This window comes from Anas platyrhynchos, chromosome 13 (genome assembly GCF_047663525.1).
Source record: "Anas platyrhynchos isolate ZD024472 breed Pekin duck chromosome 13, IASCAAS_PekinDuck_T2T, whole genome shotgun sequence".
Classification (NCBI taxonomy): Eukaryota; Metazoa; Chordata; class Aves; order Anseriformes; family Anatidae; genus Anas; species Anas platyrhynchos.
The window spans coordinates 15,273,787-15,339,130 of record NC_092599.1 but is presented as its reverse complement, the minus strand read 5'-3'; the positions used below and the strand labels follow the sequence as shown (position 1 = coordinate 15,339,130).

The 65,344-nt window shown below is 59.4% G+C and overlaps 7 protein-coding genes and 2 long non-coding RNA genes across 14 annotated transcripts in view; 5 read left to right on the top strand and 4 right to left on the bottom strand.

The window, feature by feature from the left end:
- RHOA (ras homolog family member A) overlaps nt 1-7,946 on the bottom strand; it is a 25,281-nt gene extending 17,335 nt beyond the window's left edge. Inside the window, exons 1-2 of one of the 3 annotated variants that reach the window (XM_072044052.1) lie at nt 7,774-7,946; nt 6,061-6,177 (exon numbers count right to left, since the gene is read on the bottom strand). The gene's annotated coding sequence lies outside the window, so the exon portion shown is untranslated. Of the gene's footprint in view, nt 1-6,060; nt 6,178-7,483; nt 7,528-7,773 lie in introns of those variants that run through there. The other 2 variants (XM_038185673.2, XM_072044053.1) reach the window with 2 other exon arrangements.
- Nucleotides 7,947-13,114: 5,168 nt separating this feature from the next.
- Nucleotides 13,115-16,097, top strand: LOC119718201 (uncharacterized). The gene is made up of 2 exons (XR_005269016.2): nt 13,115-13,266; nt 14,673-16,097. It is a non-coding gene; the product is annotated as an uncharacterized lncRNA (long non-coding RNA).
- Nucleotides 16,098-19,794: 3,697 nt separating this feature from the next.
- On the top strand, nt 19,795-40,143 carry TEX264 (testis expressed 264, ER-phagy receptor). 3 transcript variants are annotated; one of them, XM_027467954.3, is made up of 6 exons: nt 19,795-19,896; nt 20,348-20,401; nt 21,380-21,663; nt 24,565-24,786; nt 35,583-35,754; nt 39,311-40,143. In XM_027467954.3, the coding sequence occupies exons 3-6, from the start codon at nt 21,385-21,387 to the stop codon at nt 39,622-39,624; spliced, it is 987 nt and encodes a 328-aa protein (XP_027323755.2). In that variant the 5' UTR covers nt 19,795-19,896; nt 20,348-20,401; nt 21,380-21,384; the 3' UTR covers nt 39,625-40,143. The 3 variants fall into 3 exon arrangements, with proteins under 3 accessions (XP_027323755.2, XP_012956305.3, XP_012956304.3); XM_013100851.5 differs by lacking the exon at nt 19,795-19,896 and having other exon boundaries at nt 20,357-20,505; XM_013100850.5 differs by lacking the exons at nt 19,795-19,896; nt 20,348-20,401 and adding an exon at nt 20,413-20,553.
- A 4,289-nt stretch (nt 40,144-44,432) lies between these two features.
- GRM2 (glutamate metabotropic receptor 2) lies at nt 44,433-51,477 on the top strand. The gene is made up of 5 exons (XM_027467731.3): nt 44,433-45,146; nt 47,411-48,248; nt 48,865-49,928; nt 50,253-50,427; nt 50,732-51,477. Exons 1-5 carry the CDS (start codon nt 44,649-44,651, stop codon nt 50,803-50,805), a joined length of 2,649 nt encoding a protein of 882 aa, XP_027323532.2. The 5' UTR covers nt 44,433-44,648; the 3' UTR covers nt 50,806-51,477.
- Nucleotides 45,480-46,393, bottom strand: IQCF6 (IQ motif containing F6). Its single transcript, XM_072044314.1, has 2 exons — nt 46,295-46,393; nt 45,480-45,924 (listed from the first exon to the last, which is right to left on the bottom strand). Exons 1-2 carry the CDS (start codon nt 46,304-46,306, stop codon nt 45,553-45,555), a joined length of 384 nt encoding a protein of 127 aa, XP_071900415.1. The 5' UTR covers nt 46,307-46,393; the 3' UTR covers nt 45,480-45,552.
- A 237-nt stretch (nt 51,478-51,714) lies between the features above and the next one.
- On the bottom strand, nt 51,715-55,269 carry RRP9 (ribosomal RNA processing 9, U3 small nucleolar RNA binding protein). The gene is made up of 15 exons (XM_027467732.3): nt 55,054-55,269; nt 54,870-54,952; nt 54,627-54,781; nt 54,467-54,549; nt 54,327-54,368; nt 54,105-54,231; nt 53,740-53,861; nt 53,368-53,460; nt 53,046-53,146; nt 52,805-52,939; nt 52,551-52,613; nt 52,329-52,474; nt 52,147-52,226; nt 51,988-52,061; nt 51,715-51,878 (listed from the first exon to the last, which is right to left on the bottom strand). The coding sequence occupies exons 1-15, from the start codon at nt 55,111-55,113 to the stop codon at nt 51,743-51,745; spliced, it is 1,500 nt and encodes a 499-aa protein (XP_027323533.3). The 5' UTR covers nt 55,114-55,269; the 3' UTR covers nt 51,715-51,742.
- Nucleotides 55,270-55,385: 116 nt separating this feature from the next.
- On the top strand, nt 55,386-57,811 carry LOC140003588 (uncharacterized). The gene is made up of 3 exons (XR_011812488.1): nt 55,386-56,705; nt 56,928-57,188; nt 57,287-57,811. It is a non-coding gene; the product is annotated as an uncharacterized lncRNA (long non-coding RNA).
- Nucleotides 57,812-58,012: 201 nt separating this feature from the next.
- LOC106014761 (palmitoyltransferase ZDHHC20-B-like) lies at nt 58,013-59,402 on the bottom strand. Its single transcript, XM_027467822.3, has one exon. The coding sequence runs from the start codon at nt 59,385-59,387 to the stop codon at nt 58,152-58,154; it is 1,236 nt and encodes a 411-aa protein (XP_027323623.2). The 5' UTR covers nt 59,388-59,402; the 3' UTR covers nt 58,013-58,151.
- A 798-nt stretch (nt 59,403-60,200) lies between these two features.
- Nucleotides 60,201-64,396, top strand: LOC113845018 (maestro heat-like repeat-containing protein family member 6). 2 transcript variants are annotated; one of them, XM_072044313.1, is made up of 13 exons: nt 60,201-60,586; nt 60,699-60,853; nt 60,944-61,091; nt 61,273-61,451; nt 61,534-61,671; nt 61,857-61,971; nt 62,125-62,262; nt 62,447-62,623; nt 62,797-62,949; nt 63,150-63,251; nt 63,324-63,426; nt 63,518-63,577; nt 63,719-64,396. In XM_072044313.1, the coding sequence occupies exons 1-13, from the start codon at nt 60,443-60,445 to the stop codon at nt 63,886-63,888; spliced, it is 1,782 nt and encodes a 593-aa protein (XP_071900414.1). In that variant the 5' UTR covers nt 60,201-60,442; the 3' UTR covers nt 63,889-64,396. The 2 variants fall into 2 exon arrangements, with proteins under 2 accessions (XP_071900414.1, XP_071900413.1); XM_072044312.1 differs by having other exon boundaries at nt 63,150-63,426.
- The last annotated feature ends 948 nt before the right edge of the window (nt 64,397-65,344 follow it).

Genomic DNA, 65,344 nt, shown 5'->3' with positions numbered 1-65,344 from the left:
CACACACACCCTTCATTGAGATGCCCCAGCCACGACCTGTGTGCTCCTCTGTGCTCCAGCACTGCATCCTGCAAGCAGTTCCAGCACCAGCCCACAGCAAAACCCACATTTCCCACACCTGGGGACTCGCGGGCCACCCTTTACTACACGGCTTTGCACACAGAATTGAGCACAATAGCTTGGGCCTCATCTGCCCAGCGAGGACAATAGATTAGCAGTGGATGTCTACAGAAAAGCAGAGGGGGAGAAGGAACAAGAAGCTTCCTCACACAGGCTCCCCAGACTCCAGACGTTTTCAGCTCAGGAGCTTCCTGGGCCAGACGCAGTTCCCGTGGGCTCGGTAACCTCCAACTGATTTCTCTTCCATCAGCTTGTCCAGACTGCCTTTGAACCTGTGTAAACTTTCAGTGCTCACAACATCCTGTCGGAGGGAGTTCCCGCAGCTTAATTACACATTGTGTGTAAAGCCACTTCCTTCCAACTCAAAGCCGTCCCCTATCAATTTCTTTCACTGTCCCCTAGCTCCTAAGCAGGAGGAGAGCCAACAGCTTACCTAACCCACCCCTTCTGCAGCTGATGCAGCAGGCCCTCCAGAACAGAGCCTCACAGCACAGGTAGTTTTAACCCCCCCCCCCATGCCTTGGCCAGCAGCAACCAACCTTGCAAGGAGCACCGGCAAGAAATCCAGCCCACGAGCTCACTAGACACAGCTTCACTTCATTTGAAAGCTGCCCCCCTTCTCCCACATTTCACATGAAGCACATTGATTTTGTAGCAGTTTCGTTTCTTACCGAAAGTGATGCGCAATTACTGTCAAGTGCTAACCAGAAGGCTGAGATGGACACTTAAGAACCAAGCCGAAGCAATTAACACTAATTGTTTCTTTTGCCCCCAGCCTAGGCTGAGTGACATTGCCTTAATTCTTTCCTGAACGCTTTGTTACTTATTCCATCATTGTACCTGGGATTGATGTCTTAGTCTGATGGGATTATAATCATTAAGGCTGTCCTACTTCTCGTTATTATTACATACTAGCATTCTCCCAAGCTCCTTCCACTGCTGCAGCACTTAAAGAGTTTTCTGGAAAAAAACATCTAAGTAAATCACACTGTTCTCAGGCCAAAGAGCTTCAGATTTGAGGTGTATACAAAACAGAGGCAGAGCTCACCAACTCCAGCCAGTTTCAGTGTGCAGTGATGTTCAAACTTTTTTATTTACAGAGATTACAAAGACACCTGGCTACAGGGAATTTCCCTGTGTATTGATCGGTGAAGGCCAGGACAAAGAAAAACACCTCTCGCACCGCTGAACAGCAGCGGCACCCGTACAGCTCAATGTTCCTAAATGACCCGAAAAAGCAGGAAAAAGAGTAAGACAACATTTACTGACAACACCAAGATGCTCAGGTAATAAAGGCAAGGGCTTACAGTGATGAATTGCAGGACCTTAAAAGACTCTGCCTGAGCAATAAAACGCTGGATGGAACTGGAACACTGCAAAACCCGTTCCTACTTCCTATAGGATTTGTGGGACTCTGAGCTGATGACTGTTATTCTGGGTACATAGGTAATTCCTTTAAAATACAAGCCCAACACTCCGAAGAGTTAAAAATTAAAAATAAATAAAAAGCCACTATCCAGAAATAGGAAAGAGTGAACAAAGCAGCAATCACCAAGCCAACATGTGAACCCAGGAGGGCACCTCCTGCCTGTGTGCAAGTCTGATGGGCCCCACACCACGGCTGCCCAGAACTGGGAGCGCTTTGGAGCACGGCAGCACCGGCAGTTACAGCACTGAACAGCTTCCACGTGAACAAAGGAGCCAGAACTGCACAAGGGACAATCTGGAAGAGGCTCGCAATGAGGAAGAGAACGACTCGCAGGTGTTTCTCAGAGATAAGTGAGGGTGAGGACAGCCAGGGCCCAGGTCTTCAGTCTCCAGGAGGTGCAGGAGGGAGCGCCGGGTGAGCCAGCTTCAAAGCGAAGGACAGCAGACACCCAGCAGGATTTTGCTATTTCTAACACACTTTTGAGATCTGTAACTTTTCAGATCCGTAATTTCTTAGTCACAGGTTTCTCCTCGAGCTCCAACTTCCCCCCAGCCAGGCATTTTCCGTGTCTTTGAGCCTGTTTTTTGTTTCTTACTTTCGGTTTCCACACTGTCCCAGCAGTATGGCTGTCCTGCATTGCTTTTTAAATGCAAACAAAACAAGATGCTTTCATTTCCTTTCCAAGCCAGGATATTTATTTCTCTTTCAGCACATGACTGGGGAAAAACATCACAAAAGGAATTTCCCTAAACATATTTTTTAGCCTGCTTAAGGCAAAAATGTTAAAAGCTAGAAGTGCAATACCTGCAAGCAGAGCTCTCCCCTGGCACTGCGCACCCTGTTTTCCAAGCACCAAACTCAGCGAGGTCCTTCTGGACCTGTTTGCTCTGCTCTTGACTGCCTGCAAAGCTCTCCTCTCTTTTTCTATAGGGTTATGGGATTGACACCACTTCAGAACCCAGGGAAGAAAGCTAACTCCATCGTTTTGCCTCTGCCACAACGAGTCGATGACACGACACCCTTCCTCCCACAGCTGAGGCAGGAGATAAAGCAGAGAGCAGCACTTTTCCTTCAGGATCTGTGCCTCCATCGCTGTCCTTCCAACTCTCGTTTAATATTCTTGTTACTTTGCCCCCACTGACTTGTTCTTCGTTATCTGCAGGCACGACGACTTAGGAGAGCACTTCTCTTATGCAATAGCAAGTCCCAAGATTACTTTGCACAAAATGAGATTAAGGCTTAATATTGAGGTAATTATAGCAGGTCTGTGGATTTCCAGTCATGTGTGCGATCTGCAAAACGCTTTGCATCTGTGCCAGCTTTTTTTCTTGGTGTCCCCCCTGCCTGGATACCTCCCTTGTGTCCAGCACGGAGCAGGATGGCCTGAAAGCAGCCCAGCAGGCCCTGCTCGGGTCAGATCGCTGCCTTCAGGCACCTGCCGCTGCCCTGCACCATGGCAGAAGCACAAACATGCAAGGAAACCACCTCTTCGCACTCACAGGTGATGCTCTCACTGTCCTCTTCCTCTGCTCCTACCATGAGATGACTGCTGAGACTGCAGTGGTTCAGGCCAAACGCCCTCCTCCTCCTGCCAGCACCCACCTGCCTCTGAGATGACCAAGGGAGGAGAAGAACAAACAAATGCACTGACACCTCCCTGAGGTTATTTTCCCAGTTTCCAGCTTGGGTATTCTTAGTCAGCTTGTTAATCTTTGTGCTCGGCAGCCCATTTGATAGCGTTTTCTTCTGTGATTTCATCTGTTGGATTTTGAAGTCACATAAATCATCGCCACGCAGAGCTCTTTGTAGTGCTGAGTTCTGTGGTCTCTGTGCAGACTGCAAGAGGCACCGTGGGTTTTGATCTAGACCAGAGCGCACTCAGGCACATCCTTGCCAAGCTGAGGAGTTCAAATCTCCTTAAGCATCCCCTGTATGGAATCCATGCATTATCCCTGATCATCCTTGTCAGCCTCTTCTTTGCTTTTCCTGTTGTACCGAATCCCCAAGTCCATTTTCCTCCGCAGTAATCAGGGTATCTGTGGGCGATGACCCGAGAGCCGTGGTGCTTTCCTGCTTTCTTCTCTACTCCTCTCCCCAGGGCTCCTCACATGCACTCATCTGATCACTGCTGAATATTCAACCTGCAGCATTTCCAAAGAATTATGATAACCTCTTCCTCCTAAATGGGAATAATTAACTCTCCCCCCATGAAATCACGATTTTTTTTCCTGGCTTTGCATCTGTCTGGAATGAATTTCATTTGATGTTTTACTACCTTTACTTCAGCATCAGGACTACACGCAGTTCTTCCGAGTCAGCTTTCGTCCTTCCTCCCCTTACTACCCAACACTCGTCTCACCTTCAGATCTCACCTGGCTGTTTGAGAGCACGCTGACCAAAACAGGCATAACTCCACAGACCCCTGTTCTCCTCTTGCCCCACGCTTCCTTCCCTTCTCTGTGCCTGCCAAGTCATTCCAAAACTTTGGGAAGCTTAAGCAGCACCACTTCCTTTGCAAAGGCAGCACTGATTTTATCCACTTTTAAGTTGTTAGCCCAACTCTTTACTTTTTTTTTTTTTTAATTTTAAAAATAGGCCTTGAACTCTATGATATCCTGCTGAACTATTTTTAAGAACTGATACCATGTAGGCCATCTCCTATTTCTCTGGCTTCAAGGTATGAAGTGAGAAGTCAGACAGCGTAATTACCAACACAGACGTTTCATCCCCAAGTTCCTTTGGAACCCCTTGGGCAAGCACCATCTGCTCTTGGCCTTTTGTAACTACACTTAGCATTTTCCTGAAATACTCTTTGCTGACTATCTTCCAGTGAGTCCTTCTCCCCATAAAGAGAATTTCTGGCAGAGGAACCTCTTTGGACTCCTCCACAGTAAACAGGAATGCGCATAAATCACGTAACTTTCTTCTGATGGCTTCATCGTCAAATACTTCTTTCACTTCATCATCATCTACTGACCCTCCAGACTCCAGCAACCTTATTACGTGCTTGGAAAATAATTTATCATTTAATTTTGGTAGCAGTTTGATGTTACTGAAAGTTTCCTGTATTTCTCATCTGACTTGAATGTGACAGTTCATGTTCTTATTTACCTTCTGGGTCAACTTCAGAACTTGAACTTTCTGAGGGCCATATTCTTTTTTTGAACAGTTTCTTTCTCCCAAACTGCATTCTCATCTGTTGACATTCCACACTATAATTTAAAATCTTCCCAGCAACATTTTCAATTTCAAGTGCAGAAGCCTAGTTCTGCTGTGGTTTACATGGAAGCCAGCCTTTCCAACAGCTTTTGGACTGAAGTTCAAAAAATGAACCGATTCCCTTTGTCAGTACCAAGCTGTTGAGATCCCACCCCACGCCAGCCTTCTCATCGTACACAACTTCAGCAGTGCAGATGGAAGGTGAAGAACAAAGAGCCTTCACGTGTAAAACGTAAGAAATATGAAACGTTAGCAAAGAATGCAAACAGAGATAACTGGTACTTGGGAGAGCTGCTGGTTCTTCCAAACCACTGACACACACAAAGGCAACCTTCCTGAAAAGCTGAGGAGGAGGAATCCCTCTGGCTGTACAGACCCACGCGAGGACCTGCTCCACACCGTGACAGTTCCATCAGCCAGTACACGGTGAGGTAAGAGACTTCTGGCCACAAAGCACTGCTAGTTTACTGAGCAAGGAGGCTGAATTTGCGGTTTCTGATTAAAAACAACAAAAAATAATCAATCAAAAACCAACTGTTGGAGTTTGAGGGAAGACAGGCCTCACATTTGTTGTCGGTGCACAGCCCAATTTTATTAGAGGCATCAGGTACACTGGTGACACCATCCACTCCTTCTTCATGAAGGCTGGTCAGAGGATGAGAGCAAACCCTGCTCCGACTGGTTTAATTAGGAGATCTGCTTAAGAAGGACTGGCTGCTAGTGTGCATGCTTGAGTGGACAGCAAACACCTTAATCAAAAGTTGCTTTATGGATATTTTAGTTATTTCACTCTCTCAAATACCCTTTTCAAGTGAAAACGTGGCTAGGAAAAGGAGAGAAGAGAGGATGGACGGATCAGAGCTCCTCTACCAACTCCACTCACGCTTTTGGCATCTTTCACCCACAGCTCAGAACGAGGTGAGAACAGAGATCAAGGTCAGAAGGCACCTGGACACCTGGCAGCGGTGTACATGGCTCACACAGCAAAGCAACAGTAACTTAAATCAGCGACTGGAAGCAGTTCTGGGATACTCGGGCTTCTTGAGACGATCACAGAGGGAATACACAGCTGACTGTGTTTGGCTACCTGGCGCTCTGCACCGTGCTCAGCGCTGCAGGAGGGCAGCCACGCCACCACCCGAGGATTTCCATTCCGCATTAAGGCGTGTGCATTTGCATAGCCACATCCCTGGAACCTAAGTCAAGCTGTCATTATGTGCGTGTACTTCACACAGCAACGCTCTCTGGTACGAGTTTTTACCAATATTACCTCTGTAGCAGCACAGACTCACCGCACGGAACAACTTAGCATTAGAAGGGCACGCTGACTAGCCTTTCCTGACACGGGAACTTCCTCGAGCTCACCGGTTTAACTTTTCCTCCACATTAGTTAAACTTGAAGGCAAGTCCTGAGAGAACAGAGCGACATACAGCAGTTTAAGTGGACACGTAATAATACACAAACCAGTCCAGCCATTAGCGTACAATGTAAGGGGTTAGGTCTGAGGGGAGACTTGGGAAGACCCTCGACAATATCACAGCGGCAGGGACTGAAATACTGCGGATACTACACAGAGACAAGACCAGGGAGGTACAAGGGCCTGGTGAGTGTGGTGGTCGAGGCAGGAGCTCAGAGAGCTGAGCAGACCACGCAAGTTGTGTAAAGAGCCAATGGTGCTTGCGACAATGTAAATATATTGAAAAGTAAAAAAACATAAGAGGATCAAGGTAAGATGTAAGTAAAAAGCAGTGAAAACAAGAGCTACCGCGAAAAAAGTGAGGGAAGATGCTGCTAATTCCTAACCCCCCCCCCCCCCAAATCAAACTGTTTCTACTCAGAATTTGCTTATCTGAAGAGCCATCTCCAGCCCTACATCCTGGTGGCAATTAAGCGCATTTTAGGATGTTTTTGCTGTCGATTCCTGGCTCGGGGCAGCGCCTGCCTGTGGCGCTCGGGCCCTGTGGCACCCAGCCAGGGCGCGCGCCTGGCGAGCCGCGAGGGCTCCGCGGCCGCCGGTTACGTCTGCGGGACTCGTTCCCTAAGAAAAAATAATAGCAATAATAATAAAAAAACCACCTTTCTAACACCACACGACGCCAGCCACCTGGCCGAACCCGGTCAGGGCTTACAGCGGGCGTGCCTCACAGGCAGCTCGGGGCAGGGCTCCCACTCTTCAAAAACTCCCCCAGCGGAACCACAACAACACAAAAAGGCGAGCGGGGCCCGGCGCGGATGGTTACTGAGCACCCCCCGCCCGTTCCTCGGCCTCCTCCCGTCCCCTCTGGGGGCGGCCGGGGCCCGGCTCCGCGCTGAGGCGAGGCCCCCGCGGCCCGGCCGTTGCCGAGCGGCCGCCGCCCGCGCTCCCCTCCCCCCCCCCTCCCTCCCCTCACCGCCCCCCCCCCCCCGGCTCCTCCCGCGCTCGGTGACGTCACCGCCGGCGGCTGCCGCTCCGCCGCCCCACGCCCCGCTCGCGGCGCGCCCCGGCCCCGCGGCTCCCCCGTTCCCCCCCCTGAACCCCTCCAAAAACCGGCAACGTCCCCGCGGAGGGAGCCCCCCGCTCTCCTCTATAAAGGGCGGCCGAGCCCCGTGGGCTGCCCCCCGGGGGAAGCTGCTCCCGGCGCCGCTCCCTCCCTCCCCCCCCCCCTCCTCCTCCTCCAGCCCTGCCTTCCTCTCCCCTCCCCTCCCCCGCCGCCCGGAACGGCCCCGTTACCGACCCCGGGAACTTGGCGGAGCTCCCCCGGGAAACGCGGGCCGGGACGGGGCGGAGGAGGAGAAAAAGAGGGGAGGAGAAAGAAGGGGGGGGGGTGTGGGCCGGTTCCCCCCCCACCCGCCACCGGCCTCGCGGAGCTCTCGGCCGGGCCCCACCCGGGAGCCGCGGCCTCGCCACCGACTGGAAGAACCAACCGGGAGCGAACCCACCGGGAAAACCAACCGGGAGCGCCCCCCACCCCTCCCTCCGTCCCTCCCCGCCCCCCCCGCGCGGCCCTGAGCCCCGTGCCGGTACCTGCGGCCTTCCCCTGGGTCCGGCTCCCGCCGCTTCCTGCTCCACAGGCCCTGAGCTCAGAGCGGCGGCCGAACGGAAACGGGCGGGGCGGGGGCGTGCGCGCTCCCCGGCCCGGCGCGACGCGGCGCGGCGCTGCGCTCCCTGCTCGGCCCCGCCCGGCCCGGCCCCGGCTGGCGCGCGCCCGTGCGCGCCCCCGCCCGAGCCGCCAGCCAATGGGAGCGGCCGAGCCGCGGGGGCCGCCGGGAAGGGGCGCTATAAAAGCCCGGGTGCTATTTACGCCGCGCTTTAGGGCGGGTGGTGGTGGGTGGTGTGTGAGGAGGGGTCGTGTTGGTGCTCCTCTGAGGGGGTGAGGGGGGTTTGGGCCCGGAGTGGGTTAGGAGTTTAATATCTTTTCTCTGCTGCTGGAGGAGCTCGGTGCTGAGGGTGGCTATGTGTTAGCTGCTGTTGGGCCAGGCAGGGGTGCTGTGGTTTCTGTAGGAGGCTTGGGTGTGAAGCTCCTGCCCCCTTTGTGCTTGGGGGGCTCCATCCTGCTGTGTCCGCCCAGGCTTCTTCAGCCGGCTGAGGGGACCTGTGGGGGCAGCTCATGGCAGCCATCAGCCCCCAACACCTCTGAGCTCCCTGTGGTGGTGGTGGGGCTGCTGCTGGTGTCTGGGGAGAGCTTCCTGCAGCCAGGCTCCCCCAAGGGGACTGGGTGCTGTGAGCCTCAACCTGTGCCTCATTCTCCTTCCTTCTTCCTCTGGCTGAGTTTCCCCCTCAGCTAACTCTGCCTGGCCTTTCTGTGGACTGCCTGGTGTCTGTCGGTGAAGGAACTGCTCGAACCTCCTCCAGTAGGTGAGGCTCTGGGACTAGCACCTTCTGGGAATTGAAAAGCAGGAGTTAACATTTAATACAGTGACAGCTTGTTGCTGGTGTTTGGCTGGCAGTGACTGTGTGGGGCCTGGGGATGGTTTGTTCATTAGGGTGCCCGGTACACGTCTACCTCTGACACCACAGGTACATCGAGACTGAAATCCATTTGTCTTAAGTGTGTAGGGAAATTACATATGTGGTTTGGACACCACCTTAGTGGGGCTCAAACAGCAACCTGTTCCAGAAAGGATCTATCACATTCCTTTCTGCCATTTCTTTTATTCCTACTCTCTGACCGAGGACCTCGTGGTGTGCTGCTTTTTTCCTGCTCCAGCAGGAAGTCTGGTCTTTGTTCTGGGCCTGGTTTACAGAATGCTGCCAGGTGCTCTGACTGCAGTATGTGTGTTCGTAGAGCTGTATCACCTTGCCCAAGGCAGAGCTCTTTGGATTTGGTTGGGTCTGTGGCTCCAGGTCAGGTTTTCACTGTTAAAGTAGGCTTGTGCTAATCAGAGTGCTTCTGGAGCTTGATAAGGGCAGAGCTGCCTCCTCCCTCAGAATGGTGAATAGCTTTTAACAGATTGAGAGCTCTGCTTGGAATGGAGATGATTGCCAACAAGCCCTGCTACTGGCTATGAGGATCCTTAATCTAGCTCCCTCTCTGTAAGTAAAGTTTGTTTCCTTTTCCAACTTTTTTTTTGCCAATATAAGAATTCATACAGGGGCAGAAAAGGTTTCTTAGCTGACATCCAGGAACAGCTGATACATCTCAGAATATCTTTTGCAGAACACTTTTGCAATCAATTCTACTTATTGTAGTCAGGCAATCTCTCAAGTGTGTTTACAGCTACCAGAAGCAACAGAACTTGAGAGGAAGTAACAGAAAGCAGTAGCTGATCGGGGTTTTTCTTTGAGAACATATGGGTTGGAAGGGACCTTAAAGATCTATCAGTTTTGACCCCCCAGCTATAGGCTGGGATGCCACCCACTAGATCAGGGTGCTCAGGGCCCCATCCAGCCTGGCCTCAGACACCTCCAAGGATGGGACATCTGCAGCTTCTCTGGGCAGCCTGTGCTGGTGCCTCATCACCCTATGGGTGAAGAATTTCCTCCTAACCTCTAATCTAAATCTCCCCTCTCTTAGTTTAGAGCCATTCCCCCTCATCCTGTCATCTGAATGCACAAAAAGTCTCCCTCCACCTCTTTTACAAGCCCCCTTCAAGTACCGAAAAGCTGCAATGAGGTCACCACAGAGCCTTCTCTTCAGGCTGAACAGCCCCAGCTCTCTCAGCCTTTCTTCACAGGAGAGCTGATCCAGCCTCTGATCAGCTTTGTGGCCCTTGTCTGGACCCGCTCTAACAGCCCCACATCCTTCTTGTGCTGGGGGCCCCAGATCTGGATGCAGGACTCCAAGTGGGGCCTCACAGGGGTGGAGTAGAGGGGGACAATCACCTCCCTCCACTGCTGGCCTCTCCTTTTGATGCCACCCAGGCTGTAGCTGGCCTTCTGGGCTGTATTTGGACACAGAGCCATTGACCACTGCTCCCTGGGTGCAGCCTTCAAGCCAATTCCTCACCTACTGAATCGTCCATCCATTAAGTCTGTATCTCTCCAGTCTGGAGATCAGTATGCCGTGTGGGAGCACATCAAAAGCCTTTACAGAAGTTCTGAGTAGATATTGTTTAGCAAAAGTCCTTTCATAATGTACCCTGCTCAGATATTTTCTGTTGGCTAATTGTATTGTAGGCTGTTTTTAGATATCCTTCCCAGCTCCCAAACATGCTTACCAATATAACAATGCTGTCATAGCATTTTATTGCTTTAGGACTACTTAAACTTAGAAGTGTGAAGGTTGTGTGTGGTTTTATATATATAAACATATACACGCAACAACTTTTCCATGCTGTTCTGGATGTTCAGCTCATCTGAAAGTCAAAAACTCATCTGAACCCAGGCTGCTCAGATTCATGAAGAATGAAAGTTAGCAGGTCAAGCCACTCCAAACATTTCAAGTGCCCTCCCAGTTTCCTCATACGTGGCCTAGTTAAGCAAATGGGAACTCTCCCAGTGGTGCCAGTATAAAAAAAAAAAAAAAGGAAAAAAGCTGAGTCAAACCACAAACCAAGAGGTGATCTATTTCTTCCATGTAAGACCTTCTTCTTCCTCTCCCCCAATATGTGCAGCATTTAGGCCAAGTTCAGGCTTTAACAAATTTAGGTTGTGTACCTGTCCCGCAGATACAGAAGCCAGAAGGCCAAGTCACTTGTCTGAAGTCCTAAAAGAAGCAGCCACTTCAAAGGCCAGTCCTTTAGCATCCTCCTTCCTGATGACTGCAGCAATTAACCTGCTTGTGCCTCTGTGGGGGTGTGCAGCTTGCAATGGATCTGCAGCACGGTGTGGGGCAGCACTGCTGTCACAGCAGCTCTAGTGATGGGGAGAGCTCCAGTGCAGGGGATTCCCAGAGAACAGGGAACTGCCCTTCCCCAGGGAGAGGAGCATCAAAACCCTCTGGTTTGCAGGGGAGGAGGTGGTAGAAGCTCCAAAAAGTTGCTAGCCCCTGGTCAAACATGGGGCTTTCAGACAGGTGTGGAGAAATGAAACCCGTGAGCTCAGTGCACTTGGTGTGGCACCAATGGGTTTGTGCGGGGTGTTTGTGCCTCGCTATTTCCTGGCCCAGGGAGCAGCCAGCTCCATGGCAGGAGTGCAGGAGGAGGAAACAGCTCTGTATTCCCACGGTGAGAAGCCCTGGTGCAGAAGCCCTCAAGGTGCTGAGGAATGCAGGCTGCCCAGGAACAGCAGAGCCAGCAGGACTCCTGCATACCCAGATGCAGCAAGTCCTCTTGCAAATCCTACAGTGAAGCAACCGGAAAGAAATCATGGTGTTCGGTATTTTCTGTCCAATTTCAGGTGGGATCCTTCTGGCTTCTTCACAGGAAGGTGATTTATTACTTGAACCTGAAGGTTTATCTTGCGTCTGTACCAGGGAATGTCTATGCAGAAGTCCATACCTCCTGGAAACCCCTGGCTGGTGCTTGGGCATGACGGTTTCTAACAGCAGTGAGTTTTACAAGCTTGATCCTTGTTCTTGGCTTGAACCACCTTCCTTTCTCCTGCAGGCAGGGTACAAGCAGCTCCAGATGCAGTGCTGAAGCCCTTTCCTGTATTTCCCTATCATATTCTTTTTGTTGCAAGTCATTTATTTTTCCATACAACCCTTTTAGCTCATGCCTCACTTGAAAGCTGCTTTGAATTTCAATTCACAATTATTCAGCTTTTTCCACACCTACATAGCACCTTTGCTTTAAGCTCGTACATAATGTTCTGCTGTCTTTAAGTGCACAGTAGCTGCTAGGGCAAGAAAATGCAATAAAAGCAAGCAAGTTTACCTTGTGGTATGTGTGAAGAGAGTTAATTGACTTAAAAACTCTATCAGAAAAAATATACAAGTTGACTAGGAGGCAACAAGTGACCAGTCAAATTCAGTTTATGCTCAAAGACCAAATTTATACAGAACTTTGAGTTTTTAAACAGAGTGGGACAGACAAAAAGCAGGTAGAGGTGTTCAGTGGGATCCAGCAATAATGCCACTGGACAGAAATTTATAGTGCTTTGCAAAGCATCAGAATATAGAATATGAAAAGAACAGAAGATTTCAAAGTTACAGAAAGGTATTTAAAATCAACTTTTTGTGCGATTTAGAAAAAGGTTATCTGACTGTTCTCTTTTTTTTTTTTCCCCTCCTTTAGAAACGTTTGGAAGAGCTCTAATGAGTTATACCGTGAGAAAGTGCACCCTGCAAAAGCCACATCCCTGAAGGACCGGAGCAGGGTGTTCAGTATGTGCTGGGACATCAGGAAGGGAAAGAGCACGCTGACCATGCCCTGCTGCTGGCTGCGAGGCTCACACAAATTGAACGGGTGAGAACTGAAGCCTCAGCTGCACTCAGTGCACCAGGCTGGGGGTTCCTGGGTGTCTGTGTACCCCAGGGAAACTGTCCTGGAGACATTCCTGCGTGCAAAAATGAGAGAATGAATAATATTCTCTGCTGCAAGTGATGCTAGGACAGATTCTAGACTGCTTTTGGTGCTGTCTGACAGAGGAGGGAGCTGTTAGCTTACCAGTGACCTGGCTGAGCAAGCAGATGCCCTTCTGGCCACTGGCTTAGCTCCTGGGCAGCCCACAGAGGGAAGATATCAAATCAGACCTGAAGGAGGTGGGCGCTGGCCTGGATGCAGCTAAATGTCTTGCTTCAAGTGCCTGTCCGGTGTGGTTTGTGTGTCTGTACAGGGAAAATCCCCAATAACTGGTCTGCAGGGTCAATGGGAGCAGGGGGCATTTGAAGCTGGTTGGAAGAGGAACGTTTTGGCAGCAGGGTCTTGAACTCTGTTGTGAGAGAAAAGCTGGGCTAGACTGGCCTGAGGTTGACTCAGGCCAACAAGGACGGGTTTGAAGCGGGATCCTGATCTGACTCGATCTGCCTTTTCTCCCAGTACAGCTCATCAGCAACCTTCCCGTGCTAGCCAGCAGCAGTGGTACGAAGCATGGCTTAATTATAACCCTGAAAGAAAAAGGATTTCTTCATGAGATGTTGCTTCACGGCTGCTGGTGGCAGAGCTCCGCACGAGCCGAGTCGTGCTGGTTTGGCAGGTAGGTGTGGTGGTGATGTGCACGCGTGGCTGGGCAGTGGGCTCTGAGTCAGAAGCTCCTGGTGACGTTGCTAAATTCAGCGTACCACAGAGGTCTTTTTCTACTTCACACTGGAGCTGCTTTGATGCAGCCTTTCTACATTCAGAAATATGGCTCAGACCCAGCTCTTGTGAGTCACAGGTATTCATTCTTACTTGCCTTTTGCCAAAGCCTAACGAAAAAGTGCTGTCCATGTTACATGTCTGTGGTCTGGTTTCCACCATGCTCATCTTCTGGCAGCAGTTAGGTGACAACAATTAAATATCAAGGCAGCCTGTCTTCCTAGCCATGATGCAGTGCTTTATTTCTGCCTCTGTGGGGATAGTCTGGATGTCAGATGACTTCCAGCTACGTAACCTGGGCCCCAGAAGGCAAAGGCAGGGGCTGAAAGAATGAAGAACTGCCCACTGTAGGAGAAGATCTGTCGGAGACCATCTAAGGGACCTGAAGTCCATGGGACCTGATGAGATAGACCTGTAAGTCCTGAGGGAACTGGTAGATGTAGCTGCTAAGCCTCTCTCTGTCACATTTAAGAAGCTGTGGCAGTCTGGTGAAGTTCCCGGGGGGACTTGAAGGGACTGGAAGAGGGGAAACACAATCCCCATTTTAAAAAGGGAGAAAAAAGAAGACCCAGGGAACTACAGGCCAGTCTCATCTCTGTGCCCAGCAAGGTCATGGAGCAAATCCTCCTGGAAACTCTACTAAGGTCCATGGAAAATAAGGAGGTGACTGGAGACAGCCAACAGGGCTTCACTAAGGGCAGATTGTGCCTGAAAAATCTGGTGGCCTTCAGCGATGGGGTTAGGGCATTCACGGGTAAGGGAAGAGCAGCTGCTGTGGCCGACCTGGTCTTGTAGGAAGCATTTGACACTGTCCCCCATGATATCCTTGTCTCTGAATGGGAGGGACGTGGATCTGATGGATGGACCAGTCAGTGGGTGATGTGGTCAGCGCACTGGAGGGAAGGGATGTCATCCAGAGGGACCTGGATAGGCTTGGGAGGTGGGCCCAGGTGAAACTCAGAGGTTCTGCAAGGCCAAATGCAAGGTCCTGCACCTGGGCTGGGGCAGTGCCAAGCACAAACACAGGCTGGGTGACGAGACAGAGAGCAGCCTTGGAGAGAAGGATTTATGAAGGCAGGCTGAGAGAGCTGGGGCTGTTCAACCTGGAGAATGGAAAGCCCTGGGGAGACCTGATAGTGGCCTTCCAGTGCCTAAAGGGGGCTGCAGGAAAGCTGGGGAGGCACTTTGTCAGGGAGTGTGGTGATAGGACAAGGGTAATGGCTTCCAACTAAAAGAGGAGAGATTTAGATGAGACAAGCGAGGAAGTAATACCAAATGCCATACGAACCAATCTTTTTTTCTCAGCACAGAATCATCCAGGTTGGAAGAGACCTCCAAGATCACAGAGTCCAGCCTCTGACCTGACACTAACAAATCCTACTCAACTTTCCCCAGGGTACTGGTTCTATCCTCAGTCTTGCCTGCACAAGGTTCTGAGATGGTTTGAGTTGATGATAAATCTTGTATGCCTTGTACAGCAGTGACTGATTCACATCAGCTCACTTGATCACTTATTCCAGGGAAGTACCACGTCAATTTGCCAGCATTCTGTCCCTGACACAATAAAATGCTTGTGAATTCAAAGCTTTTGGAACTCAGAATGGAATTTTCCTCTAAAATTGTGCATGTTGAAATATGGGAATCATACAGAGAATTGCTAGACTATTTGATATGAGAAGAGTTTAAAATTAATCACTCAGTTCAAACAGAAAACTTTATTTTGGGCAACTCAGTTCAGACCAATGTATAGTTGCATAAAAAGTTCCCTGAGAAAAATCGAGGCATAAATTTGGCATTTTATCACTCAATTTCATGCTGAGTTTCCTAGAAGAATATTTCAGTTTCAGTAAGTAAGAAGAGGACTGTATCTATCTGGAAAAAAAAAACTTTTTCAGTTAGACTTAATGCAATCCTTTTGTGTTCTTTTTTTTTTTTTTAAAAAAAAAAAGAAGGACAAGAAGCAGAAGATGCAGGAGCAAATAGTGCAAAAACAAAAGACTTGCCCCCTTGTATAGGGGGAGAAAAGGTCTTGTAGCTAAATGGGAAAAAGCCTTGCTTTCAGCTTTCTGAGTTTTGGAACAAGTCTCTGTGGGATGCGCGTCACTGGGCCTCCCCAGCCTCTGCACAATGTTGCATTTCTTCACAAAAATAGGTCTGGTACTGAAGCAAACGGATAGAAATGGGGGAGAAGAACTTGGGGTGAGGGGATGCAAACTGGATGCCATCCTTCTGGTGAATGGCTCTGGGTTAACTGCTGCCACCAGGCAACTCTACCATGTCAGCGTGGACAAGCCCGTGTTCCAGGGCTGAAGACCCTGTGCAGTGATACTCAGTAGTGTCCTCGAGGCTCACATCGGTCATTTGTAGGTACAGTGTCCCTAGAGTTGTCCCCAGAGGTGGCGAGCCATCCTTCCACAGCCACTGAATAATCTGCCATCTCACTGCGAGCACCTCTCTGTAGCCCCCCTGGGAGCAGCTCTGACCTGAACAAGGCAGAGCCCACCCAAATTGAACTCAGATTTTTCAGGAAAGCTTGAGAGTCCCTGGGGATTTTCAGTTTTCTGTTCTCTGCCACAAATTCAGCTTTAGACTGACCCCTGAGGGACAGCAAGGACCAGTGAAATCTCACAATGGCCTCATAAAACTTCTTGAGAAACTGTTTTACCTGCAAATGCCAAGGCAAAGCACTGTGCAACTTTGAGCCAAAATAAAACTTTATTTGGAAATTCACCTCGCCTCAATTTCTGACTTTGCAGATGAGAGTGGCAGTTTCTGAATGATATCCTGGTCAGAAAATCAGACTGCTGTCAGCATAAAATGTGCATCAGCAGTTTATGTACTTTCTGCCAGATTGGTCCCTTATGACTGGGCTTTTTTGCACTGAAGTGTCACAAAATATTCATGACGTGTTACACGATTGTCCTCCACTGCTTCTCCTGTCTTTTCTCTGGGCTGGATCTCAGTCCTTACCCTTTTCCAGCTTTCTCTATTGAGACTGCAACAAACCCCAGCAATTCTGAGCAATCACTTACACAACAGGTATATTTTTTTCTCTAAGAGTCACCAAAATGGGTGGAATTCTTTCCATTTTCCTTAGATATTTGAGCCTGAGTTAGTTGTCTAGATTCCTAGTGTAGGAAAGGCAGAGACAAAACTGAGGCATGGTTTACCTTAGCCTTAAAAATATTTGTCTGGAGATGCCTCTGACTGAATAGGCATCAATACAGCAACACCGTAACCTACATGGGTGTGAATATAATATTATAATACAAGGGTGTGAATAATCAGGAATTCTTGATGTCCATTTGGAAGAGTTCCCACTCCTCAGGTTCATAGCAGAACCCTGCGGGTGTTCTTTAGCCAGAAGAGGCTCCTGAATTATTTTTTTTCAGGAGAGTTTTTTGCCAGGAGGGAGATGAAAATCTTAAAAATGTCTGTCAACCTTAAGTTTGGAATCGCTATTGTAGTGCAATTCTTCACACAGCTGACAGAGAGCTTTTTAAAAGCACTATTTACATGTGTGTAGTAAAAACAGGACCATAACCTGCTTGTAAGAGCTTCATTTTCAAGTTTTGAAGTTAGCAATTGAGGTTGGGATAGGTGTACCTGTTCGTTGTTCCTTCTTGAATTGCTCTTGTAAAGCTGAACAAGAAAAGCTGACAGACTGGAGCAAGTTCGTGCTTTCCGTCTTCTGTCTAGATGGAAAATGGAGGAATACTCTGGGTAACGTGTCATGTTTTCAGAAAGAAAAAAAAAATCTAAACCTAAATTTCACGTAGAAGAAAGTGGGTTAAAAAAAAAAAAAAGAAGAAGGCAGAAAAGCCTAGTTTGTATACTTGTATTCATTTGTAGCTCAAAGATGATATAAGATTGTACTCAGGGTGAAGAAGGAAGTACACAATTGGTGCTGAGATGTTGAAAGTTGAAGGCATGCCCCGGGAGGAGAAATTTAGAGAATATTTCAATGCAAATGGTCTTACAAAATATATTTCCACCAGGAGAAGGTGCGCATAGACCCATTCTTCATGTGCCTGTGTGATACAGGACACAGCAGGAGGCACAAATGTTGAGAGTGCAGAGTTGAGAATTGTTTTTGAGGGAGTTCGATGCTGGATAATGCATCCCTCCAAACTTGCAAGTGATCTGCATAGAAAATCAAAGCCATGTCCAAATGCGGTTGCTGACCGATTGATTGCTCCCCCAGTAGCCACCAGGGGAGATGTAACATCTAAAAGAAAGAGAAGAAAACTCTGTCATGATTTGTTAAGTAAAACAACGTCTTAGTTTCTCAGTAAGTAGCTGGCAGTCAGAAGTGCGACATCCTGATCTGCTGTTCAGTGCATCGACAGCAAAAGGAGGAGCTCATGGGCAACAGGTTTTCTTCAACAGCAGTTCATGGCCTGCAACAGGTTTTCTTCAATAACTTCCCACAGGTTGGCTTTTAGCATCCATGGAAATTCCCTGTGACAGAAGTCAGGATTAAGACCAAGGGCACAGCAAAACACCTGGAGTAATCTGTCTAATTCTAGGCATTTCCACTCCAAAATACTTAGTCAAAATGGAGTAGGTGTAGAGAAAGGGAATGGGGACTGATTTGTATGAATGCTTTTTTCTTTTATTTATCCCAGCAAAATGAAAGCCACAATGAGGTGTTTCCCCTTGCGGTATTTTAAATAATTAAACTCACCAGAGAATGAAGTATAAACGTGAGAAAAGGTTTATTTTCGAACCAATGCATTGGTTCGAAATAAAAGTGTGTTGGGAACATCCTACTGACCCCCATCTGACTGAAGGACTTGGAAAAGCTATTTTCAGGAGCAAGGAGCCTGGTTATGTAAAGGTTATAAAATGGGAAATTGATTGAGAAATCTTAGGGTGCCGTGCATCGGACCAAAAAGGACTGGTCTCTGAACGGACGATTCCTCCTGGTCTTGCTGCTGGAAGTTTCTGCTGCTCAGGATGCTGCACAGGCCTTGCTTTGGTGAGGGGATCCTACCCTGTTCAGGTTCACGTGGAGCTGAACGCTGCAGTGGTTTGGTTGCAAATCCTGCAAGTTTGGGGGCAGCCAGGTCGTATTAGGGACAGTGACACCGCGTCCCTGGGTTGCTCTGAGGAACATTGCTTTGGGGCTCAGAAAGAGCCCTGGGTTCAGCCTCTGCAGGCAGCCTCCCCCTGCTGGGTGGGTGCTTTCCGTGCGTCTGCGCTGCCCTCCTTGTCCGAAGGGACCAAGTGCTGGTCTCTGCTTATCAGTGCTGGTGTGGAGCTGCTGTGTTGCAGGAGGCCAGGAAGGAGTTTGGATGGAGTCCTGCTGGTCTGGAAATTCCCTGGAGCTGCAACTTGTCCCGACCTCTTGCCTGCCCCTCCAGGGTGGGTTTTTCCATGCTGTTTGAGCTGTTTGTCACCACATGCCCAAGGCAGTAAGCATCCTTTCCACGTATGTTTGCTTCCATTGCGTCCCAAGTGCACTCCAGCAGGCCCAGCTCACCTTCCCCTACCAGAAAAAGACACAACGGAGGGGCAGGATGGATGCTCAGCTATGCTTGAACTCGATCCATCCACACTGATGATCCTGAAGGCCTTTTCCAGCCTAAACGGTTCCGTGACCCTGATGGGATATAGATGGGAGGGTGGGAGCAGGGGGCGGGGAGCCAGGGAGGGAAAGCCAGGATTTGGGCCACAGCTTGGGCAGGAGTCCTCCAGCGGAGGTTGTGAGGGCGGTGCTGAGGCTCAGGGGCGACCTTATTGCTCTCTACAGATACCTTAAAGGAGGCTGTAGAGAGGTGGGGGTTGGTCTGTTCTCCCACGTGCCTGGTGACAGGACGAGGGGGAATGGGCTTAAGTTGCGCCAGGGGAGTTTTAGGCTGGATCTTAGGAAGAACTTCTTTACTGAGAGGGTTGTGAGGCATTGGAACAGGCTGCCCAGGGAAGTGGTGGAGTCACCATCCCTGGAAGTCTTTAAAAGACGTTTAGATGTAGAGCTTAGGGATATGGTTTAGTGGGGACTGTTAGCGTTAGGTCAGAGGTTGGACTCGATGATCTTGAGGTGTCTCCCAACCTAGAAATTCTGTGATTCTGTGATTTGGGGCACATGCGGGGCATCGCTGCTGCTGCTGGGCTGGAGCCAGGGCCCCTCCATGCGATGAAGGAGGTGACCCCCAGGCTCACAGAACACCCTGCGCCGGGAGGGAGCCGCTGGACTATGGAGTCCAGCTCCTGGCCCCACATGGGACCACCAGGACCACCACAAGAGCTCCATACAGGACCACCAGAGAGCTCCCCACAGGATCTCCAACCCTCACCCCGAGAGCTGCGAGCGCTGCCTCAGCCCCCCTTGAACCTGCAGCTCGGCTCCACTACCTGGGGGACCCCTTTGGGCGCCGCTCTTGCCCTCACCCCCCGTCCCCCCGTCCCTCAGCGCCATCCCCGGGCTCCCGGCCCCTCAGCGCCTCGCCCAGCCCCTGCCGCTTGCCGGAAGCCCCTCCCGGGTGCGGGGCGGGGCGGGCCGCAGCGGGGAGCTCGCCCGGCCGAGGTGGGTGCCCGGGGGTGGAGGAAGGGGGGGACACGGGGACAGCGGTGGCGGTGCCACCCGGGGGCCGCCCGGGGCCGGCGGCGAGCTCCGGCTGCGGCGCTTCCCGGTGCGGGGCCGGCTCCGGGAGGCCGGGCCGGTGGCTGCGGGCTGGGCCCAGCCGGGCTGAGCCGAGCCGGCTCCGGTCCCTCCGGGCTGGTGGCGGCCGTGGGGGGGTCCCCGTGAAGCCGGAGCCATGGTGGGACCGGGCCCTGCCCCCTCGGAGCTGCCCCGTGCCTGGCTCCTGCCCCCCCCCCCCCCCCCGGCCCCCGGGGCTCCTCTCCCCGTGGCCGGGCCCGCAGCGCCGTGGCCCCGCTGTGAGGGGACTTTGTGCCGGCAGAGCTGGTGGCTGGGGCTCTGCCGAGCCTGGAGGAAGTGCTGACATTGATGATTTTTATTTTTTCCTGTTTTGCAGACGCGGGGGGACGAGGCCGCGCGCTGCCGCCGGGCTCAGCGCCCCGCAGCCCAGGTGAGCGGGGTCGGGGCTCCAGCCCCGTTTCCCCCCCCCCCTTCGTGCCCCTAACCGGGATGTGGCTTTTGGTGCCTGGTAAAGCCCAGCCTGCCGTGACCGAGGTGAAAAGCTTGTTTTGGACTGAGCGTGTTTATCGGGCAGAGCTCAAGGTGAAGCGCTTGTTTGCGGTCTGGGTTTGGAGCCTAGCTCCCCATAGCAGTCCCCCAGGACCCTGTCACCAGCGCTGGGTTTCAGGGGAGAGCGAAGCACAAACAGCTCCAAACAGCTCCAAACAGCTCCTGCCTGCTGGGCCCCATCACAGCTCCCAGTTGTGCTGCGGGCAGGACCTTTGGGGAGCTGCTCCCCCAGCTGCTGTGCCACGCAGGCAAGCGTGAGGGAAGAAAGATGCCAAACAAAATGGGAAGCCCTGGCTAGGGTGTTAAAAACTTCTGGGTGGAAAAAAGCCGTCCCAGGTGTTGGGGATGCTTCTCTAGCTGGGTCTTGTTCTCCTCCTGAGCCTCCCTGTGCACCTGGATCCCCGCGCACGGGGCTGAGCTCTGAAGCAGCTCCTTGCTCAGCCCTTCGAGGGCCTGGGCTTGAGGTTTTTTGTCAGTGAGGCTGCCTTGGCCATGATGTAGGGTCTGGTGTGTGTAAGCAATAAATTACTTGATTAAGGACCCGTAATCTTTAGCATAGTGTTGTACATCTGCTTGTGGTCTGTGCAGTGACAGAGGCTCACTAGATTGCTTGTGATCTCCCTTGGGTGCGAGGCTGGAGGCGAGCAGCTTCACTGGTTCCTGGGCAATGGAGCCGGCGCCTCTCTGTCCCCACCCCTATAAACACAGAAATCCCGGGAGGCACCAAAGCAATATAATTGGTGTCTGGTGACCAGGCTGGAGCAGGTGAGCACGACCGGGGATCTTTCTGCTGAATGCTTTGTCCAAGCGCAAGCTTAACTCCCGCGCTCTTCCCTCTCTTCTTGCCGCTGTCGTGCAGGACCTATGAAGCACCAGGTGTCCATCATGTCCGACTGGGTGCTCCTCGGGCTGATTGCGGTGCTGGTCGTGCTGCTGCTGCTGACCGTCTTCGGCTTCGCTGTCTACTCGGGGCTCTTCACAGAGGTGGTGGTGAGCGCCGGCTCGCCGCCCATCGGCAGCATCACGCTGGCCTACAAGTTCAGAGTGGGTCCCTATGGTGAATCGGGGCAGCTCTTCACAGACGGCTGCAGCATCTCGTCGAAGCTCTGCTCCATCGGTGTCTACTACGACAATCCACACACGGTAAGCTTCTGCCTGCACGGGTCTGCAGCTCGGGCACCTCCCTGGCACTGCCTCGGGCACTTGCAGCTCACCCTCCTTCGGTGAGTGTTGGGGCTCGTGAGATCTCCAGGTCTGCGAGGGACAATCTGGGCATAAACGCATCTGAAGGCAGGCGGTGTTTTGGATACCCCTCGCTGGAAGGAATGGGCAAAGCAAAGCTCTGGTGGCTCCTGCTGAGCAAGTTGTGCCCCTGCTTTGGTTACGGGGCAGAGCCCAGTGCTGTGGTCCCATGGCGATGTGTTCCCCGAAGGACCTGCCAGCAGGCAGTACAGCTGAGGCTCCTTCTGCTCTGTGGCTCCAGGCAGCTGGTGTCTTCAGCTTGCTGTGTCCCCATCCATGCTCCTCCTCCTGTTTCTGCCATTCCCTGGTGTTTCCAAGCTCCCCGTAGTCGTTTCATCCCTTGACAGTTGTTACCGAAACCTCAGCAGGCGAGTGCTGAGGGCTCCTGGCTGATGAAACAGGGGCTCCACAGCCTGCTTCAGGTGGGGAGGCGAGCAGCAAACGTGTGCTACTGGCCAGAGCTTGGTGCTCTGGAGACACAGAGAACAACAGCAGCGTCATAACTTACTTGGGGACGAGCGACGTGGCTGCCAGCTCTGGGTGGCACCGGGGCCTCCAGATAGCAGCGTGCAGGCACCTGCCCAGGTCTCCAGTAATTCTGCAGTAGCTGGTGTGACCTTGGGAGAATGCTGCAAGGGAGGAGTGCCAGGAGGGGCCTGTGGCCCTGCACATGTGTTTGGGCACCTGCGCTGGGGCTCGGAGGGGGCACAGTGGCTGGGCCAAGAGCTCTGGTTCCGTGCTGCTGTGCCATGGGGTATTGGAGTGCCTGGCCCTGCTTTGGGAGCCCTCCTGGGCTGGGTAGTGCCCGCCTCTGCTTTTTTGCTCCCAAAGGTTGGACCTGCTTAGATGCTCGTCCATGAAAACGTAGCTTGGAGGGGCCTTGTCTTGTCAGGTGGAGCAGCTGCAGCTGTTGGAAGGGAGCAGAGCCGTGCTTGGCACTGTCCCACCCCAGGGACGTGGTGTAGATATATCTGTTCCTGCCCTGCAGATGGTGTCTCCTCCCAGGAGAGATGCTCCGGTGCCTTCAGCATCTTTGTGGCCCTTCCTTGGGCTCTCTCCAGTCTGTTTGTGGTTCTCTCACCCTGGGGAGCCCAGAACTGGACCCAGCTCTCCAGGTGTGGCCTCACCAGCGCTGAGCAGAGGGGCAGGATCACCTTGATGTGCTGGCAACGCTCCTAACGCAGCCCAGGACACCACTGGCCACCTTTGCCATGAGTGCACAAGCCTGGCTCATTGGTGTCCACCAGTCCCCCCAGATCCTTTTCTGTTGGGTCTCCTCCCAGCTGGCTGCTCCCCAGCACGTGCTGGGGCCTGGGGTTGCTCCTCCAGCCTGCCCAGGTCCCCCTGGAGGGCAGCAGCACCCTCCTGGCCTTGCAGGTGGTGTCCTGACCCCAAAAGCAGACCCGAGGGCAGGAGGCAGCAGAGGTGCCCCGTGTGTCCCACAGCATCCCTGGCTGTGCCCCCCTGGGTGTCCACGTGGTGGCTTGGAGTGCTGCAGAACCCTTGCCAGCACAGTTTGATGCGTCTTAATGGACGAGATTAATATTAATATCCCTTTTTTTTTCTTTTTTATTCAATATTTAGCAGCCCAAAGGGCTTCTTCCACCTCTGGCAGGGACAAAAATAGCTCCTCAGCAGGGCCTGGATGTGGCGGGCAGGGTTGAAGCTCGGGGTGCGTGCAGAGGCCTCTCGCCTGCTGGGGCTTGATGCCCTGCCTGCCCAAACGCCTGATGGCCAAGGCTGAAATGCTCCTGGGGCAGGAGGGGCTTTGCTCCCACCGTTCAGTGTCTGCAGGGTGAGGCAGCTGAACATTTGCTGTTGACCACGTTCCTGTCTCCTTACGGATGCCACCCCTGGCCTCATCTCCTGTCCAGCTCAGCAGAGCAAAAGTGGCTGTTTTGTGGGGCTGACTCTCCTCGATTCAGCTGGGTCTTCCCCTGGGGATCCTTTTCTCTGGGCTTCCGCTCTCTTTGGGACAAATCACGCCCTCTCCTGCCCCAGCACCGCGGCGCTCAGCAGAGCCCGTCTGCAGCTCTCTCTTGCAGCACACGAGGGCAAGAGCGAGCCGTCTCGCCCGCAGACGGATGCTGCTGCTCCTGCTCTCTTCCTTCATCTTTGCCTCTGCTCACGTTTCCTCTCCGGAGCTTTGGCACGGGTGGAGTTGGAGGCACGACTGGGGAGCCTCCTCTGGGAACTGAGACCCTTGTGGGGCCAGAGCGGGGCTGTGGTGACGCTCTGCCCTCGCTGTTACCCTCCCTCTGCCTCTGTCTCCCCGCGAGAGCCTCACAGGCAGGTTCCCCAGCCTGTCTGTCCGTCTTGCTGCTGCTTTCAGGCATCCTGGTGGCTCCTGGTGAGTTCTGCCACCTTACACAGCGTGAGTTTGGAGGCTTAAGTCCTCCAGCTCTCCCTGGCCAAAGCCGCCAGGTGTCGGCCGCTCCTGGTTGCTGGCCACCCTGCCTTCTGTCCACCCAGCAGGCTGGAGAGCTTCAGGGGGCAATTGCCAGGCTCTATCCTGTTCCCAGCATGTTCCTGCAGCGTGCCACAGCCAAACGTGCACCTGAGTGATGGTCCCAGAGCTAGGAATGGAAGCCCTGACCTGGGTGAGCTTTGCCGTGGAGATGGCAGGAGCTCCCTGCTGTGGTTTCCCTGCCCCTGAAGCAGGGCACTGCACTGAGGGGACACCGTGGGGGCGGTCAGGAGAGATTTTTTTCTGCGTGGAACAGCTTTGGTCGTGGTTGGGAGTGGGCACCTGCTTGCTGGGAGGCTCGGCTGGCGTTCAGCTGCTCTCTCCCCCTTGGCCAGGTCTCCCCAGAGAAGTGTCGCTTTGCCATCGGCCGAATCCTGAGCGAGGGAGATGCGAAGCCGACGGAGGAGCAGATCCGGCAGTTCCAGAAGTACGGCTTCAAGATCTTCTCCTTCCCCACTCCCAGCCACGTGGTCATGGCGAGTTTCCCGTTCACCACGCCGCTGTCCATCCATCTCGCCGTCAACCGCGTCCACCCCGCCCTCGACACCTACATCAAGGTAAGCGGCGTGCGGGGGACACCCAGAAGCTGCCAGCATCCTGCCAGCAGCTGATGGGGCTGCTCTGAACCATCACCTCCTGCTGACCTTCCCTTGGGCGATGCCGTTAAGATCTCCCTGAGCCACCTGGCAGGTTGTCCCCCAGCGGGGTGGCCTCCTGGTCACTCCTTGTCTGCTCTGCCCTTGTGTTTAGAAGCAGATTCTCCTCTGCTGGCTTGCTCGCGGGGCAGGGTGCTGGGGAGGGGACGGTGTTGAGCTCGTGGCTTCTCTGCCTGCCGAGTTGCGCCGCTTTCGTTCGTTCGTGTGGAAGCGCACTATTTATAAACTTGCTTTTCCTGGCGAAACTCCCAGCCCTGTGGGGGAGCCGTGCGAATCTCCCAGCCTGCGCCGTGCTGCGGGCGCGCTGCCTGGGTGCCAGCCCCCGGGCTGCAGCGGGCCGGGGGCTGCCCAGGAGGTGCCCAAACCTCAGCCGTGGGTGCAGCTGGCCCTGCCCCGAAGGTGTGTGCTGCTGGAGGTGGGTTTGTTACGGCCAAAAAGAGTCCTTCTGGGAGCACCTGGCAGCTTCTAAGGAGGACGCCCGCTTTTGGAATAAAATAATCCCTTGGAATCCTACACAGCATCCGGAGCGGTGCTCAAAAAGGAGGGGATGCGTCCTGAGCTCTGTCTTTCCCTTTGTACGGGGCAGGCAAAGTGCTCTTGGGTGAACCTACCTCTGTCACTGACCCTGCTGGGTTTGCAGGAGCTGTTCAGCCGTGCAGGGAGCAGAGCTTTGGTCAGCCCTGGCGAGTTTTGGGGTGCGCCCGGAGGAACCCAAAACCCGGCGCTGTGGCACTGGCATTGTACCACGCTGGCCAGGACCTGTGTCTCCTGTAAAACCCTGCTCCCGCACCTCCCTGTCTGGGGATGGGGAAGGCGAAAAAGGGGGGGGAACTTGGATGGAAATGGGCGACCTGTGCCCAATTTGTGGTGGGAATGGGGGTTGCCATGGAGACGGCTGCTCCAAATAGCATCCTCCATCCCACCCCCGGCTGCCCGCTTCCCTCGAGCAACCCCAGACGAGACGGAGCTGCCTCATTTATTTGTTTATTTATTTATTTATTTGGTGCTGCGCCTGCTTGCTGCTGGTGCTGAGAGATGGGGGTCAGGCATGGGGCGCGGGGTTCCCCACGTCCCTGACAGGGGAAGAGGGTGTGAAGGGGGACAGGGTGGCGGGGCTGGCTCAAGGGGAGTCAGCAGGAGGGGGGGCGGAGGGAGGAGATGTGGAGCAGCAGGGGAAGGGTGCAAAGAGGGCTCCGGGGTGGCAGAGAAAGGGGCAAGGGGCTGGAAGGGGATTCGTGGTGCTGTGCTGGGGTAAAGGTGCCGGGTTTATTTTTGCCTGGGGATCTCAGGAGAGGGCAGGTGAGCGGTGTTGCTGCCCGGGGGGCTGGCTGGCAGCACCTCGCTGCCAGGAGCTGCGTTCGGAGAAGCCCCAGAGACCTCGCTGGCTTGTTTTGCAAGTGCAGGTTATTTAAGGGATAGGCTGGGCTTGTTTAGCGGCCCTCCCGAGTGCTGTTTTCCAAACAGCTCCTGCCAAAGCCTCTCCCTGCTGCCAGCAGGGCTGTGCGGCGCTGTGCGGGGCGGTGTTCCTGCACCGCCTGGCTCCCTGCTTGGCTTCGCCACCTCGCTGCCTCCCCCCTGCTTTCCAGCAGCCTCCAGCTGGCCCAGCCTGGCTGCCTGCACGTGCCCCGTGCCAGCCTCGGGGTGCCAGCACGCTGGGCTCCCTGCCCTGTTTTTGGGGAGGTGGCAGCGGCTGCTCCCAGGTACCCCCGGCAGCTTGGGGACAGCTCCAGGGAGCCCCTGCGGAGCTGTTCCCCGGGGTGACTGTCCTCAGTGGCTCCGAGAGCTGCTCATTAAGCCGTGACATCCTGCCATTTCCAGCAGCGTTTATTCTGGCTCGGGTTTAATTAGCTCTCTGCGGCAGGCTGCGGGCACGTGCGCCGCTCCGGCGAGCCCCACGCAGCGGGCGGGCTGGCATCGCCCATCCCCGGAGCCCCACAGGCAGCCAGAGAGGCAGGGAGTCACATCCCCGGGTGTCCTCTGGGGCTTGCAGCCCTCAGGACATCCTTGTTCAGGATGCAGTCACTTCTTGCCTTCCACTTTGATAAAGTGACTACGGAGAGCTTGTAAAGTCCATCGCTGACACATTCTCCAATCCCTTCATAATTCCCAAGTCCCTTTTTTGACGTGTTCCCAGCTTGGGAACCTCTCTGACGTGCCCCTAGCAGAAGCGGATGCTTTGTTTCAGCCACGGTCTCGTTGCTGTAGGATGCTGCTCCGTGCATGGCACATCCCCTGCCTCTGGCAGCTCCTTTGGCCTCCTTTGAGCTTGGGCAGCCCCAAGCTGTAGGCGAAGCCCTTTGCTGAGCCGAGACTGCTCGGAGTTGCACATCTATCTCTCCAGGGAGGATGAGGAGAGGGATATCTTTATCCAGAACTTACCACCAGCAAGCTGAGACTCGCAGCCCCCTCCGTCTCATCCCCTGGGCCCGGCAGGACTCTTCAGCTGACCGCCTCCCTCCTTGCACCTGGGAGCTCTCTCACATTGCTTGCAACCAGGCCTGGCTTCGTGTGAGAGCGGTTTCTTTTTTATTTATTTTTTTAATTCTGTGTTTTGACCTCGTCCCCGTGATCCAGCCCTGGGTGGAGAATCGGAGGTGAGCTGTGTCCTTACAGCCCGCTCTTTGCCCCACTGGTGGCAGCCAGCAGCAGGGCTGGCAAAGGTGGGAAAGAGCCAGGACCCTCTGCTCCTGCATCCTGCCCACGTTTCCCTCTTGGAAATAAAACCCACCTGAGATGCTGCTGTCACAGCGAAGGCTGTGATGTAAGCGGATGAGATTTGGGCTTATTTTAGGGATAGACAATTCTAAGGACAGGGTCTGCAGATCTTCCCACCCATCCTCTCCACCCCGTCCCGCTCTCAGCGGCAGGCACCGGGGGTGCCTTGTGTGGGCGTAGCTCATCCTGGGGTTTTTCTCCCGTGTTCTGCTGGCAGCCGGGGCTGGGCACGGCGCTGCTGCAGCCCCCAGCCCTGCGTGGGCCCCCCCTGCCCTGCCCGCGGGTCCCGGTGCCCGTTTCCTCGCCTGCTGCCAGCTGGCTTCTCGTGGCCGCTCGCTGCTAGCTGGCACCCCCCAGCTGCGTGTCACATCACATCGCTTCACGCGCTCGCAGCGGCTCCCATTTATTCAATATTTTTAGCAACACAGCCTCCCCGGGAAGTTTTCATCCTGCGAGCACGAGCGGCGCTGAGGTGGGCAGCGGGGAGAAGGAAGCCCGAGGAGTGGCACACACGGGGGGCAGCTCCCTAATCCTTACCCTCCGCGTCCTCCCCTGGCATCCGAGAGCTCTGTGCTGCAGCCTCCCACGCCTGAGCCATGCTGCCCACCCCAGGACAGCCCGAGGACCTGGCTCTGGGCTTTCTGCGGGTGGAGAAGTGAGGGGCTGCGCTGTGTCAGCTCAGGTGGAGAGCCCTGGGCGCCTCTCGACCCATCTCGGGGCCAGCTCTGCACGCGGAGAGGTTCTGCATTTAACCTGTTTCCGCAGAGCGCCGCGCTCCTCCTGCGTGCCTAATGGAACATATGGGAAGCTGGGGCTCTGCGTCACGTCTCCTGCCACTCACAGCGGGCTTCCCAACTTTCCCACTCGTCTGGGAGAAATTTGGCAGCCCCAGGCCACCATTCAGCTGCTGGCACTTTGCCTCTCATCCTGACAGGCGGGTGGCTGACCCGTGGCCGCGCGCTGGATGCAGTCCTCCTCAGAGGCTGGGGCAGGCCTTGTGCAGGCACCTCCACCTCGCCGGTGTCTGCTCGAGTCCTCTGCTTCGCTCCTGCTACCTGGGGGCAGGTATAAAACCACAGCTCTGGTGGCATCGCTGCTTTGAGCAGGAAAGAGGTTTTCTGGCCAGTTTCAAAGTCCCTGCTGCTGCGGTTTGTCTCGTGTGAAATCACCATTTTTTTTTCCTGACTCAGAGCAAGCATCGACCCTAGACACAGCTTCATTCACATCCCGGCTGGGGAAGCAGCTTGTGTGGGGCACGTGCTGCCAGCAACCGGGGTCATCCCCGTCCTGCCTTGTCCTGTGCTGTGGGAGAGCAGCCGCCACCTCTGGGGCTGGCGCCGCAGCATTGGGATGAGGATGCTGAGGGCTTCGTGCTCTTGTGGCCTTGCCAGCATGAAATTCCCTTTCCTGGCAGGTGCCAGGCTGCTCCTGGCTGGGAAGGAACCGGTCTCCAACCGTGGAGACACCGTGGCCAGGGAGGAAGAAGGCAGCTCCTGGAAGGAGAACAACCTACAGGGGCCTGCCCTGCCGTGCACTCAAAGCACGTAGATGTCACCACTGCCCTACAGCCTGAAGCCTGCCCTGGTGCTGCTGGTGGTGCTCTGGGTGGGCATTTTCATCCCCCAGCGTCTCCCCAGAAGGGAGCAGAAGTTGCCTGGCTCTCCCAGCAGCTTGGCAAACCTCAGAGCTGCAGCCTTTAAAGGCTTACCCGGCCTTGCAGAGCTGTCACAGAGATGTGTCTGCTCAGGCACAGAGATCTGCTCCCCCATCGCCTTTGCTGCAAGGATTAATGATCACGGAGAAGAGCGGGGATGTCTCACATGGCTGTCCGAGGGAGAGAGCGAGCAGAAATGGCTTGCCTTGGGCAAAGAGGGAAAGTAAAATACTACAGTGCTTTTCTGTCAGATCTCTTTATCGACTCTATCCGTATGCATGTTCTCCCCTGAATGTATTTATAGAGCATCCCAGAGGATGCAGTCAGCTCAAAAGATTTCCTTGTCAGGCGTTTGAGGTGGCTCCAGCTCTCTGGGGCAGCAGCACAGTCCCAAACCTTTGGGCCTTACCTTGCCAGCTCATCAATTAATTCAGAGGTGAGAGCGGTCTGCCTCGCCGCAATTATTTTAGCGGAGGCCTAATGAGTCTTTCCTGGGCTGGTTCTTCTCCGAACCCCTCTGAGCCAGGCTTTGCCAGATGTGCTGGCCTCGAGAAGCAGTGAAATGAACCCGAACAAACGTGAAACAGCTTCTTAGAAACCCTGCTCCTTCCCAGCGAGGCAGCCTGGCCCACTTTCCGTGGCTGTGAAGCTCCCGCTTTGAAACCTGCCGAGCCGCGAGATAACAGGCTTGAAAGCAGCGGTGTTTTTATGGCCGGAAAAGGGACGGCTGCGCTCTGACTAACCTGTGCTTTTTGGATTCTGCTTTGGTAGAAAACGCGAGGAGGAAGCCGGCACCGTGACTTTGCAGGGAGCTGAAGCGCAGGGGGCTCTCGAGGCTGGGGGTAGCCGGGGGGGGAGGAGACCACAGCAGGGTCCCTGCTCGTTGGGTCCTGCTGCCTTGCCCTCGGTGGTGGTCTCTGGGCTTGGGGCTGCACCATCACCCCCTCCTCGTGGTGGTTCCTGCAGGTAAGCCCCTTACAGGTGTCACCTTGAGGTGTGCCGTGGCAGTGTCCTGCCTTTGCGCCCCGACCCATCCAGCGTTTGCATTTCCTGGGCTCTTTGGTGCCCTGGTGAGCACGGGGAGGCCAGACGTGGTGCACAGGCCATGGGCTTCCAGGTGAAACCCAAACCGAGGTCCTTGTGCAGTTGGGGAGCACGTGAGAGTGGTCCTGCCCCCAGCTGTGCTGAGCAGGGAGGCACCACAGGAGCTGTGGGCTCACTCCCGTGGCGGACGCTTGCCGCTTTCTCCCTGTCCGGGTGCACTCAGCTGGGATTTCTTTCTGCCAGGAGCTGACGGCAGCTTCTCCCCACGCTGAAAGGTGGCCATCCATCATCTGCTCCGGCCAGCTGCTCTGCCGCTCATGCCACGCAGATTCACAGTTTGGGGTGAGATCCATCTGCTGGCACGAGAGCCGGGCTGGGAGCTAGGGCAGGCTTAGCGAGAGGTGAGTGGTGGAGACGGGTTTTGCTCTGGTATTTCTCCGCTGGCCAGCTGGGGAGATGAGCCTGGGGGGCTGCAGGCCCTGCCCGCTGCGTCCCTGCTGGTTTGCATCGCGCCCACAGGAGGGCTGGAGAGCTGCAGGAAGGGAGCAGGCTCTCGGAAGGGCAAAGTCAGGCTGGGCTCTGTCCTTGCCTCGCCGCTCCCCTTTCATCTGATTGATCTGCGCAGTCAAAGCCCTGAGCCTGAGCTGGCAGAGGAGAAGCAGCCAGGCTGCAGGGGCCGCCAGAGCAGCTGCCGCCCTCCCTCCCTGCTGCCCGTGGCTGCTGAAAAACAGCCTCCCTTGGTGTCTCCTCCACTCTGCCTCTGCCTGGCCTTCCAGCACCTGCCTCCCCTGTCTCTGTGCCTTTTGCTCTCGGCCAGCGGCACTGATTGCATTGGGGGTGTCCTGGGGGGAGCCATGAACACGGCCGGCAGCTCTGGGGCTGTTAGCCAAGCTCTCCAGCACGAGTCCTTGCTGTGTTGGAGCTTGCCAGGGTCACCAGCTCTTTGCTGCTGGCCTCTCTGGACTGTCAGCTTTTTGGGAAGAGGTGCGAGATCTTGGACGCAGCTCCTGGCTCTGAACACAGCTCTCCTGGAGCCTTGCAGGGAAATGCCCCTCTCTTTTGTTTACAGAGGCTGATAAAAATCCAGAAAGGAGCTCGTCCTGGCTTGCTGTTAAAACACCGGTCCTAAAAAAGGAGACAGCTGTTGCTCGATCTTCTTTGGTGGCATCCTTCGCCTTCTAAACGAGGCGGCTGGGAAGGGCTTGTTTCGCTCCCCATGGTGTGTCTGGGAGGCAGCAGCCTTCGGGCTCTGCTCGGCACTGCCAGGGTCTGGGCCTCTGCAGGTTCAGCAAGGTGAAGTCCCTGAAGGACCTGCCAGCATATGGACACGAACAAGAGGGTTGGAAATGGCAGACCGGGACTGTTCCTGCTGTGGAAGGAAGGGCAAACACGCGAGGGAGTGGCGGCCCAGGACACGGAGTCAGGAATCCTCGGGGGTCGGGGCCATGGCAGGAATACCCACGGGAGTTGGGAGCCCTCCTGGCTCTCAGCTGTGAGTTGGCCGGGGCTCAGCTCAGGTGCTGAGTCCTTTCCTGACGAGGCAGCGGAGCGCCCTGCCTTGACAAGAGGCGGATAAATTGCCACAGCTGCTGCTCCGGGCCGCCTCGCCAAGGCAACAGAGCGGGCGAAGCCATTTAGCGCTGCTCCAGTCATCCGTGATGGCAGAGATCATCGCGCCGACCTCTTCTTTGGTTTCGTGATTAATGCTGAAAAAGCATCCTCTGAGGGCTGGGAGGCGAGTGCTGGTCCCCGGGGAGCCGTGCTCCAAAGCAGAGGCAGCCCTCCAGCTGCGGTCCTCGCCCCCCGTGCTCTCACCCCCCCTCACCCAGGGCTGGCGATGAAGGTGACGGGAAGAGGAATCCAGGACGGGTTCCTCAAGTGAGGAGAGGTTTTGTGGATTTGCACAGCCAAAGTCCCGCGTGAAAGTGGTGGGGGAGAAGGGAGAGGTGGCTGCGCTGCGGGGTTTCTCCCGCAGGAGCTGTGAGGAGGAGGAGGTCTGTGTCTGCAGATCTGTCTCCCCATCCCTGCAGCCATCCTGCAGAGGAGGGCTCGTGGCTCCGTGGCAGCTTCCAGCAGTGACCGGCACCCCTGGGAGGCCCCGCGTGCCGGCTCCGGACCCACAAAACCCCACGGGATCAATTCTGTGCCTCGCAGCTTGGCCACGCTGCCAGCAGCCCCTTCCCAGTTCCCCGGGCCAGGAGCCGCCGGTGTTGGGGCCCCAGGAGGCGCCGGGCGGGCGAGGTGTAAATTGCATGGCGGGCTGCCTCTGCCGAGGTGAAAATGAAAAATTCTCCCATTGCTCGAGCCGGGAATTTCGCAGCTCCCACGGTCCAAATGCTCTTCCCATCACCGCTGCGGAGAGGCGCGGGGGCTGCTTGTTGCCTGCCTGTCCCGGAACCGGGAGGGCAGCGCTCTTCCTGCGGATGGAAGTGGCTTTTCTGGGTGGCAGTGTCACCTCTTTCTGCAACACCTCACAGCCTGAAGAACTTGGGAGGGGAGAGAGGAAAGCGGAGCTGTACCCACGCTGGGGCCGGGCTGCGATGTCCCAGTGAGGAGCAACGTCACAGGATCACAGAGTGCTTCAGGTTGGAAGGGACCCCTGGAGGCCACCTGGTGCCCCCCTGCTCCAGCAGGGCCACCCAGCGCACGCTGCCCAGGACCACGTTCAGGAGGCTGCTGGCCCCAAGGACTCATGGCCTTGTGGGGCAACCTGTGCCGTGCTCCGTCCCCCCCATGGCACAGCAGCGTGTGCTGATGTTCAGAGAGAGCCTCCTGAGCTCCGCTTTGTGCCTGCCACTTGCCCTGTCCCTGGGCATCGCTGCCACGAGCCTGCCTCCAACCCCCCTGCACCCTTCCCTGGGGTGATTTGAGGCACAGACAAGGTCCCCCTGGAGAAGTCCTGTTGAGGGGCGCTGCGGGGTGGTCCCCGTGGTGCTGAGATCCACGCGTGGTGGATGACACACCATGCGTGGAGCGTGTGAGGAGAGGAGGAGGCTGTGGCACACCGCGCGCCGTCCCTGCCGCGCTAGCTGGCGGCTCGCTTTCAGCGTGCTGAGCTCGAGGTCTAATTTTAGGGGCTGATTTTAGGGCCCCCCAGCTCCAGGCGGTTTTGCTGTTCCTGTACATCCCAGGGCCCCTGGCCCAGCAGGGGCAGAGGCGAGTGGGATGGTGCTGGAGCAGCTCAGGTGAGCCCTGCAGCTCCCCCAGCAGCCTGGTGCCCAGCCTGGGGGTTTCTTCTCCCTGGCGTCCTCCCCTGAGGGTTCCTTGTCCCCAGGGGCTGGTGAGCAGCTCCTCACCACGGCCCGGGGTGGGACAGGACCCTGGGCACCATGGAGGGAAGGGTGAGCTGACATCCATCACTGTATGACCTTGAGGAGAGGCCGGTCCCTGCTCTGCCCTACTTGCTCCGGTCCTGCTGTCCTCGCCAGAAGCCCGCCCCGCTGCTGCGAGTGTCTCGCTGTTTGCATCTTGCTGAGCTCCTCCACCCATGCAAGAACGGATTTGCTCTGGCTCGAGGGCTCTGCCGCGCAGATTCCACATCCACCTTGCTGCTCCATCTGTTGGCTTCGCCGCAGTCAGCTGAGGGGCTTCCTTCTCGCCTCCGAAGTGTGTTATTGCCTGTTGAGCTTCTGGGTTGTTTTGCCGTGTAGTCGAACCTTTCCGAACTCGCTGCCTGCTCACGCCTTCACCTTTGCCACCTTGCTTCTCCTCTGGGACCTTTGTCGAGGGTGGCCCTGCGAGGGGCTGGGGTGCTCTGGGAAGCAGTGCAGCAGCAGGGGCTGGCAACGCTACTCTGGATCGCAACTTGATTTGCAAAGGCATAAATTAGGCAGCTGGGAAAGCAGTGAGCTCATCCCCACCCGCGCACGGCGGCGGGGGCAGAGTGCTGGCGATGTCCCCTGGCTGGTGGCAGGCCCCAGATCCCCGCAGCGTGATGTAGCTGCTGGGGCCTGGCCCTAGGAGCTGGGGAGCTCTGTCCCCGTGGCACCCTCCTTCTCACTCCATCCCGCAAGCCCGGCGTCCTCCCATCCTCAGGCAGACGTTTCTGGCAGCCCTGGCACTGTGGAGCATCCTCACCTCTCTCCCGGACCTCTCACAAGCAGCTTTGTGCCAGGATTCCTGCGCTTCGAGTGCATGGCAGGGACAGTGGTCGTGCTCGAAGGGCATCCCTGCTCTTGGTGTACAGTCCGGAGGGCCGTGACAGCAGCCTGGGTGAACTGTAGGGAAAGGCTGTGCTTTGGGAAGTCAGCTTGGGATGTCCTGCCCACTGCCCTGAGGTTTTAGGTCTGTCGGAAAACGAATTCAGGGAAAGCCTCTTTGCTCTGAGTTCCTTTGAATTGTTCCCGTCTGCATTGAGGGGGGCGGGGGGCAGCTGGATGCAGCCAAAAAACCTGCGAATCTTGGAGATATCCGTCTCGGGTGTGTGTTGCAGCTACCTAAAATAGCACCACAAGCTCTGAAGTTGGGCTCGTGGTTGGTGGAGCAAGGGGCAGAGCGGCAGGGAGGATTCTTGCCTGGATTGTTGCTTAAAAAGCAGGAGTGAGATGAGCCGCCCCTGCTCCGCTGCTAAAAACAGCCTGGCTTGCTTTTATTTAACCCGGTGCTGGTCTGTGCGGGTTTGTGTTTCACCTGCCTGCAAGTGGGAGCTCTGGGGGGGGCGTGTGGGCTGCCAGCCCACGCTGCTGGCCCCGGCAGTGCATCCTCCTCCTCCTGGGGACACGGTGAATGAGGGCTCCGTGGGGGCCCCTGGTGCCCAAAATAAAGGTCCTGGGTGTCCCGAGGAGGGGAAAGGCAGAGAAAAAAGAGCAAATCTGAAAGGGATGCTCTCGCTTCTCGCCCAGCGGGAGGCTGCCTGCCCTCTGCCACGGGGCAGCACGGAGCCTGGCAGGAGGCTGGGCTGCAGGGAGGGTGAGGCAGAGGAGGAGGGAGGCTGAAATGCCACGGCTTCATCTCCAACACCCCCTGCCCTCACGCTGCTGAAAGGAGCTGCTTGAGCTGACGGGTCTGGATTATATTAATTAGCAGGGAAGCGCTCCGCCTGCTCTAGGACCGTGCCGAGAGGCGGGATGGGATGCAGCAGGGGATGGGATGCAGCAGGGGATGGGATGTGGCAGGGGATGGGATGTGGCAGGGTCTGCCCAAGGCAGCTGCGGGCACCCCAAAAACCCCCCATCCGCTTGCCCCCTGGGTCTGTGCCCTGGCTCCTGCCCGCTGTGGAGGTCGGGCCCAACGGGAGCTTGCTGAGACCGGGGTTGCTGATGCCCGGGCTGCCTCTGTCTTTCAGGAGAGGAAGCTGTGCGCCCACCCCCGGCTCGAGATCTACAAGGAAGACCGCATCTATTTTGTGTGTCCCCTTGCCCGCCAAGGGGACTTCTACGTGCCCGAGATGAAGGAGCTGGAGAGGAAGAGCAGGGCAGTGGCGGCTGAGGCCGAAGACGCGCAGACAGACATCACAGGTACCGTGGCTCGTGTCCTCCTGCGGCCAGCAGCAGCCCACCTGAAGTGCTTGGCAACCCTCTTCCCATCACCTGGACTGCCGTGGCAGAGCTTAACCCACCCTGGGGGGACACGCCGTGCCCTGGGGGGCACGCGGTGCCACCCGTGGCAGGGGTCAGAGCTGCTCTCAGTGCAACCGTGGGGCCGGCACCAGTCCGCAGTTGTGAAAGCAGAGCTGGGTGCCGAAGCTTTCGGTTGCAGCTGGGCTTGTTTTTCTCCCTGTCACATACATCTTTCTTGAGCTCATCTTCATCTGTTACATGTTGGGATTGCGAAGAACTTAAATACCAGGTTTCTCTAGCTGGTGGCGGAGTTGCCCGCTAGCATCTGCTTGGAGAGATCTGTTGGAGCCTGAGTGTATTTATCCAGGAAGGGACCACAATCGCTGTGGGCGCGGAACAGCAGTGCTATAGTAACCCGAAATGCTAGCTGCCGCGCTCGGCCCACGTGCTCACATGGCTGCGAGATGCGGAGCCGTGCGATGGGCGGGCGGGGAGGGCTCCTGCCCTCGGCGGGGCCCCCACCCGTGCCTAACGGGCATGAAAAAAACATGACCGGAGCACGCCTCGCTACCTCGGGGGCGGTTTGGTAATTTTTTTTACACGTCTTCGGTTTTGGATCACTTAAATTCTTAATCGCGCTCGCCGTAAAAGCAAGCCTGGGAATTGCTTTCCGAGAGCTCTGTCCATTTAGCACTGAAATTAAGAGCCTAATTGGAGTGGCTTCCCAGCGCTTCGAGTCCTGGTATTTTCAGGGCACTCTCCCTGCTCTCCGCTGTTTCATCTGCGGTGTGGCTGCGGTGACTGCTCTGCGCCACAGCCCAGCTTTGCCACATCCCCAAACATGCCACGTCCTCCCGGCACCTGCCCGCAGCCCTGCGCCGGGCTGGCTGTGTGCTGGGGTCACGGCTGCACATGTGCCAACACGTCCCGGTGCACAGCGCCATGCTGAGCCCTTGGCTGGCTCCCTAGGCAGCACCGAACCCACAGGTGCCCCTCGGGGTTTGCAGCCCCCTCTCTGCACACCATCAACAGAACCGATGCGTCCCAAAGCTCCTTGAGGTGTGTGGCTCCTGCAGGGCTAGCCTCTGAGATGTGGGCCTGGAGAAACCCTGCTCGTGGGTTTGGGGGAGCTGGGAGAATCTGGGGATTTTCGGTGCCTCCCGGTGCTGCCTGGCACTGCTGGATCCACGTGGCTGCTCCAGGGCTGGAGCAGTCCTGCAGCACAGGCTCTGCTGCTTGCCCTCGCCTTTTGGCCGGTGCCATTCTGCAGTGAGCGACTTGCACGTGCAAGAAAAGCTTCGGTTCGTTTTCTTGGACGTGCACGGCCTGGCCTTGGAGTCAGGGAAGGTGAATCTCCGACGCCTCGCCCTTCTTCACCTTTGGGCTCATCCTGCAGAGTGCCGGCTGCCTCTGGCTTGGGGCAAAAGCAGCGACTGTTCACGCACGTGGGGAAGGAGCCGGGCAGCACGGCCGCCTCTGCGGTGGCTCTGTCCCTTCTTTGCCATCATCAGGGTCATCAGAAAGACGGGAAGCATTTTTTGATGGCAGCTGATGGCTCTCCAGGGGCCAGTGTCAATCACGATTAGTTGTCTTCTACTTAATTATTTTCTGAGGCTTGAGCGCCGGGGTTGTGCTCTCCAGCACGGCCCCGCCACGGTGTGTGGACAGGGAGGCAAACAAGAGCAGCCTCTTGCCAGCGGCCTCCTGGCACAGGCAGCAGCAGTTTTGCAGCACGTGGCCTTGGCTGGGGTCTCAGGGCTGCTTTTCCCACCCCAAGCCTGGCCTGAGCCCGCTCTGGAGAGGAATTCCTCCAGCCTGGGCCGTGTGTGCTGGTCCCCAGGCTGAGGAAGCCTCCCCTGCATGACGCCCCGCACCCCAGGGGATGCTGTCCCTGCTCAGCCCCAGGGATCCACCCGAGGACACCGTGGCCTGAGGTCTCCTGCCCCTTCCCTACCCGTGAGGGTTCCTGTCCTTGCCCCGCGTGCCGGGGCCGTCCCCATCCTGCGCGGAGGGGCAGCGGGCGGGTGTGCCAGCTGAGGCGACTCCAACATGATCAGAAGTGACAGAACGGGGAAAAAAAAGTGCCTGGCCGAAGGGAAGCGTGGCTATTTATTGTAGCCCTCGGAGCGGGGCTGGGACGAGGCTGCTGGGGGCAAGGGCAGATGTCTTCTGCGGTGCGGGCTCGTAGCAGAGTGCCGGCAGCTCCAGGTCGCCTTTATCCATCTTCAGCATCCCGAGCCAGTGCCCGTCTCCTGGCACGGTGTGGTGGCTGCGTGTACACAACAGCCCCCAGCCAAAACTGCCCCCCTTGGTGCAGGACGGGTGTTTTAGGAGGGACGTGGGGTGGACTCAGTGCAGCCGGAGCCCTCTTTCTCCCGCACCCTTTTCCTGTTAGTAATCACCAGGAAATATTGCACAGAACTGATGTAAAACAGGAGTTCCACGTTTTAGGCCCCAATTATCCCTGGTTTTCACCGAAAAGGATCGCTTCTCCGCTTAAGGCACCCGCATGGCTCCTCTGCGGGGTGGCACCGCGCGATGTCCCCGTGCGGTCCCCATCCTGCTGCTGGCACTGGGCACCCTGGTGGCTCGGGATGATGGGGACAGGTCCTGCCCTGGGCTGGGTGACCTCTGTGCCGAGTGACCAGGGCCCCGTGCCCTCACTGGTGCCGTGCTGCTGCCCACTGAGGGGCAGGAGGGCGAAGATGGGAAGCAGGGGGCGGCGCAGGCGGCTGGCGGGATGGGCGGCTGCTGCTGGCCAGCGCTGTTGTCATAATTAACAACGTGAATCCGTGATGTCATAATTAACAATGATTAATGTTTTACAGGACGGCTTTGTCTCCCAGCTGGTTGCTCTGGCAACAGCACTCAGCTGCCGGTCTCAATCTGACTCCCTTGTCTCGTTGTCAACTCTTTAATTGTGTTGGTGGCCCAGCTAATGAGATGGTGACACGGGGGGAGCCGGTGGAACGGGGCGCATGGGTGCCTGCTCCCCGTCCCCAGGCTCCCCCGTCCTGCTCGTGGCCACCCTGGGCCACCCCCTGAGGCGAAGGCTTTGGGTACCCAGGGCACAGCACCTCCACCCCACCGCTTTCCTGGGGCACGCGGGGCAGGCTGGCTCGTCCAGCAGCAAGAAGAACCCAGGGCAAGAAGGACGGAGACGTACCGCAGTGCCCAGGGCAGGCAGCAGGGCTGCACTGTCCCCTTGGGACCAGTTGGCCTGCCTGGGTGCAGATCTGGGGGTGCCTGTGAGGCTGGCACACAGCTGGGCTTGTCACAAGCTGCTTTGTGCTTTGCTGTCAGGGAGCTGCTCCAGTCTGGCCGTAAGGAAGCGGCCGCCACCATCCCATCGCGGGCTGTGCACCTGCCTGGGCCCTGTGGCTTTTTGGCAAACCACAGGACCGCAAGCTGCAGCCTGGGGACTCCGAGTTCCTGGTGGCTTCGGAGGCTGTGGCACCCACCCGTCCTCTGCTCCCCAGAGCATTCACGCCTCGCCCTTCTCTCTCCGTTCCAGGGGCTGACACCATGAGCGAGGCCAGCACCATCAGCATCGAGGCCACGACCGACAGCAGAGACACCTCGGTGGCCACCTCGGTCCTGCTGCCCTTCCCAGCTGGCCGGGGCCGGGAGGAGGCCGACAACCGCAGCGAGCACAGCTACAGCGAGTCCGGAGCCAGCGGCTCCTCCTTCGAGGAGCTGGACCTGGAGGGCGCTGGGGATGGGGAGGGTGCTCAGGGGCTGCTGCCCGTCACGGCCTACACAGAAAGCCAGGAGGTCTCAGACAAGTGGACCAAGGAGCCCATTGCTGCTGAGCGAGGAGAAGAGTAAAGCAGAGGCCTGGGCCCCCCCCAAGGCCTTTGTGTGGGGGGACCCGAGCCAGCCGGCTGCCTCTCCCACCTCCTTCCTCTCCAGCCACGAGATTCCAGTCGCTGAGCCCTCCCGGGACCGTAGCCCTCGTGGGACGGGGGTGTGAGTGGCTCAGGGGCTGCTGGCTTGGTGGTTCCCCTGCGGCGCTTGGGTGCGCGGGGTAGGTGCGGGCCGGGGCAGCGAAATGTGTTTGCTGTTCATGTGTCTCTAGGTGCATTGCAAGTTCTTCGCAGGCATCTCCAGGGGGGGGGACTGCGCAGGTCCCTCCCCTTCTCTGCTGGTGCCCCTCTCACCCACGGCTTCTCTCTGCCACGCAGATGTGTGTTCTCTAGCACGAAAGAGCAATGAGTAGGGTTGGTTGGTTTTGTTCCCCTCTTCTCTTTCCCTTGCTGAAAATGGAAATGTCCGGTATAAAACTGTCCTGGACCTGCCACGGGTGCTTCTTGGGGTCTATAATAAAGTGGATGCTTTTCCTCTGTGCTGGCCGGTGGCTTTCCTGACTGCCTCGCACTGCCCTGCTGTCCCTGCCGGGCAGGGGCTGCCCCCAGCTGCCCTACACGCCCACACCAGGCATCGTGGGGATGCTCCGAGCTCTGGCAATACCCCACAGCCCCACTGATCACCTGCACTCCCCGTCCTGGCTGTGGGGACCGTCCCTGCTGCTGCCAGCTGCACCCTGAGCAGGGAAGCCCAGAGCGGCCACGTGGAGCTGGGACGGGTCCATGGGGAGGGAAGCGATGGCTGGGAGGGCTGGGGCATGGCCAAGCTGTGTCTCCTCCTGGCTCCATCGTCCCTTCACGCTGCTCTGTGTTAGCCACACGCTCTCACCTGCATCGTGCCCTTGCTGTCCAGCGGGACCCGGGTGCACGCAGCACCCCCAGGCGTGCCGGTGCCAGCCGTGGGGTGCCCCTGGGCATGCAGCTCGGTGCCAGGGCTACAGGGCAAGGGGCAGGGGGCCTGGCTGCCCCCCCGTGCTGAGACGTGTCCTCCCTGGCTTCAAAAGGTCACGATTAGTCCTCAGCCAGTGATTGACATGAGATTGTTCATAAATATTTTGTGCTCCGAGTGATAAAATATTAAACTCCTCCAGCCCACATGGAAAAATATTGCTCTTCCCGGTGTTTATCTTTGTTGCTGGTTATTACAAAACAGCCAAGCCCCCTGAAATATTGATGCCTGGCTGAGGCTCTGTGGGGGCTGGAGCCAGACAGCAGAGCCTAACACCACTTGTCCCCTAACCCCAAGGAAGAAGGGGGCCGGGGAGGCTCGGCCATTCCCCCTGCTTCCAGAAATGCCAGAGCAGCAGCAGCTGGGAGGTGCCAGAGGGGACGGGGTACGTGGCTGGTGCTGGGTGCTGGCACTGCGTGAGCCTCGTGCCAGGCCCTGTGTGCCAAGGCTGGGATGTGGAAGCTCTGCTGAGGGGCAGCACCCTTGGCACATCTCCACCCAGGCTCTGCCCCGCCACGGCCGCTGGTGTCGGGGTCCCCCTGCCCAAGGCACCGTCCTGATGCTGGTGCCTCGCTGTGCATCTGGTGCTGGAAGGAGCCAGGTCCTGATGCCGCAGGAGACCTGAGGAAGGACCTGGCTGTGGAGGAATCCCTTCCATTCCTGTTATCCTCCTGGACCAGGACTGCTGGGGCTGGGGGACGGCATGGGGCTGACCTTGCTGCAATGCAGCGCGGCAGCGGGGGAATGAGGCATGGGGCAATGAGCGGGTGGATTGGGGCAGTGCGGGGACTGTCAGCATCCCAGCAGCCACCCCAAGCCTGTCCCTGTGTCACCCCCATCACCCTTGTCCCTGTCCCTGGGTCTCAGGGCTCTCCGGGACAGCGGGGTTCCCAGTGTGGGATTGATGGGGACGTGGCACAGCAGGACGCTGGGTGGCTGAACAGATCCGGGAAGAATTTGGGCAAATGGTGGAGGCTGGCGGGGAGCCGAACCCCTACGTGAACACCCCGGAGCTCTCTGCACCCCGGCTCGGAGGAGGCCACCTGGGGAGCATCTCCCAGAGCTGAGAGCTGGGGAACGCGGGGCCACAACGGGGCAGCGGCACCCGGGGGCAGGGGTCGGGACCCCCGTGCTCGGGTCGGGGGGCGGCCGGGGGGCTCCGGGGCCGAGCTGCGGTGCTGCCATCCCTGCCCAAATCTGTGCCCCGCGGGGCGCCGCTGCCCGGGGCCGGGCCGGGGCGGGGGCCGGGGGCGGAGCGGCTCCTCCGGGATGGGGCTGGCGGAGAGTCAGAGGCGGCGGCGGGAGGCGGGCGGCAGCCGCAGCTCCGGAGACAGCCGCGGCACCGGCACCGGCTCCCGGCTCCTCCCGGCTCCTCCCGGCTCTCAGCCCGCCGGGCCCAGGTAAGAGCCGCGGACCCCGCTGCCGCTCCCAGCCCCAGCCCCGAAAAGCGATGCCCGGGCACCCCCCGGAGCCGTCGGGGTCGCGGCACCGCGGTCGCTGCCCGCAGCCGGCAGCGCCGTGCAGGTACCGGGGCTCCCGGGCTGGAGGGTGGGGAGCAGAACCGGGCACCGGCACCGCGCCGGGGGGCTCCGAGAGCTTCACCGAGAGCCCCGGGGAGAGCTCCGGGGGCGCAGCGCCCAGCCGGGGCATGCCCGCGGCCCCCAGCGGAGGGACGGCTCCGGTAGGCGCAGGGTCAGCCCCCGCTCGCCCCCTGCTCGCCCCCCGCTCGCCCCTCGCTTGCCTCCTGCTCGCCCCACACCGCTCTGGGACCCTGCTTGCCCCTCGGGCCCTGCTCTGGCTCTGCCAGGTGGAGGCGGCCAGCCCCCGGCACGCTTTGGGACACCCGGCTGCGTGGGGAGAGCTGGGGACACCACGTCCTCGCCCGAGCGCTGGGCACGGGGCAGGGGTGCCCTCACCTCCTGAAGCTGCGCCCCTCTTCTCGCAAGTCCTCCCCCCGCTCCCAGCTCCCCCCCGCTCCTCCCGGCTGGACAAGGGGAGCCAAGTGGCTGCGGTGACGGGGAGCAAGCACCCGGGCCCTATAGGGCCAGTGGGTGACCCCGAGGGTGGTGGGGATGCAGGTGCTTCCAGGCCACAGCTCCCAGCGGGGCGCACACACTCCCCCAGGTGCCTTTTGAAGCGGCCACACCGCACGCGTGTGCTGCAGCACCCGACCTTTGCACGCGCACACGCGGCACGCTCACCCCCGTGGGCACGCGCACGGCACGGGCCTGTTACCCGCACGATGCTGCCATGGGGGAATGCTCGCAGCGAACGCACGGCACCCCTGCACGGCCGTGCACGCATCGTGCCGCACACGGGTGTGCAAGCCCGTGCGCGGCGTGTGCCCGTGCCTCGCTGCAGCGTGCCCCATGGCTTGCACGGCCCCGATGGCACAGCTGCCCCGTGCAGTGGCCGTGCCGCTGGGTGCAGGGCTGCGAAGCTGCACGCACACGTGCACGCCGTGAGCCGGACACGGATCCTCTCCGGGAGGTGAGGCAAGGGCAGGGGTCTCCCCTCGCTGTGCTGTGGGGGGCTCTGTGCCGGGCCAGCCACCCCACGGCCCCGTTACCCCATGTCCCTGCGTGTGTGGGTGTCAGGGAGCTCTTGGAGAGGGGGGGACAGGACAGACGGCACGTCGTAAACACTGCTAATTGCTGATGGTTTCGGGAGGGTAGGCTGCAAGCAGCTGGGAGCTGGCAGGAGCCTTCCCACCGCACTACGGCCGTCGGGATGGACGTGGCTCTGCCCTGCCAGGTGCTTCGCAGCACCCCAATATGAGGCATCCGGGTGTTCCCGAGGGGCTGTCCGCCCCCCAGCACAATGTCAGCCCAACCGAGCAGCTCCAGGGAGGGCCACGGGCATCGCCAGCTCCCTGACGGAGCTCACAGCGCTTGGGGAGCATCCTTTCAGGAGAGCTGAAGGTGCCCTTCCCCTGACGGCTCTCACCAGCTGCCCTGGAACAGCCGGAGCCACTTGGGGTCCGGGGCTGCTGGGGTGGGGGTGTCCCCTTCTCTCACAGCCCCCAGAAGCCCGGCCCTGCGGGATTCCAGCAGCCGACTTGAAATGGGAAACAAATCCCTTGCCTGGCTTGGGAAGAGACAACTCATCTCTGAGGGGACCTCATTTACTGCCAAAAAAAGGCCTGTCTGTTGCAAAAGACTTTGATTCCCCAGCTCCTCCGTGGTTTATGCAGAAGGAGCCAGCAAACCTGCCTCTTACTTTTTACTGAAATCTCTGAATTTAGTGTACGGGGAAGGAAGGGGCGGTGGTGAGAGAACAGCCTTGAGCTCCGCAGGCTGGAGCCAGCCCCGTGCCTCTGCCCTGTGCTTTGTGCTCGGTGCCCAGTGGGGATGGGGCTCAGGGAGGCTCGGGGGGGCTGGATGTCCCCCAGGCCCCTCGCCTGTGGGACAGAGCAGCCGTCCCCAGCTGGGCAGGTGACGCTGGGGTCTGGGGGCTCTGCTCAGAGCCAGCGTCGGGTCTGCCTCTGTCCCTGCCCTGGATGATGCCCCTGCCCCTGAGCAACGTCCCTGGATCATTTCCCAAAGCTCTCCCCTGCCGGGCTGTGCTGCTTGGAGCTGCTGCAGGAGCTGGCTCCCTGCCTCCCTGCACGTGCCAACTCATCCTGGGGAGCTGGGCAGCCGGATCGGCCCCTGCGTGTCTGCCTGCATCTGTGTCACTCGCTGGTGTCCTGCAAGTCCTGGGTCGCTGCTGGAGCTGTCACATCTGCTCAGCTCTCCCGTCCGTGGGCTGCGAGGGGCTCCCTCCTGGGGGAACCTGGGCTGGTGGGGCACCTTGGGGCCGGGGACATGAGATGATACTGCCCGAGTGTCTGGCTCGGCTGCCCCGAGTGTCCCCTCTTGGCTTGGGCGCTGCGTGGGGGGACGCTCTCAGCTCACCCCATGGCACCCCTTTGCTTTTCCAGGCACCAAGGGCTCCGCCGGGGCAGCGCGACCCCCTGCCATCACCACGCTGTGCCATCCCTGCACCCGATGGCCGGGGCCCGGCTGCCACCTCTTTGACGCCTGGCACCGGGTGACATGGGGCACACGGGTCCCCAGCTGGTGCCATCGCACCCCATGGCGGTCCCCTTTGCTGCCTGGCTCTGGCTGATGCGCCTGGCCTCCTGCCTGGCTGCCGTGCACGGCCCCACCAGCAAGAAGGAGATCAGCACCGAGGGGGACCTGGTCATCGGGGGGCTCTTCCCCATCCACGAGAAAGGAGTGGGCAGCGAGGACTGTGGCAAAATCAACGAGCACCGGGGCATCCAGCGCCTCGAGGCCATGCTCTTTGCGCTGGACGAGATCAACAAGGACCCGAGCATCCTGCCAGGGGTGAAGCTGGGCGCCCACATCCTCGACACCTGCTCCAAGGACACCTACGCCCTCGAGCAGTCCCTCGACTTTGTCCGTGCGTCCCTGACCAGGGTGGATGGCTCCGAGCACATCTGTCCTGACGGCTCCTACGCTGTGCATGACGATGTGCCCATGGCCATCACCGGCGTCATCGGGGGCTCCTACAGCGACGTTTCCATCCAGGTATCCCGCTCGAGATGGGGCTGGGCTGTGGGTAGGAGTGGCAGGAGGGCACGACGCGGCTGTGGAGCTGCCCAACCTCACCGGCCAGAGACCTCCTGGAGGCAGGGAGCCCCTGGGCTTGGTGCCTGCCTCCCTGCCGGGCTCTGCCAGGGGGGCTCACATCTGCTAAGGAAAGCCCCCATCTCCACCTGCCTGGGGTTAGGGTGGGTGCAGGCACCCCCTCGTCCTGTCACATCCCTGGTGGCAGCAGGGGAGCTCCAGTTCCTCAGCTGGGAGCCCCCTCTCCGTGGTACTCCCCACCCAGCCCTGCCACCATGCAGGGGGCTGCATCCATGCCGGTGGCTGTCCCTCCACGGGGACAATGCTTTATTTGCCCCAGGCTCCGCAGCAGCATGCGAGGGGCTTCTCAACCCAGGATGACCTCGACGAGCAGGTCCACATCCCCGGCACAGCCGCTGGCCGCCGTCCCCTGCTCCTGGCGGTGTGCGTGCTGCCGCCAGCGGGTCTGGATGGTGCGGGCGGCTTCCTGGCAGCGCTTGTACCTGGCCCGGGCTGCCCACGCCCGCACCTGAGCCTGCAGCAGGACGCTGGCCCGCTCCGTCCTGACGTAGTCCACCAGCACCTTCAGGCGCTGCTGCTCCTTCTTCTGGCTGGCCACCTTCTGCCACCAGGCCTGGATGCGCCGGGCGCTGGTGTCTGCCACCCGCAGCGCCCGCCGCACCAGCTGCCCACGCCACCAGGCCTGGATGGCCACAGCCGCGGCAGTGCGAGGCTCTGCCTGCAGGGACAGGGCACGGGTGACCTTAGTGGCAGCACCCAGGGTGGGTGAGGATGTGGCTCCGTGGCCCAGGATGGGCAATCAGGATCAAACGGGACTTGGGGCACGTCTCTCCAGCTGGCGCTTGGGAGAGGAACGCGTGGGTAATTGGAAAAGGCCCCCGGAGCCATGGGGATGGTCTTGGGAAAGCAGCAAGGTCCTGGGAGGGGGTGTCCCTGGGTCCCTGCTGCTGGGGATGGGGACCTGGACGGAGATGGGTCCCTCCCGGGGGGGCGCAGGATCAGGCAGTGTCTGGATGTCCCAGTACAGGCTGGGGTGGGGGTGTTTGGGCACCCTGTCCCCACATGGGGCTGCCCCGAAGCCAGCTCACCTGTAGCTCCATGGGTCCTGGCCCCAGCAGGGTGGGCACACAGTTGGGTGCAGGATGCCTGCGCGGGGCCTCCTGATGTCAGAATGGCCACGGTGTCCCGGGGAGGGGACAGGGGGACGCCGTTCCGGGGCTGCTGGACAGTGCCAGGCCCCCCCGTGTCCCTGCGGCCATGGCACGGCGCTGCCATGCTCTGGGGCCTTCTTGCCATTAGGGCGATTTGCCACTAAAAACGTTTGTCCACGTTAATTAAGCAGCATCTCCTGCAGGGGAAGCAGAGCCGTGTGTGGCTCTGCTCCACCCCCCCACTGCTGCAGGAGAGCTGGGGCTTTTAACGGCCTCATTAGCAGGACTCTTGCTCCTTTGAAGATAACGAGGGGAAGGAAGCGGCTGCAGCCGGCGACTGGGGGTGCCGGTCCCTTGGGGCTCGGGGGCGATGGCAGCCCCTCTGTCCCCCCTCCCAGCCCCCCAGCCCCCTCCCCTGTGGATGCCGTCCTGGTGCTGCAGGCACCAACTTTGTCCTGGCGGATGAGCAGCGCTCAGGTCGCCCGCGGTGGAGTTTCTGCTTTTGCCGTGAATCCATTGTACTCCCTGCCCTGAATCTCAGAGGGGAGCGCATGAAATATTAAAATAATAATAAAAAAAAATAATAAGTGAGCAGAGGCTGCGAGCAGTAGGAACACACAGGGATCGCCGAGGGAGAAACCTCTGCAAGAAAACGACCCCAGGTCCCTGTGCCAGGCGCCAAGAGCTGGCCACAGCTCTGCTCAGCCACCCCACAGCCCACGGAGACCCCGGCCATGCCTGGGACCTCCCTGCCACCTTCTCCATCCTGCCCTCAGCAGGGCCAGGCTGTGCTGAGCAGTGGGCACAAGTTGCTGCCCAGGGAATAGCGGAGGAGATAGCATTATGCCCCAGCCCTGGGATGGCCACGCTTCCCTGCACCAGGCTGGGGGTCTGGGTGACCCATGGGACGGGCACGTCTGTCCTGCCTGCTGCCAGCTGATTGCCTCCTTCCCCATCAACCACTTGCTTTGTCTAGGAGCTGTGGGCTCCCAGGGGCTGTCCTTTGTGGGACCACATCCCCACTTTCCTCGCTCCCCTCTCCCCTCCATGCAGGTCGCCAACCTGCTGCGGCTCTTCCAGATCCCGCAGATCAGCTACGCCTCCACCAGCGCCAAGCTGAGCGACAAGTCCCGCTACGACTACTTTGCCCGCACCGTTCCACCCGACTTCTACCAAGCCAAAGCCATGTCGGAGATCCTGCGCTTTTTCAACTGGACCTACGTCTCCACCGTGGCCTCGGAGGGTGACTACGGTGAGACGGGCATTGAGGCCTTCGAGCAAGAGGCTCGCATGCGCAACATCTGCATCGCCACCTCGGAGAAGGTGGGACGCTCCATGAACAAGAAGACCTACGATGGTGTGGTCCGGGCACTGCTGCAGAAGCCCAATGCCAGGGTGGTTGTGCTCTTCACCCGGAGCGAGGACGCCCGGGAGCTGCTGGCAGCTGCCCACAGAGCCAACGTCTCCTTCATGTGGGTGGCCAGCGACGGGTGGGGAGCCCTGGAGAGCGTGGTGGCAGGGAGCGAAGCGGTGGCGGAGGGGGCGATCACCATCGAGCTGGCAGCGTACCCCATCCAGGAGTTTGCTACCTACTTCCTCAACCTCCACCCCTACAACAACAGCCGAAATCCCTGGTTTCGGGAGTTTTGGGAGCAAAAGTTCAAGTGCAGCTTCCACACTCCGGACTGTAGCCGGCACTCCCTGAAGACGGGCAAGTTTGAGCCGGAGTCCAAGATCACCTTTGTGGTCAACGCGGTCTACGCCATGGCTCACTCGCTTCACAACATGCACCGGGCGCTGTGCCCCAACACCACCAAGCTCTGCGACTCCATGAAGCCCGTCAATGGCAAGAGGTTCTACAAGGACTTTATGCTCAACGTTAACTTTGATGGTGAGTCCAGAGGTGGAGACGGGGCTTGGTTGCTCAGCTGGAGAGGTGGAGGGGCAGGGAAGAGCGAGCCTTCACAAATCTAAACCTCCACCCCTCCAATTTCTGTGGCCTGCCTGCACCTGGGAGCCCCCGTGCCGTGGGCTGTGGTTGCCCAGGATGCTACCAGCTCCACCGCTGCCCTTTGTAGGCAACCCAGGCCTTCTGTCCCCATGTGCTGCAGAGCTGGCAACCAACTCCGTTCTGCTGGGGCTGTGTGGGACCAGCCGCAGCAGGGCCCATCAGGTACACGTGGCCTTGGAGACCTCAGTTGAGCTCTGTGCTCTCCCCTCCCTGCCCCTACCCTCGCTTTGCCCTGTAGCACTGGCCAGAGGCTGCCAAGTGCAGGGAGATCGTTCTCCACCACTGCTTTCAGGATCCCAAAATGTGCACAGGCAGCAGTTACAGCTGCATTACGGGCATGAAGGCATGGGGCAGGTTGGAAATTGGCTCTTGGCTGTGGTTGGGCTGTCTCTCTTCAATACACCCCTACCCACGTGCCGGGATTGAGGGTGCTCCTGCCCCAGGGAGTGACCAAGCAGTGGTCTCCGAGCAGTGACCATCTCCTTTCTCCTCCCAGCTCCGTTCAGGCCAACAGACACTGAGAGCGTTGTTCGATTCGACCGCTACGGCGACGGGATCGGCCGCTACAACATCTTCAACTACCACCACAGAGACGGGCGGTATCGCTACCAGAAGGTGGGCTACTGGGCAGAGGGGCTCATCCTCAACACCAGCCTCATCCCCTGGGCGGAGACAGCCGTCCCCGTGTCCCAGTGCAGCGACCCCTGCAAGAAGAACGAGATTAAGAGCATGCAGCCCGGGGACATTTGCTGCTGGATCTGCATCCCCTGCCAGCCCTACGAGTACCTGCTGGATGAGTTCACCTGCATGGACTGTGGTCTGGGTTACTGGCCCAACGCGACCCTGAACGGCTGCTATGAGTTGCCCCAAGAGTACATCCGCTGGCGAGACGTCTGGGCCATCGGTCCCGTCACCATCTCTTGCTTGGGTTTTATCTCCACGCTGTTCGTTTTCGGAGTCTTCATAAAGAACAACGACACCCCTATCGTGAAGGCCTCTGGCCGGGAACTTTGCTATATCCTGCTGACCGGCGTCCTCATGTGCTACAGCATGACTTTCATCTTCATCGCCAAGCCCTCCACCGAGGTGTGCACGCTGCGGCGCCTGGGGCTGGGCACGTCCTTTGCCGTCTGTTATTCGGCCCTCTTGACCAAGACGAATCGCATCGCCAGGATCTTCAGCGGGGTGAAGGAAGGGGTCCAGCGCCCCCGGTTCATAAGCCCTACGTCGCAGGTGGTCATCTGCATGGCCCTCATCTCCTGCCAGCTGATCATTGTCATCATCTGGCTGCTGGTGGAGACACCCGGCACAGGCAAGGAGACCGAGCCCGACAAGAGGTACATTGTCACCCTCAAGTGCAACAACCGTGACTCTAACATGCTCATTTCGCTCACCTACAACGTTCTCCTGATTGTTCTGTGCACGGTCTATGCTTTCAAGACCAGGAAATGCCCCGAAAACTTCAATGAGGCCAAGTTCATCGGGTTCACCATGTACACGACCTGCATCATCTGGCTGGCCTTCCTGCCCATCTTTTACGTGACCTCTAGTGATTATCGAGTAAGAGCCTGAGTTTTGGGGGGCCTCCAGCAGGGCCCATCTGGAGAAGTCCTCATGATTTGGGCCTCACAGGGCTGGGAGAGTCTGGAGAAGGGCTGATGAGGGCCCCCCGTGCGTGCTGCTTCCTGGGCCCAGAGGTCGCAGTGAGGTTGGCCGCATGCAGGGTCTTCTGGAGAGGGTCAGCAGCCCTGGGGGAGTGGGTGCTGTGGCGAGGGGTGCCCGAAGCGACTCGCTTTGCAGGGTGGCGCATCCCCACGGGGGCAGGAGCCCCTCAGCAGGGCGCTGCTGCACCCCTGATGCCCACCCCTCTGCTACCGCCTCCAGGTGCAGACCACAACCATGTGCATCTCGGTGAGCCTCAGCGGCACCGTGGTCCTCGGCTGCCTCTTCACGCCCAAGCTCCACATCATCCTCTTCCAGCCGCAGAAGAACGTGGCCAGCCACCGCGTGGGCACCGCTCGGTTCAGCGTCGTGGCTGCAGGCTCCAGCCAGTCCCATGGTGAGCACGGGGGGCACAGGGGGGCAGGGGGGCACTCCGGGGAACCTGGGCTGGGGGAGGTAGGGGTGCTGCAGTGCCCACGGATCGCCTGCCCCATCACCAGCCCTCCTCTCCCTCACCGCAAGTGGCTGTGAGCCCCAGAGCTGCCCCCTGGGGGGGCCCAGCACCATCCCATGGGAACACGGGCACCCCGGGGTGGGTGGGGGGCACCTCCCAGGCGCCTGTCATTGCCACGCTGGGATGCTCTTGGGTGGGTACCACCTCTGGACCCCACCACGCACCTGACCCCTGCCTTCCTGGCCAGGCTCGGCCTCGCAGTACGTGCCCACGGTGTGCAACGGCCGCGAGGCGGTGGACTCCACGACATCGTCCTTGTGAAGGTGGGGGGAAGCCGAGCCCCCATCCGTCTGCACCTCGTCCTGGGGGAGCAGCAGCAGCAGCAGCAGCCCCAGTGCTGAGGGCTGGTGGCAGCCAGGAGAGCAAAGCCCCTGCCCCAGCACGAGGCCACGCTGCGCGGTGCTTGTCCCTCGCGCCCATCCCCTGCGCCGAGCCCTGCTGCAAGTCACGCTTTGTCTGCCTCCAGCTGTGCCGCACCGAACGCTTCCTCCACACACAGCCACATCCCAGAGCACGCTGCCCTCGCACACCCTGCCTTCCCCTTTGCACTCCCCCCTTTCACGTTCCCCTCATGCCGAGCCATGCCCCTCGCCACGCAGAACCCACCCCGAGCAGAGGGGGCTGCGCCCTTGGCACAATTTTACGTTTCCTCCTTGTTTTCACCCCGGGGTTTGCAGGGATCTGGCTGCTGGCACCTGCCCTGGGTTACCCAGCCAAGCAGAGCCAGAGCCCCCCCTCCACGCTCCTGTTGCAGGCAGGGGCTGGAGCCCCACAGCAGAGGACAGGAGCACCCCCAGATGTCCGCTTCATGCCTCGGGGCTGCTGCAGAGCCCAGGAGCAAGTGGGGTGGGGCTCAGACCGAGGGTGGTGAAGGGGGCCCCGGTACTCGAGTCCAACCCCTTTTTAAGAGTAGATTCTTTTCTGTGACCAAGATTGTGCTTTTATTTATTTATTTATTTATTTTGGTAATTTATGTAAATAAAGTGGGGTTTTGTTGTTTGTTTTAAATGCACTCTTACAGCACCCAGGTCTGGCCGTGCCAGGCAGAGGGGCACGGGGGGGGGGGGGGGGGGGCACCTGCACCGGCCCGAGGTAGGGCACAGCCCTGGGGGCTCCCACTGCAGCCCCAGCAGCCCAACCACCCCAGGGAGCAGCACTACAAACAAAGGCTTTAACGAGCAGCACCATCAACAAAGATTTAATGAGCAAGTTCCTGCAGCTCCCCGGGCCAGGCCCTGTCGGCTGCCCCAGAGCTGGGAGCTGCAGCCCCACGCTTCAGGGGGATGATGCAGATGCTGTTCTTGGCTTCTTTGGCTCTCCACCACCGGCCCAGCCTGCAGATGACACAGGTATCAGCACCCTGCGCCTCTCCTGCTCCAGCTGGGGGGCTGGGAGGGGGAGGGCAGGGTCCAAGTTCTGGAAAATGGGGCTTGGTGACAGTACCGGTGCTCCTGCCCAACGCCAGCCACCAGGAAGTCTCCCGTTGCTGAAAACTTCAGGCTGTTGATGAAGCCAACCTAGAGATAACAGCACAGGCATCAGCACCACGGCACCGCAGTCATCCCACGCCTCCCACCACTGGGGGATTTCACCCCCCCATACCAGGGGGATGTCACAGAGAGGCTCCAGCTTCCGAAATCCCTCGCCGCACTTCCACAGCTTCACACTGCCACTGTGGGAACCTGCAACAGAGATGAAATGCGTGCATCCTGGCACCAGGAAGGGTGCAGGGACCCCCCCCCAGCCCCGCATCCCTCCTGAAGCAAGCCCGGGGCTCCCAGTACCTGTAGCCACAAGGTCACTGTTGCGAAGAGCAGCCACCGCCGACACCCAGTAGGGCTGCTGCAGGTCGTTTTCGCCCTGTGTCCCATGCGACTGCCTCACCAGCGCCAGTGGCTTCTTCTTTGTCAGCCCCCACAGGGCAACAGAGCTGTGGGGAGCAGGAGTGAGGCATGTGGGGGCACAGCCCTGCCCGCCCCTGCACACGCTCCCAGCCCTGTATTCACCCATCATCGGCGCCCGACACCATGTGCTCCTCATTGATGAGCTGGATGCAGTCAATAGAGCCCCTACAATTTAAAAAAAAAACAAAAACAAACCAGTGATCATGAGCACACTTTAAGGTTTTATGAAACAGACCCAGGCACACACAGCCCAGCAATGTCCCCAACCACCTGCAGGCTCCCAGTGATGCTGAGCACACACAGAGGAGTTGCTGGATCCACCAGCACAAGCCCCCCGCCCCCTACCCCAGACCTACTGATGCCCGTAGAAGATGAGCTGCGACTCCTCTGGGATCTTCCAGACCCTCACAGTGCCATCCCGTCCCCCCGAGGTCACACAGCACTCCCGGCTCAGGCTGTCCAGCCCCGTGATGACGTCCTGGTGCCCAAAGCTGGTGGGGAACACGGTGAGTTGTAGGGAGCACAGCCCTACGCCCCTACCCTTCCTCCCTCACTTGGGGACAACAGGGTGACATCCTTGTCCCAGAGGGGCCTTACAGGGTCTCCACGTAAGCATTCTCCGCCACGTTCCAGACCTTGACGGAGCGGTCATGGGAGGCACTGTACAGCTGGTGTGTGCCCTTCTGGAAGGACAGACCCTGCGGAGGGACAGACAGACACACAGACACACTGTTGGGTACCTATAACCTGCCCAGCTGTCCCCAAGGGTGCCGGCAGAACTGGCTGTGCATCACAGGGCACACCCCATGGGTTCCAGGCCCCCACATCCCCAGGCTCAGCATGAGGAAGCAGCACCCCCTGCCTGCCCAGTGGCAGGAGCCTTCCTCCCTGTCCTACAGCAGCCGACAGCCCCACTCACCGACACGGCATCGCGATGGCCCGTGAACGTGTGAAGGCGCTTGCAGGTGGCTGCCTCCCAGACCAGGATCAGCTTGTTCCTGTCTCCTGTAACCTGGCAGAAAGCAAGGGATGCCCCAAAACCTGCCCGACCATACCCACAGCTCCCACCCCATGTACTCGGGTGGGCCCAGGGACCTGCTCTTTGGTACCAGTGGGGATAAAGGCTGATTCAACCCTGCAGCCTTCAGCTCAGTAGAAGGAACTGCCCTCCAGGACTCTGAGAAGGGATGTCCCCCAACCCAGAGGCTCAGGAGCACACAGGGCCAGGGCCAAGCAGCCCTGTGGATGGCATGTGGCCCCACGTGGCAGCAGCACCCTCCCATCACTGTACCAGGTACTTGCCGTCCGACGAGATGGCCATGCAGAGGACTTGGGCCGTGTGCCCCATGTGCTGTCCTGTGCCTTTCTTCCCCCCGGGCATCACGTATAGCCTCTTCCCGCTCTCCACCTCCCCTGTGGGGACAGGCAGTGCCATCCATCACCCCCAGGAGCGGGAACAAGACACAAAAAGCCCAGAGCAACACAACCAGCTCTGCAGCTGAACCCCCAAACCAGCAGCCTTGTGCTTTGCAGAGTTCCCTGCCCTCCAGGGAAGGTGCCTCCAGGCAGGGCAGAGCCGAGCCACCTCTACCCACTGCCCTGCCGCTGCAGGGTGCCAGCCAGCCGCAGCCCCCGAGGACAAGCAGAACCACTTGCATTTGATGATGGAGCCATCCTTGGCAGCCGAAAAGATGAACTTGTCATCTGGAGAGATGACCAGGCAGGTGATGGGCTGCTGGTGTCCCCGCAACACGCGGATGCTCAGCGGGTCTGGAGGCTGCACCTGGTGGGAGCACGGCCGTGAGCGAGGCCAGCAGCAGCCCCGGCCGAGGCCTGGGGACACCCGCTGCCCCCCGCTGCCCCCCACGGCACACTCACCTCTTTGGCAACCAGGCGCTGCAGCCGGCCCTTCTGCTCGAGCTAGGGGGGGACCACAGGGGGCTCAGGGACCGCTCCCTGGCCACCCCCTCACCCCTCAGGGATGACCCCGGAGCCAGGCCGGTGCCCCCCAAGCTCACCACGTCCTCCTTCAGCCGCTCGCCGACGGGGTCCCTGAAGAAGGCTGCGTTCTCCTCTTCCTCCTCCTCCGCCTGCTCCTCCTCTGCACCGGGTGCTCAGCGTCAGTCAGGCTGTTCCCCCCCCTCCTTGCTGCCCCCCAGCCCCACCGCCCGCTCTCACCGTGCTGCCGGAGCTGCTCCAAGTAGAGCTTGGCCAGGCGCAGCTTCTTCTCCTGAGGCGTCTCCTCCACCTCCTCCTCCTCCTCCTCTTCCTCCTCCTCCCTCCGCCGCCTCCGCTGCTGCTGCTGCTGCTGCTGCTGCTGCCCCTCCGCCAGGCTGCGGGACACGCGTTAACACCGGCCCGGCCGCACCGGCAGCCCCGGGGAGCCCCCCGGAGCCCTGAGGGAGCCCCCCGGTCCCTCACCTCTCCGCCTCAGAGTCGCTGGACACCTCCTCATCGCGGGGACGGGCGGGCGCCGGGCGCGGCTTCCCCCCGCTGCCTGCTCCCTGCGGGATGCAACGGCACCGTCAGCGGCGACCGGGACCCGGATCGGGATTAGGATCGGGATTGGGATGGGGATGGGGATTAGCATTAGGATCGCGCTCACCCGCGGCCGCCGCCGCCGCCCCGCCGCAGCCCCCTGCCCCTTCCTGCCCGCCGCCGCCATGCCGCTGCCACACGTGCGCCCCGCTCCGCCCCGCTCCGCCCGCCTGGGGGCGGTGGCACCGCGCGGGGAAATGGCGGCGGGGCCGCCTCAGGGCTGAGCCCTGGTGAGGGGCTGCGTGTGGGGCATTACTAAGCTTTACTAAGCCGGGGATGGGAGAACGGGGGCTCGCTGAATGGCAGTAAAAATAGATGTTGCCGAGTGTCTTTGCTTGCTGTGCTGATTCACCGAAACGAGGAGTCCCGGGGCCCCTCACTGAGGATGTTTCCTGGCAAAAATAAGGGAACCTGTCTCAAAAACCAGCTGAGCCCGACCCTGTGGTTTGGGCAAGAGCTGAGGAGCAGCTGAGTCTGTATGAAGGCAGGGGTCGGCTGGTGGCGATGAAGAGGAGTTACCAGCCTTCATCCCCCGGCCCCCCGACCACCACCACCAGAAGGCACTGTGCAGGCACGGATGGGAGGACTTCATGGAAATGACTTCTTGGAGCTAATTTTAATACAAAGCGGGGACAGATTAAGCATATGTATAGGCGTATTGGGCAGCTTCATGCATATGTAACTTTTGTGCATATAACCAAGGCAAGGCTGAGGGGAGGCCTCATGGCGGCCTGCAGCTCCCTCACGAGGGGAGCGGAGGGGCAGGCGCTGAGCTCTGCTCTCTGGGGACAGCGACAGGACCTGAGGGGGACGGCATGGAGCTGGGACAGGGGAGGGTCAGGCTGGTGTTAGGGAAAGGTTCTGCTCCCAGAGGTGGTCGGGCCCTGGGACAGGCTGCCTAGGAAAGTGGACACAGCACCGACCCTGTCGGAGCTCACAGTGTTTGGACAGTGCTCTCAGCCACCGTGTCTGGTGTTCTGGGTGGTCCTGGCAGGAGACAGGGCTTGGTGGATTTGTGGCCATGGGAGAACAGCACAGTGAGAACTACAAGCACAAACTGCAAGCTCCTTGCTGCGTAAGCCCACACCAGGGGACAGTTTCAAAAAGTTTCATTTTAAGCTGCAAAGCTGCCTTTTTAGGGTGCAATACCTTATCTGACAGGAAACCCCTTTCATTTTTAGTTTCAAAATAATGATTCTAAGAGCCAGAGCCTGAGGTTTTGGGCCCAAAGCATCCTTTTCATGTCCAAGCCCCCATCTAGAGGGAGCAAAGCATCACTTTAGGATCCAGACAGAGGAGTGAGGGCCGCACTGCGCTGCCCAACATTTTCAGACCTCAGCATCACATCTTAGGGCAGAAAGCCTCTTCCTGGGGCTCCAAAGCCTTGTTTGCAAGGATAACCCCTCCTTTTTAGTGGCTTTTTCTTGCTTCCACGTCAATGTCGTGGACCAGGCGGCCACTTCCAAGGAACAGTTCCCCGTGTTTAGGGTCCACGATGTTATTCTAATTTAGTCTGCCCACTGCAGGGCCCAGGCAGCGTCTCCGGAACTGGCAGCAGGGCCTCTGGGGCGGGTCCCGTCCCAACAGCCACAACGGACCTGGTTCCGTGCAGCAGCGACGGCTTGGAGTGCTCCCAGGTGCTCCAGGTGCGAAGCAAAGGCACAAAGCGCGGGCACCTTGCCCCAGAAAGCCAGCGCAGGAGCCAGGGCTGAGGAGCAGGTGGGGCAGCGCTGCCAGGGCTGCGCAGCGGGGCTGGCCCCAAGGGGCCTGGTTCGGCAGTGGGGCTGGGGGCAGCCCCGGGCAGGGGGACCTCCCTCCAGGACAGGGGCTGGCGTCTGCAGGCCCCTGGGGACAGGACCCCCGCGGGGCTCTGGGGCCACCCGCGGGGGCCTGGGGCCGGTGGCAGCGGTGGCACTTTGTGGCATCCCTCCCCCGCCACAGGAGCAGGAGCCACATTCCCTCCTGAGCGCTCCCGGCAGGATGTCAGGGAGACCCCCCTGCTCCCCGCGAGCGGCCTGGCTGGAGGAGGCTGGGGCCTCCCCGGCCTCCAGGCCCCAGCCGCAGCCCTATGAGGAGACTGAGGTGCAGCCACTGCAGGCGCCCTCTGGCTCAGGCGTGGGCCCTTCTGCCTCGGCCGTGGCGCATCAGGAGGAAGAGGACGCCCTGAGCTTCCTCCGCGCTTGCTGCAGCCGCAGACCCAAGGTACCGCTCGCTTTTGTGCCGCGGCTGCTGGCCTCCTGCGGGCAGCCCCTGCTGGGCTCCCCTGACCCGCTCGCTCGTCTCTCCCCTCCGCGGCTCAGCGAGAGGCGCAGAAGCTGAGGTTTCTGGCCTCCGTCTGCGATGCCTGCCAAGCCGCCGTCGCGGACCCCCGCACGTGGGACGCGGTGTATTTCTGCCAGCTGGAGGTGGCGCAGAGCATCGAGGTGAGGGGACGCCCTGCCCCGCGGGGAGCACCCTCTGGCCGGGTGCTGGGCACCGGGAGCCGTCTGGGACGGGGCAGCCATCCTGTAGGCTGTAGGCCAGCCCCTGGAGCCGCTCGCTGGCCAGGGGACGCTGCCCTGTGCCATCCATCGCGCTGTGCCCTGCAGGCGCTGCTGCAGGAGGAGCCCAGCGATCGCCTGGACACGGAGGTGCGGCAGAAAGCCATGCTCGCCATCGCCGCCATGAGGTACCTGGGCCAGCGCGGGCTTGGCCGCCACTCCCGGCCAGGGGCCCCGAGTGGGGCACAGGGTGCCTGTCCTGGTTTCAGTTAGCACAGAATTAGCACACGGCTGCGTGGTGTTTAGCTGCCGGCCGGGTTAAACCACGACAGTGCCGCACAGGGGGCGTTCCACACCTCTGCCCCCCTCCCCTTGCAGCACAGCGCGGCTGCTGCCACAGGCCATGACCAGCGGCCTCCTGCGCGCCTGCTTCCGCGGGGTCTTCCACCTCCCTGGCCACGAGGACGGGACAGACATGGACACGTCTCTCTACGTCAGGGTATGCACGGGCTGGGCTCTGGGGATGCCACTGCTCCGTGTTCGGGCGCCCCGAGCCCTGTCCTCCTCTTTGCAGACCGTGGAAGCCCTGGACAGCCTGCTGCAGGCGCTGGTGAGCAGCGCTGGCGCCTGCGGCCTCCTGGAGCTGCAGAACATCTTGAAGGTGGGGCTGGGCAAAGGCTGGGCTTCAGCAGGACGGGGACACGGCCACCCGCCTGGCCAGCGCAGCGGGGGGACGACGGCAAGGAGCAGTGCCCCGTGCTGCGGGCACACCAGCACTGAGTGGTCGAGGATGAAAGGGCTGACTGGCTCCAGAGCTTTTGGCAGGTTCAGTTTGGGTTGAGACAGTTACTTTCTCTGGATCCATAATCACCAAACGAGTTGGAAAACTACACCCATCGCCCAAACTGGTAAAAATAGGGAGCAGCCAATACTTCTTTTCATCTCCAAAAACCTCCCTTAGATTTTTGCCATATCCAAGCGAAAAGCCGTTTTCAGCAGGTCCATTTCGAAACATGGGTGCACGGAATGATTCTATTGTTGATCTGTTTTTGCCAACTAGCCAGCAGTGGCGGCTGAAGAGCCACTGTATGCCGATGAAGGCTATGGCTGCCACAAAGAAAAGGCATAGTATGTGGTATTTTGCATAGGCATCTGTCAATTCTTTTGTCCAGCACTTTATGAAGTACTGCAAGACTGTAGCAGCAACAAACAGACAGGACAGTACGGAATACATTAAAAACAGGAGGAAGAATTTGTAGTTCGAAAACCCCACACAATTATTCACCCACAGACAGTGGTGGTCCATTTTTAGTACACATATGTCACACGCAGAACAGTGGTGGCAGCGGTCAGGTTTGATTAGCTGGCATCGATCACAGTATCTGATGGCTCTTGATTCTGTTGTCGTATAGATAGGCAAGTCGTTAGCAGCTCTTCTCAAAATCTCCTGCTGGAATTCTGGTCTCTCTTCCTTTTCATATTGTTCTTTATCAGCTTTTGACAAGCAGAACTCATTGGAAGGGGATGCAGGAGATGTGAAAATTGTCTTCCAATACGACCATACAAACATGACAAATGACAGATGAAAAACCACAAGGTACACAACTTTTTCTGCAGTTGAAGATATAGTAACTGAGCCAGGACGGTGAGGAAGGCGCCCACCCCCGGCCGCCCCCGCCAGCCGCCGTAACACGCCACCACGGAGCCTCCCCCGAGCAGGACGGTGGCGGTGGCGGCCCCTCTCCAGCCGGCCGGGCGCCGCTGGCTCCGGGCGGGCCGCAGCCCGGCGAGGCGCCCCCGGAGCAGAGCGCAGGCGGCCGCCGCCAGCGCCACTCTCCACGCCGCCCCAGCAGCTTTTCTCCCCCCAGCTCCTGCTGCCCTTCACCCAGCAGCAGCCGGAGGCCGTGGAGGAGAGGGCCATGGCGCGGATCGCCGGGCTGGCCGCCTTCCTCAACACCTGCTCCTTGCCCCAGGTAGGGAGCCCCTGCTGCAGGCAGCCCTGGCACCCCCGGCCTCGCTCCCCGGCCGCGGCTCTCCCCAGCTCCAGGCTTGCGCAGAGCCGGGGCTGGGGCTGGGGCCCTGCCGCCCCGCTCAGCCGTGCTCCCGCGCTGCCTCTCTCCCCAGGTCAGCTCCTGCTTTGCAGGAGCCACAGTGCTGAGGCATCATCACCCCGAGAAGCACCGCTTCGCCTTGCTGGGGAGGCTGGTGGGGTACCTCCTCCTGTGCTGCACCTGCGAGAGCGAGGGAAAAAGCCACGAGGCAGCCAAGGCTGTGCGCCACCTCTGCCTCTTCGTCACACAGCAAAGAAGTGAGCGGAGCCGCGTCGGGCCGGGTCCCTCCAGACACGGGCACAGCCAGGCCAGCACCAGGCCGCCTGGGCCCCTCTCCTCAGCAGGAGAGACCCGAGCGAGCGAGCGAGCGAGCCCGGCTGCCTTGCCGCGGGCTGACGAGCCCTTCCCCCTGCCCTGAGCGCGAGAGCCCGGGCCCTCCCTGGCCGCGCTGCCCCCGGCTCTGCTCTGGCATGCCCCCTTCCTGCCAGGGAGGCTTGTGCCCGAGCCCCCGGCTGCCACTGCCAGGTCCCCAGGCCCCCCCGCCGACAGACACTGTGTCCGCTTTTCTCCAGGCACAAGGCTGTGCGACCAGGATGCCGAGCAGCCGCAGGGCTGGCAGAGCCGGCGAGCTCGGCTGTCCTTGCGGCTCTCCGAAGACAGCAACAGGATGTTCATGGTGAGAAGCGCCAGCCCCGAGCCCTGAGCCCTGAGCCCCGGAGGAGAGCCCGGCCCTGCGACGGCAGCAAGAGGACCGGCGCTGTCCCCGACAAAGCCCGGTCCCCACGGGGCCCGCACGCGGCCGCACCCCAGCCGTCGCCCAGCCCCTGCTCCCAGCTCTCCTGGGGCGCTGGGAGCAGCAGGGCTGAGCGGGGCCGTCGCAGCCCTCGCGGTGGCTGACGTGCTGCCCTTCCTCCCACAGATCTTCATGAAGTACCTGCAGCCCTCAGAACGCCTGGGCGTCTTCCTCGCTGCCGTGCAGAGCATGAGAGCCCCGAGTCCCCACAGCACCGAGCTGGCTGCCCACATGGTGGACGTGCTGGCGGCAGAGACCGACTTCCATTCGGGACAGGTGGGTGCCCGCCAGCACCCCCGGCCACGGCCACGGCTCCAGCCTCCAGAGCTCCTCGGGGCTCTGTTCCTGCCCTGGTGCCGGCCCAGTCTCAGCCGTGTCCCACCGGCAGGTGCTCCACATCGTGTGGGCCATCTACAGAAGCCTGCCGTCCGTCAGAGCCGCGCTGGCCCTTCAGAGCCTGGACAGGGCCCTGCTGCTGCTGGCCAGCAAGCGCCCCAGGGAGACGGTTGCCAGCCTGCTGCAGTGCTCGCTGACCTGCACCAGGTACGGGGCCCAGCAGGGCTCCTCTCGCACACCCCCAATGCCATCAGCCGGGCCGGGGGCGGCCCTGCTGACAGCCCGGGGGTCCCGCAGCGTCGCCGTCACCATGTGGAGGGCGATGGTGTCTGAGCCCCCAGCCACAGAGAGGGTGCTGCGCGAGCTGCTCCGCATCCTCATGAACCAGTCTGGCTGCAAGACATCCACCTCCACCAAGGACCACCCGCGCGTCCTGGCCCTGGCCGTGAGTTCCTCGCTTGCCCGTCTGCGTCTCCGTCGGGCAGGGGCAGGGGCAGGGGCAGGGGCCCCGCTCCCCTCCCCTGGCCCCTGCCAGCCTTCTCTGCACCCTGGGGCACCAGCCTGGGGGGCTGCGTCCTCCTCTGTCCCTCCCTGCCCACGCCTCCGCCTCCGGGTGCTTCCTACAGGCAGCAAGGCCCCTCCACGAGATCCTCCTGCTGCCTACCAGCCGGGGGGAGGCGAAGGCCATTTTCCCCCAGCTCTTCCTGGCCCTCCTCTTCCAAGTGTCCTTCACCACGGAGCTGAAGCTGCAGGAGGTGCAGGTCTTCTGGGAGAAGCACCGGCAGGACCTGCTCACTCCCGTCAGGTGCCACATCCCCGGCCCCTGCTGCTCAGAGGAGCCCAGGGCTGGGGCTCCCGGCGTGACCCGGGCCCTTCTCTGCCTGCAGGTCCACGGTGCAGGCCCTGAAAGCGCTGCTCCGCAGCGTGGGCCTGGGGAGCCCGGTGCTGGCCATCGAGGCGCAGGGCGGCTGGGCCGCGCTTCTCAGCGCCGAGAGCCACCTCTGGGGCGTGCAGGTGGTGGCCAGGTGAGAGCCCCTCGTCGGCACCATCCCAGCCCTGGAGGTGACAGGGGCTTCTCGGAGGAAGTGCTGCCACAGCATGGGTGCCCGTGGCCGCTGGGCTGGTGGCAAAAGAGAGCGCTGCAAAGCCAGGAGAGCTGGGCCCGCCCGGCTCGGGGCTGACGGCGCCTGCTTGCCGTTCTCCCTGCCAGGGAAATGAAGGAGTTGCCCAGGAGCCTGCGCGCCACCATCATCCACCAGCTGGTTGAGCTGCTCCGCACGGAGGCCTCCTCCTGGCAGACGGTGGCCATGGTCATCCTCAGCAAGGTGAGCAGGGGCAGCAGGGGCAGCAGGAGCAACGAGCCCACGTGGGGCTCTGCACAAGCCCTGCTGCCTCGGGGCCAGGCTTGGCCGTGCCCTGGCATTCCTGCCCTGGCATTCTTGCTGCTGAGCCGGCACTGCGCCCCACGTCCTTTTCAGCTGCTGGAGTGCACAGAGCTCGGCGACGAGCTGGACTGCGTCGCGAGCCTCTTTGCCAGCTACCTGCGGAGCCCGTGCCTGGGCATGCAGAGCCTGGTGCTCAGGGCGATCCTGGGGCTCACCGAGAGGCCGGCCACGGTGAGCGGGGGCAGCCGGCAACGCCACGAGTGCCGCGGCTTGGGCTGGGCTGGCCCCGGGCTCTTGTGGCTCGGCACCTTGCCAGGCAGCGGGGAGGGCAAGGGGCGTTGGGCGGGCTGGGAGAGTGTTTTCGCCCAGGGGGCAGTCCTTGCTTTCCCCAAAGGAAGGTGTTTTGTTCACACAGGCGAGGCAAACGCTCGTCCTGCTGCCGAGCATCACGGAGCAGCTGCAGGCTGCAGACAGCGACACCCGCGCTGTCGCTCTGCCCGTGCTCAGCACCATGCTGCGGCTCCTGGAGGGGAGGACGCTCAGCCTCGCGGCTCTGGAGCTGGCCGGCAAGCTCCCAGCCCTCTTTGGCGACGTAAGGCTGCGTCCCCATGGCTGCGTCCCTGGGACAGCCCGCTGGGGGCTCTCCCTGCCCGCTTCCCAGCCCTGGGCGCCGCGAGCCCTTGGGCAGGCTCGTTTTGCAGCGCTTTTGGGGGCTCGGGGACTTTGCCCCCAGCGGGACCCATGTCCCCCTCTCGCCCTCCCCAGGACTCAAGTACGGTGCGGCTTCTCTCTATTCGCCTCTTCCTCGACACGCTGGGCTTTGTGGAGGGCAGCCAAGAGAAGCTGCAGCAGGTGGCACACAGGAGCCTGCTCCCGCTGTCCCTCCACCTGCACGACCAGGACGAGAGCGTGGCCGAGGTGGGCATTTTGCTCCTCGGGGGAGGGCGATGCTGACTGCCCTGCCCTGCCCTGCCCTGCCTTGGGGGCCCCCGAGCACCAGGGGTGCTGCAGCTGCTGGCAGCGTTAGGCTCCACTGAGGCCCCCTCCCTGCGGAGGGGCTGCGGGGGGGGAGCAGGGTCTTCTGCCCAGGCTCTGCTGCCATCTCAGCTGTTCTGCAGGCCTCCCGGGAAGCCCTCCTTGGTGTTGCGCGCTTCCTGCGCTGGAGGCAGCTGGCGCACCTGGCCGAGACGCTGCAGAGCTGGAAGATCGGCGAGTGCCTGGTACGCACAGTTCTGCACCCGGGGCCGGGGCCGGGGCCGCCCTGCGCTGAGCCCGCGCCCTTCCCTCTGCAGCTGGCCAGGAGGAGCAGCGCAGCAGAGGAGTACCTGGCCCAGAGCCTGCCCTACCTGCAGAGCCTGCAGGAGCCCCTGCGGCGGGAGGCTGTGAGGTTCACTGGTGAGCCGCGAGCCTGGGGTCCCCCGTCCCTGTGCCTTCGTGCTGCGCCCCGGGGAGCAGCCGGGGGCGCTGACAGGCCGTGTGTCCCCAGGGCTCGTGGGGAGGCACCTGCTGGATCAGCACCAGAGCAAGAGCCAGGACATCTGCCAAGGTGAGCCAGGGAGGGGGATGGCAGGAGCCTGTCCCCTGCTCCCTCCTGGCTGTGCGGAGAGCTGGGGGCAACGTCTGCGGGGGGCCGGGCGCTCTGCGGGTACAGGGCCGTCACCTCGCCTCTCCTTCTCTGTTCTCTCAGTCCTGCGAGGCTTGGCAAACGACCCCTGCGAGTCGGTCTCGTCGCTGGCGATTCAGACGGTGCTGATCCTGCAAGCACCAAGGCCACGCTCGCGCTTCAGCTTTCGGCAGCTGTGCTCCAAGCTGCAGAAGGCGTGGAGGAGGCGACGCTCTTCCCCGGCAGGCAGCTGAGCGTGCTGGAAAGCTCCCGGCATCTCCTCCTGCCTGCGGCGCAGCCCCGCTCCCCGGGCACGTTCCCTCCACTTCTCCGGCCTTCTGCGTGCCGGGGGCATGCCCGAAGCAGCTCCCGAAGCCCATGAACAACAGGGCTTCAGCCGGCGCCTCTCCAGCAGCGAGCCTGCTCCAAGACCCCCGCTTTGGCCTGGGACACTGCCAGGGATGGCACAGCCGCAGCTCCACTGGGCCACCCGCCCTCAGCGCGGAAAGTGGCCTCCTCCTCCTCCTCGTTGCCATCAGAGCTGGCCAGCAGCATCCTCAGCTACACGCAGGCTGTGCCTCCCCAGCCCCGGGGGCACTGTGCAGCCCTCCCTGGAGCGCAGCTCTGCGCACACGCCCCACGCCTGGGGGCCTCGCTCTTTTGCCCTCTCTCTGGCCTTTCGTGCGGTCTCCCCCATTTTCTTCTCTTCCCTGCCCTGCCCTGCCCTGCCCTGCCCTGCCCGTCCCTTCATTTTTTCCTCCTTCTCCCTTTTCCCTTTAATTAAACTTTTTGTATCTCAAACCACGAGCTCCATGTGTCTGTCGTATTTTCTCCCCCTGCCTCTTGGAGGAGGGGCAGGGAGAGAGCGGCCGTGCTGCCCACCTGAGGAAAACCAGCACCCTGTTGGGACAGCAGGGGCGTGTTGGAGTGCTGTGCCTTTCTCCACTTCACCATTTGCCCGGAGGAAGGATCTGCTCCCTCTGACTCTGGCCAGCACTGAGTGTCCTTTTGGGATGCTGCCAGGCTGCATGAGGACAGCCAGGCGCTGTAGCACTGGGGAGAGAGTCTCCAAGTGCCTTCCCTCCAGAGGCCAGCTCTTCTGAATCACAGCGGCCGAGAACAGTATCCCCCAGCAGGGGGAAACCAAAACCAGTGCTTTGTGTCCCAAAGAAGAGGCTCTGAGCACAGAACCAGAGGCCTTGGGTCTGAAAAATCAAATAAATACTTAAATAAATAGAAAAAAAAAAAAAGAAACAAAGAAAAGGAAAAAAGAAAGAGAAAAATGGCGTTGGATCCTAAAAGGCTTCTTTGGTCCCTCAAAGACTCTGGGCTGCATGGTCCAAAACCTGTTTTAAAGTCCAAAGCCTCACTACTTTGAGGACCACCCCTTGGTTAAGATCCAAAGGATCTTCATTAGTAGGCCCCCTTGTTTCCTTGTTTGCCTGCCACAGCCTTCTTTTCAGGGTCCAGCACCTCCACTTGGGATCCAAAGTCGTCTTTTGATCTCCTAACCCCTCAGAATTGAGCCCCAGGCTCTACGCTCTAGTGAACAAATCTTGCTTTTCAGGGCCCTGACACTCCATGCTGATCCAAAGGGGACTTTTTATGGCTTACCTCCTCAGTTTTCAAGCCCAGGCCATCATTTTTAGGGCACAATGCCTTACTTTGGTGTCTCACAGTTTCATTTGAGGCTGCAAAGCTGCCTTTATA

Excerpts from the sequence above, each read along its gene's own strand:
- TEX264 (XM_027467954.3), top strand. The coding sequence starts at position 21,385 with ATGAAGCACCAGGTGTCCATCATGTCCGACTGGGTGCTCCTCGGGCTG. Across the intron at positions 24,787-35,582 it reads CCCTCGACACCTACATCAAG|GAGAGGAAGCTGTGCGCCCA; the intron begins GTAAGCGGCGTG and ends TCTGTCTTTCAG. Across the intron at positions 35,755-39,310 it reads CGCGCAGACAGACATCACAG|GGGCTGACACCATGAGCGAG; the intron begins GTACCGTGGCTC and ends TCTCCGTTCCAG.
- GRM2 (XM_027467731.3), top strand. The coding sequence starts at position 44,649 with ATGGGGCACACGGGTCCCCAGCTGGTGCCATCGCACCCCATGGCGGTC. Across the intron at positions 45,147-47,410 it reads ACAGCGACGTTTCCATCCAG|GTCGCCAACCTGCTGCGGCT; the intron begins GTATCCCGCTCG and ends CCCTCCATGCAG. Across the intron at positions 50,428-50,731 it reads AGGCTCCAGCCAGTCCCATG|GCTCGGCCTCGCAGTACGTG; the intron begins GTGAGCACGGGG and ends CTTCCTGGCCAG.
- RRP9 (XM_027467732.3), bottom strand. The coding sequence starts at position 55,113 with ATGGCGGCGGCGGGCAGGAAGGGGCAGGGGGCTGCGGCGGGGCGGCGG. Across the intron at positions 54,550-54,626 it reads GGAGCAGCTCCGGCAGCACG|AGGAGGAGCAGGCGGAGGAG; the intron begins GTGAGAGCGGGC and ends CACCCGGTGCAG. Across the intron at positions 51,879-51,987 it reads GGCGTTGGGCAGGAGCACCG|GCTGGGCCGGTGGTGGAGAG; the intron begins GTACTGTCACCA and ends TGTCATCTGCAG.
- LOC106014761 (XM_027467822.3), bottom strand. The coding sequence starts at position 59,387 with ATGGCCCTCTCCTCCACGGCCTCCGGCTGCTGCTGGGTGAAGGGCAGC.
- LOC113845018 (XM_072044312.1), top strand. The coding sequence starts at position 60,443 with ATGAAGTACCTGCAGCCCTCAGAACGCCTGGGCGTCTTCCTCGCTGCC. Across the intron at positions 60,854-60,943 it reads TGCTCGCTGACCTGCACCAG|CGTCGCCGTCACCATGTGGA; the intron begins GTACGGGGCCCA and ends GGGGTCCCGCAG. Across the intron at positions 63,578-63,718 it reads GAGCCAGGACATCTGCCAAG|TCCTGCGAGGCTTGGCAAAC; the intron begins GTGAGCCAGGGA and ends CTGTTCTCTCAG.